Raw genomic sequence first — 60,948 nt, forward strand, 5'->3', positions numbered from 1 at the left:
GTTCCACCACACGTATTCCTCCTGGGCGCTCTTACAGATGTCTCACAGATGTTGTGACTATCACCTAGCTCAGCCTGAGCACACTCGTCCTGCTGAATACCCAGGGATGCCCTGAGAGATCTAGGATGGGGGCAGTTAAACATTTTCTTTCTTTTTTAAGTGTTTGTTTATTTTTGAGAGAGAGACAGAGCATGAGTGGAGGAGGGGCAGAGAGAGAGGGAGACAGAATCCGAAGCAGTCTCCAGGTTCTGAGCTGTCGGCACAGAGCCTGATGCGGGGCTCGAACTCACGAACCGCGAGACCATGACCTGAGTCAAAGTCGGACGCTCAACCGACTGAGCCACCCAAGTGCCCCTAGGATGGGGGCAGTTAAAAAGAAGGGACCCACCTGGGCTTCAAGATAGTGAACACCTTCTTAGGTTGTGTCTTCTCTCCTTCTCTCGTTGTCAGTGAGGCAACGAGAATTAACGGTAATCAAAGATTCAATCTGATAGCATCAAAAGTTGTGCAGGGAGTCCGGGAAGTATTTGGGACAATAGGTCACGAATTTTGGTGCACGCACACAAAATTATACAGGGATCTTATAAAAAATTCAGGCTGTCAGGCCGTACCCCTGGCTGATTCTGTGGCAGGCCTGGGGGAGGCCCAGAACTCGCATATTTTACAAGCCCCAGAGTTGTAGTTTGAGGGCATCCTTTGAGAGACATTGTCTTGTGAAATGTGCTCATGGCTTATCACCTGACCCTGCCTGGCTTCTGGGTACCTGGAGACAGGTCTGTGGTTCCATACAGGTTTGTCAGGACAGGATGAGTAACTACTGTCATCTGATGGGTGATAGGGATGAGAAGGGCCTTAACCCTGGCCAGGAGTGGTTAAGGGCACCATAAGCAGCAGAGAAATAACGGAGGTGTTCTCATTTTATAAAAGTTGCTTTGAAATCTAATTAGAATATGAAAGTTGAGCTCTTGGTCTATTTTTAAACAAAGCATGGGTTCAGCAGAAATAATCAATAGTGGGGCTGCGGCAAGCCATGAGCTTTCCTTCAGGATGAGTCCTCGATGAGGGACAAGTGGGAGGAGAAGGAGCAGACTTGTCAGGGGCAGATGGGGGTTTGCGGACGTGGGGAACAGTTAGGAGAAGAGATGGGGAAGGTCATGAAACCTCCAGACCCTCTCCCCGTCCCGTCTGGTTCCTGAAGGCCAAGAGTGGGGGGTGGCATCGTGGGTGTTGTGTGGCCTCCCCTGCTCGAGCAGAGGCAGCAAATGCGCCCTGTTCCGAGCGTCGAGCTGTGGCGGCGGTTTAGTGAAAAAGAGCATGACTTTTTGGAGCCATATCCTCAACTGAAGCTCGGTCCTGCTCACGTACTCACTGCGCCATTCGACAAGTCTTGCAACCTTTCTAAGCCTTTGTTTCCCCATCTGAAAATGGTGATAATAACACCTGGAGCATGATTGACGGTAATTAGAATAGCAATGACAGCTAACATGTGTTGAGCATTGACTATGTGCCTGTATGATTTCAGTTGGTCTTTGCAACCACCCTGTGAAATTCAGAAAAGTAGAAGGGCTTGCCTTACTTATTCAATGCAAATAAAGCATTCAGCCTGGTGTCTGATACAGAGTAGGTGCTCAGTGAATATTTGTTTCCTTTCCCATCCCAGAAGGGGGGGTGGTTAGGAGGCTCCTTCTCAGAGAATTGACTCCTACCTGCTGGTCCTCACCCAGCAGGCGGTGACAGCCCATCGCTGAAGTCTCCTGAGCCAGAGCAAGGCTTCCAGAACCACCGGTGGGGTGTTTCTGACCCTGGGGCTGTCAGTGGCAGAACTGGCTGCTTTGGTAGCGCCTGCATGAGCCCGCGTGCACAGAACCCAGAGACGCTCGTGTGACAGCTACGGTGTCACTTCCCAGGAACATCCCACGCAGATTTGCCTTCCTTGAAGAAAAGTAACGGCACAAGGCCATTTTTCACTTTTAAATAGCCTTCATTCTATGTCTTAATAAATGCACGTTTGTTGATTTGTGTAAGCATGATGTGGGAAGTCTGCAAATGGATGTAATCTGCACCGAGGGCACATGTAAGCACCAGTGAGCACTTTTGAATAATGAATCCCTCCCGTAAAAGACGGACGCTATTCATAATAATTCCTTGCTTTTCTCATTTTGCCCCGTACGGTAGCGATTAATCAATTTGCAATGTTATGTCACCCGCAACAAATTGCTAGCACCAAGACAAATTTATTGCTTTATGATAAAAGGACTTGTTTAGGTAGAAATAAATTAAATTTGGGGGGCTGTTGTTTGGGCTCGATGTTCACCTAGGTGACCCATAGAGAGTGGGCTGGGGAGGTGAGGGTCCGGATGACCCTTGCATTGACCTGGCGCCCAGAGAGGAACACAAAAGCTGGTTGCCGTGAGCCAGAGCAGCTCTGGCGGGAGACAGCTCCATCCGGAGCTCGAGGCGGTTCTCGGGAACGTCTGCTGGGCTCTCCACGTGAGCAAGTGTAATTTAGAGCTTTGCACAGAGAGGTTTGGACAGTCAGCAAGGCTGCGGGGAAAGCACACCCTCTCTTCCTTCTATACTTCATCTGAATGATAAGATCCCAATTTACCTCACATCACGAGGGAAGGTAGCTTACGTTACAGGAGCTGGAGATGGGGTTCAGAGATCAGAGGGTGACACGGGCACCAGTGCTTCCATTTATCGAGATTCACTGGAACAGTAAAATACTGGGGGCAAAAGGCCACGATGGTGTTACCAAAATTTTGGTGTAGTAAGTGTAGCATTCAGGAAATGATGTTTTTAACACGGGCAAAATTTAATTCTGTATAACGGCTCTGTTCACACAGACGCTGTCAAATCTTAATTTAATGCCCTTCGTAGAATAAAGGCCGGGCCGAATGGGTTCCCACCACGGCCTGGGTGACTTGGGGGTATACAACCCCCCTTCCCTGTTATCATGTTCTCAGAAAAGCAGCTCGGGGAAGGGAAGCATTTTGCCTGAGGACAGCAAGGGGGTGTAGAGAAGCATCTGACTTCCAGGATATCACACACGTTTGTCATTAATTTATACTCCATTAATTTGGAATCTGGAGTGGAATCAGGGGCTGATGCGTTAATTCTGCTCTGCCCCGTCTTTCTCCCTCTCTCCCTCTCCCCCCCTCTACCCCCCGTGTGTGTGTGTGTGTATGTGTGTTGTGTTTCTCTCGTGTGTTGTGTTTCTCTCGGGACAGAGTTTTTGTCCTTAAGCAATCCGATAGTCTGACATGACTTGTGAAAAGCAGGTTTCAGTTAGGAAGGATGTCAGTTCCCTTGCCCACGTAAGTGGATTTCTCAGCCCCAGCTCATCAAAATCTATTCCTCTTCGCTCTTAAAGTAGGCACTGGGAACCACCTTCTGGAATACCTTGATACACCCGTTCCACCTGTCAGAAAAAGCACCCCAGTGGCTTTCTTGGGCCATGGTCTCTGTCATCTTGTCTCATTGCAGCCTTGAGGGAGGGGGCACGGAGGCCTCCTGTCTGCAGAGGCTTTGCAGACATTCTGCAGTGTCTGAGCAGACTCTTGGCCGGCCCCAACCCCAGCGCTGACATCCAGAGCCCCGTGAACAATGGGGAACAGAGAACTCAAGCCCTCTGCTGGGACCCTTTCCATACCTTGTGGCTGGAGGGGTCCCAGGGGTTACATGGCAGCCCCAGGGGTTGCTGGACTCACCTGGCGATGGCTTCTTTGTCTTTCACTGCGCCTGCTTGTTGGGCTCCAGCGGCCCAGGTCCTGGCTGCAGGAGTAGCACCCCTCGTGTGCCTGGCCAGGCCTGCCCACTTCCTGGCCGCCTCCCCAGCCGGGGGTCCTGCGGGGGCTCCCGGCCCTCTGTGAGGCTCAGTTGCCCCTGCTCACGCTGCCTGCCCGCTGGCTAATTCTGATTATTTCTCTTTCTCCTTGCTCTCTTGGGCGCCTTTCTTCCTGACCGTGCATTTTCTCTGGGCTCAGGATTAAAAAAAAAAAAAAAAACCCACACTGCTAATATCCTTGTCAGCCTTTTCCTGAATCATTGCTGTGCAGCTCCAGGGAGCCACGGGCCAGTGCCTTCTGGCCAGCAGACTCTGTCCCTGGGCCTTCCTGTCCTCGGGGTCCTGGACCCCCTTCTGCGGGTTTCCTTACCCCCTGAAGGCAACACCAAGAGGGCCAAATTCTCTAAGAAATGCCCAGCCAGCAATGCAGACCAGGCCAAGAGCTGAGAATCCAGCTGAGATTTTCCGTCTCACAGGTGACTTCTCTCAGATGCTATTTAAAAAAAATTTTTAAAGTGCCTTCCTCCACATTATCTCATTTGCTGCTATTATCCCTGTTTCACAGATGAGCAGCTGAAGCCTCAGAGGGCTTTGTGATTTGTTCGAGGTTGTATAGCTGCTAAGGGTCAGGACTCCAGCCCCCATGTGCATAACTCCATGGGAGGAATAATCATCCCCATTGGGCAGATGAAGAAACTGAGGCTCGTGTCACTGAAAGGGCACATAGCCATGAGAGGTGGTGCCAGAAGGGGTATTCAGGTACCACTGCATCCAGGCCAGTGTCCAGCTCTGGGTAGGGTTCTGTCTTTCTGTGTTGTGGTGTCTTTCTGAGTCTTTCAGCTCAGACTTTGAAACACCCACCCACGAGAAAGTACTCAGAAGCTCCAGGTCCAGGAGTCCAGGCGGCCGGGCGGCCAGTGGTCTGTCCTGGTTCCTCTTGTCTCCTCCCATGTGCATGGGGCCTGTTCAGAAGCACATGTTACACTTCCGGGGAGACAGCTGGTTAACTGCCTTAGCTCATCATGCTGTGTGGCCTGGACGGTGTCCCCATTTCAGTGTGCTCTGGTAACAATAGAGCAAATATGACGTTGGTTGGCAATAGAAATTTCCACAAATTCTGGCTCAAGTCTGTCCCATCAGGGACTTGGGAAGAAGTTGCAATCAACAAACGCCCCTCCCCCAGACATCCCTCCCTGACTCTTCAAGATAGAGTGGACCCTCCCTCCTTGACCCTGCGGCACAGAATTCTCTGAGTGGTCACATTCCTATTATTGAGAGGGCCAAGTTCCCCCCCACTGTCTTTCACCTCTGCTGGGCTGTGGCCATTAAACCTCTCATGGAGGCATAATAGCTTCACGTGTCCACAGATATGCAGACAGGCAGTCTGAGTAGCCACAGTCACTAAGACACATGCCCACCACCCTCCTCCTCCTCTCCTGGAGACACAACTGCACGCAGAGACACTGTCGCACATATCACGATCAGTGTCATGTGCTGCACGTGCGCACACACACACACACACACACACACACACACACACACACATGCACACACATCCCTGCAGATGAACACAGGCCCACCTGGAGACAAAAAGTCTGCCCATGTCTATACAGGCCACTTTTTTCCAGGTTATCCAGCTCCCCTACCCCGATATTCTGAGCGTCCTCCCTAGAACAGAAGCGGTAGCTGACTGATTGGCCTATGGGAATTGGGAGTTTGGCCTGCTCAGGCCAAAGCGTATTGGGTACCAAGCTCTAACCTTGAGAAATTTTTGGATAAATAGCCTCTTCTAGCTGGGCTTCTCTTTGTCCTCTTTCCCAGAGAGACCAGCCTCGACTATCTCCAGATGGCATCTACCCGCATCACGCTCCCTATCAGATACCCTGCTTCCCGTGGGCCCCCAGGGACCTGTCACCACCTCACCTGCCACCTCAGCACTTTCTCAATAACTCACCAAGGCCAACTGTTGCTCACTCAGTGATTTTTTTTTTCCCCTTCACATCTGAAGCTCTGGACAAATGCCTTCCTGTCCCTTGCCTGCCACTAGGGCTGTTGATTAATGGAAGAGCAGGCGAGAAAGGGAAGGAGAAGCAGGGTCTCTGAATGTTGGTTTGTCCCCTGCTGCAAAGTTACCTCCAGTCCTGGGAGGGGAGTGGGAGTGGGGTAGGCACAGTGACAGAACACAGATCCTGGGGGCTGATGTGCTTGGGTATAAATCCCAGCCCTGGATCTTCCTAGGTTTGTCACTTTGGACAGTCACTTGGCCTTCACAGCCTCAATTTCTGCTTCTGTAAAGTGGGCATAACCATCTGAACCTTACAGTGTTGTTGGGAGCATTAGACAAGGTTAAATGCATGTAATAAGCCCTTGATAAATGACAGAGTGCTCTAAAAACGTAAGTGAATAAGATTATTGTTTTAACAATGGCCTTACCCTCTTCCTTGTGGCTTCTTAGGTCCTCTGACACTCAGGCCAGGACAGGGTCTGGGCCTCTCCTATACAGCAGGAGAGAGCTGGGTAGGTAAGCAGCTCCCTTCACTAGTGTGAGCTGTCCCCAGCTCCCAGTCATCCACCAGTTACTGCCTGTAGGGACCAGGGGATCACCATTGTCCTAGAAACCAGGAGGGAGGGAACCGACAGATAAGAAGCCCTACATGGACGAGGGCTGCATCCAAGCCAGTCATTTTTACCCATATAAACCCACTGCATCTCAAAACAATCTGGCAAGGGAAGGATTATTACAAATCAGGAGGCTGAGGCTCAGAAAGATGATCTGACCCCCAAGTGACTGAGCCGAGACTTGAACTCTCTATGTCTGACTTCACAGGACAGGCTCCTCCCCAGGCTCCTGGCTCCCTTTGGAAGGTGGAGAGGGGAAAAAGGGAACTGAATTGTACTGAGGAAACTGCCTTCCTTGTCCTCAGATGCAGGATGCTGAACAAATCCATCCTGTAAGCACTACTCACAGCGAATCTTACTCCGCAGGACGATTCAGACAAAGACCTAGTTCATGCAGCTGAATATGAAATATGGCTCGTGTCTTAAGACATCTGTATAAAAAGACTATTTCTTCAGTGTCACAGCTTCAAAGCCACCTCTTATAGGAGTCTTGCCTTCTTACCAGAGGCTGATCTGGAAGGCGGAAGACTGGGGACTTTTTCCATGAACTCACTGGGGGGGTCTCAGGTAAGATTCATTCTCTCACTGGGCCTCAGTTTCCCCATCTATAAAGGAACATGGTTTTCTGGAGTGATTTCTCTGGGTAGCTTCTAGTTGCAAAAAACTATCTTCATTGTAGAACTCATGTTAGATTAACAAAGTATGTTCTTCCAACTTAGAAATTTACTTACTAGAAAAGCCTTAACAGTGGTGGACCATTTTAATGGTATTTGGTTAATGCGTTTAGAAAATCCAAGAAAAAGTTCATGTCGAGTATAGTAACCGAGGTAGAAATGGCTGCCCTGGTCTGACTCTATGAGTTTCAGAAAAGAAGAATTTTTGGCTTCTGAAGCTGTGTCCTTGTCACTGATTTAAGTCCTGGCTCTCCCTCATTTAGAGAAATCAGCTGCGTTCCTGGTCCGAGGTGAGGGGCCCACATTTATCCCTGTCTGAGGTGACAGAAAGCCTTTGCAGGACCCTTCCTTCTTCTAGAAACACAAGTATCGGGGGTCGGCACTAGAGTTGGTCTCCTGGCTGTCAGAAGGGCTTCTGGAAGGAAGACACAGCCCTGGAACTGTGTTCTCCTGGCACTTTCTTTGGCGGGTGGGGTGGGGGAAGGGCATCAGCATCTGGTTACTGCTACCAACAAATCAATATGTTGATAGAGCCACTCTCCTGTGTGTCCGTTTAAACACCGATCCCCGCGTGGGACTCAGGCCGACCCACTCCGTTTGCCAAATGCAAATGCATTAACCTTACAATTGGGTAATCTAATAAAAAGGATCAATGGTCTGATACGGTGCTTATGGAGTCATTTACTGCAGGCGAGAGCAATTTAGCCAGGACCCAGACGAGCAGCTTGGGGGGGAAGCCTAGGGAATGGCTCAGGCTGGCTGTCCAAGCTGATGTCCCTAGGCGAGGCCCACTCTGCCTGGAGACGCTGGGCCCAGCGGGCGAGGGAACGGGGAGGGTGTTATTCATTCATTACTGCCACTTTAATCACTTAGAGGTTCAATTAAGTATAAATCATTAGTGGTATTTCAAGTTACTTTATCCAGACCCACACATAACACACTTGACTGGCGGTGGGGAGCTTTCGTGTCGAGATTTAGCGTACGAGTGAACAAGGCAGTCATATGGGTTTTTCTGCTATGAAATTGATAAATGAAGCGGGCATTCGAGGTACAGCAGTAATTTCTGTGGTGCAGCCAAGTGCTCGCTCCCTTGTCTCCTCCAGCGATGAGGGCATGGGCCCCTTTAATACGGCAGCTTTCCCCTGGGGGCCCAGAGGCCAGGCTGGGCGGCGGGCAGGCCTCCGGGTTTATTTCCTTGCAGAACTTCCCATGGCAAGCCCCGGTTCATTAGCGGGAATATACCTGGGGAGTAAAAAAAAAAAAAAAAAAAAAAAAAAAAGGAGGAGAGAGATGGGGGAGAAAAGCCTCCTTTCCCCTCATTCTGGCGTTGATTCTGTCCTCATTTCTCCCCAGCAGCGAGGGCACAGGATGAGAAACCCAGAATCGGGCTGTCTCGGCAGCTGGACCCCCTCTTCCCAAGGATGCGCGTGTCCCCGGTGGCCGGCATCCCTGTCTGGAAAGCATATTTTCTCCTAATCGGTTTTACAGCTCTTTTAAAGTAATATGTCAGATCATTTTCCCCCATATACATAGTTAATGAAAGTAACCCTACAAATTCATTTTAAATAGATGGAAGTTGTTATAACCCTGATCCAGAATTTATTACGTTCATTACAATCTTGCTGAAGTAGGTAATGTAATGGACTATTACTTTTATTATCTTTTTAATCCCTCAAAATTATTAGGAACTGACTAATATTTGGCATCACCCTGTTAATGTTTAAACAGAAATTGATACTTTAATTCGTCTAATAAATGATGGGGGCACTCTGGGTGGAAACAGAAGCCTGATTGAGTTTATCTCGATCAGTCCTAAAGACTTTTAAGTGGGACTCAGGGGTCTGAATGCAATTATTTCCAGGCAGGGTATCTTCAGCAAGTGCTCAGGAAGGACAGAAGAGCAGAGATGGAGACAGTGACAGAGAGACCCAGACGGCGACGAAAACGAGGCAGAAAAGCGAGAAGGAAGGACATTTCACTCACACATCCAAGTTGTAATTCTGATTCTCCAAAAGCTCCGCTTGGGGCTGTAACCACACCAGCGGGCTCTATGTCTTTCCCATTTTGTCTCCGTCCTCCCCTCCTTCCCAGATTAAAAGATTCACCCCCGCCCCACTCCCCACCACTCCTGTGTCAGTAATCAGCTTTATGGCTAAGAATTCTCAAGTGCTCTAGAATCCGTGTGTTGCTGTGACAAATGATTGGGTCACATTCTCCTCGCAAGGAGTGGAGACCCTGCTTGTGCCTTGGAAAATAATGAAGGCTGCTCAATTTGCAAATTACCAAATCTCACCGTGAAATGGGAGGCGGCGGGGCCGGGAGCATACAATCGTGTCTCTTCCAGAAGCGCCTGGGCTGGGTACTGTGTTTACCCTCCAGAGATCACTGACTGGTTCCTGCCGGGAGGGTGGCAGGTGGAATTTAAGAGAAATTGAGCTCTTGCCCTTTCTAGGTTTTACAAGGCAAAATGCAATGGTAGTTGCTTAAATTAAAACAACAACAACAACAACAACAAGTATTAATTCTAACAGGGTGAGAGGAACCGAGGGCTTCCTTTTGTGGCTTGATGAAAGCTAAAGGGAGGTACGTTTGGGAGTAGAAAAGCTGGCATTTCGTGTCACTCCAAGGCAAGGGTGTGTTTTCTAACAAAGAAAGCTTCCAGTTAGCAAAGTCACTAATTAGCACAGAGAAGCTCATTAGACTTTAAAGCTGCTTTACTGTATCATGGCTTTGCTCTCTCTAAATGCCCTGAGTTTCCAAAGCAAGAAGTGTATTGATTAAATTGACTCAGCATGAAATGGATCTCGTTTGTGCTGACCCATAAAGAGGTGGCTTCCCAGCTTTCCTGGCCCAGGAGCTTGCCAAGAGTCCCGTGAGCTGTGCCCAGGCCGGTGGGCTGGGGACAGCGTCCTGCCTGCCCGACTGCCAGAGCTGCGTCAAGGGACCGGTTGCCCACCATTGGGCTAAAACCCGTTTTGATCAATGGAGGGGAAACCCGCCCTTAACTAAGTTTGTTCCTGACGTCTTATAAATCGTGCTGGTTGCTTTCGTCAACGCCGAGTTGACAAGGGCTACACGTCGTTTGGGGCTTGATAAAGAGACTAAAAGGCAGCTTCTCAGCATGTTTATTTTTAATAGACATAAAAAATGAAATCAGGGGCTTTCTCACTCCTCCGAACCCTCGTTGACAGAAAAATACTGAGTGCACGGAAGTGGTGATGTACGTACAGTGGAGATCCTGTGTGTGTGTGCGTGTGTGTGCGTGTGCGTGTGTCAAAATTTCCTTGTGAACACAAGGACAGCTTCAGAACTGAGGATGAGAAGGACTGGGCCCCAGAAGGCTCCATTATTTCCTTCCCCGGCATGAAGTGCCAGGTGCAGGGTTCAGGAATCACCGTGTCCGAGCTGTGGCAGCGTTCTCTCTGCGTCCCGGTGCTCAGGCTGCGTTTGTGGGTATGAGAAATCCCATCAAGTCCTACCCCGTCTGTGAGAAATGCAGCCTTGTGAACTGAAGTCACATCTTCTGAGGCACACCAACCCCCCTTCCTTTCTCTACATCTTTTCTTAATAGAAATAACTCCTAGATGCAGCCACACTAGATATGTATGGCACTAAAATGATTTGAGTTAGACCATCAAGGCAGAAGGAATACACCTTTAAAAGCCCACTCAAATATATTCACCACAAATGTCACAAAGGGCTAACAAGTATCTTTCATATAAAAAGAGCTCTTTCAAATTGATAAGAAAGATATCAAGAGTCCAAGAGAAAGATGAGAAAAGTGTGTGAAAAAGAATTTACAAAAGAAATTGAAGTAGCTAATATTTATTAAACATCTATGTACCGGGTATAATTTGCATGGGATCTCTTCATTCATTCTTTACAAAGACTGGAGGAGGCAGGGGTTACTATTCTCACCCCTATAGAAAGATGAAGAGAAATAAAGCTTTAAAAGTTACATACAGATTGGAAGCAGGGAGCCAGGATTCGAGGTCAGGCATCTTGATCTAGCAGGTGCACTTAACGAGTCTGCTGTAATCCCACGAATTCACAGATATAATCAGATGATGAAGTTGAAAAATAAGTTCATGTTCACCAGTAAACACAAATATGCTAAAACAGAGAAAAATTTCATTTATCAAATTAATAGAGAATTAAAAAAATGTTCATATTCAATGCTGGCGAGGATGGGTTGCAACAGACATTCTTGCATAGGAATTGCAATTTGACAATCTCTAGCAAGAGTCTTAACAAATGTACAAGTCACTTGACCCAGTAATGCCACGATAAGTAATTTATCCCAAGGAAATAAAAATATAAACAAACCTTTAGGCACACAGCTGTGCTATAGCACAGGAAAACGGTTAAATCCTCCACATTAGGGGAATGGTTAAGTGGATTATGGTCAACCCATTTAGTGAAACAGTAAAAAAAAACAAACTAAAATGATGTTGTCAAAGGGTTTCCAATACCATGGAGAAATACCTATCCTGGGGGAAAAAGCAGGATTATAAAATTGCATGAATAATGTCAATCACATAAAATATGGAGAGAAATCAGAATGGAAAGAAATGTAAAACGTGAACCAGGGGGCATTCTCTTTGTAATGGGATTCTGAGTAGTCATAGCTTTCTGTCATAAAGTATTTTTGAAATTTTCTACAGTCAACATGGTTGGCTTCTAATTGGAGGCAGGAAACATCCTTATGACTCTCTTGTTGTTTTTTTAAATTTTTAAAAATGTTTTTATTTATATTTTAGAGAGAGAGACAGAGCGAGTGGGAGAGGGGCAGAGAGAGAGAGGGAGACACGGAATCTGAAGCAGGTTCCAGGATCTAAGCTGTCAGCCCAGAGCCCGACACGGGGCTTGAACCCACAAGCTGTGAGATCATGACCTGAGCCGAAGTCGGATGTTCAACCGACTGAGCCACCCAGGCGCCCCTTGTTGTTGTTGTTTTTATGTTTATTTATTTTGAGAGAGAGAAAGAGAGAAAATGAGAATGCACGAGAGAGCATGAGCAGGGGAGAGGCAGAGAGGGAGGGAGAGAGAGAATCCCAAGCAGGTTCCATGCTGTCAGTGCAGAGCCCGACACAGGGCTTAATCCCACTAACCATGAGATCGTGACTTGAGCAGAAATCAAGAGTTGGATGCTTAAGCAACTGAGCCACCCAGGCGCTCCTCCTTTATGACTTTTAAAAGTCAACTTCACAACTTAAATTTCCTGCCTAATGGGGGTGAATCACTGGCCCCACATTAGAGTACCGCATGAACCCAAGACACTGGGTGCATTGCTCCCTGCACAGCCCGGGACACCTGAAAGCAAGCTGTGTGTCCTTCAGCTCTCTGAGTCTCCTCATCATCTGTAACATGCCCACTCCTAGGGTTACTGTGAGCACAAAATATGTGTAAAGACCCTCGAACAGTGTTGGCACAGTATCGGCACTCAATAAACGTGAACGGTGATAATAATAGTAAGATGGTAAGGATGTGGCTGTCGTTGTGTTAGTAGGAAGGAAGACCGAGTATCCCGTAGGCAGCGAGAAGTGTGCATAGACTGGCTGGTCCTGAGATGGGACTTAAAACAGTAAGCAATGAAAGTATCCCAGTGCTAGACCCAGCCTCCTGGTGCTATCTGCCTCTCCAGGCAGGTGCCACAGAGGCAAAGGGGAAGGGGACACTCTTCAAGTGCACCATGGACCTCTATGGAGACGCTCACTCAACCCCCACATTGTGGGTATCTCCTCAGGGCCAGGCACAGTGCTGTACCTTTTCCCACGAGGATTCCCCACCCCCCACCCCCCCTCCCCCCCGACACACACACACACACACACACAACTTTGAGAAGCGGATTTCATTAGCATCTCGGCTTAAGGCTCAGAGACTAGAAGTCCCTTTCTCGGTCATAAAGCCAGTAGGTGGCCAAGCTGGAATTTGAGCCTGTGTTGATTTGGCTCCAGAGATGTTGAAGAGGAATGGCAATTATGGCTGAGAACATGGCTCTGGAATCAGAAAGATCTGGGGTTTTGACTCTCTGTGTGGCTTCGGGCAAGTAATAAAGGCATCCAAACCTCAGTCTGCTCATCTTTAAGATGGGACAGTACTGTATCTCTCAAAGTCCGAGAAGCCAATGAAGGTACGTTGCACCATTGTTTTTTGTCACACTAAGAAAAATGGAATCATTGCCAACTAAACTATGATACAATACTTTCTTACCCCTTAGAATTTTAATTTTACAGCTATGGAAAGTACCTTATTTAGACATAGATTTTTATCATGAGTCCTTTGTACATATACAAAAAGGAAAATACAAGTGAAGTAATTTAAGGTATTACTAAAACCTCCTCATGTTCAGAGATGGACTTAGAATTGGCTCCTACACGTTTGATTCTCTTCTGTAGTGTCGCAAGTGTTAGCAGTGGAGTTTCTTTAAAAACCGCTCCTGTTTTCCTCGGGACTTTAAGCTGCAGATACCCGTTCTGCAAGTTTTGATGTGTGTTCCCAGATGTGACAATGACATTGAGGCTGCTGCCCGGCTGACAGTGATTGCAAAAAGCATCTCGGCTTCAGGGATGTGAAAATGGGAAAAAGGAAGTGTCCATCTTAGAATCGATGAGATGTGGTGGCCACCTTACAGGGTTCTGGGAGGATTGAACGAAGTACCTGGAAAGGACTTCGACACAACTCGGGACACACAGTAAGTTCTCCATATCACCATCGCCATAGTTGTCATTGCGAGCCTCCTCTCTGGCGTGTGTTGCGTGTATATGTGGCTCCAGACCGAGCCAGCGTGCCGTGCTGGTGAGACGCCAGGTGCTGGGGAAAGTCGGTTCCATTTCCCTTCCCGTCTCTGTCTCTCCCTACCTGCTCTCGGAGCCTCCGCCTTCTCTCCCTGCCTCTCTCTCCTGTCCCTACTTTTCTCCTCCTCCTCTGCCTCTCCTTTCCACCCCCTCCCCAATTCTTCTGCAAATAAATGGCCCTGTCACTCCAGCTCTCCTGTAGGTTTAGAGTGAATGGAAGTGTCTTTTTGAAGAGCTTGTTCTGTCTGACATTCCTGACCAGCTCAGGAGCAGGGTCCTTTGCACTCTCCTCTCTTCCGCTCAAAGATTTGCTCATGTGGTTAAAGATTTACAGGGCTGCCCCCTGGGCCTTGAGTGCCCCACCCCAGAGCAGAGGCAGCTGGGCTGTGCCCTTCGGAGGAGGCAGAGGGCTGTCTTGGCGGGGTGTGTCAGCCCTGCCTCTGGTGGCGGTGGGCAGACCGGCTTAGGGCCTGCCTAAAAAGAAACCATCTATTCTCATTTATGATTCTTTAAAAAAGAAGTTCACGGCTTTTATGACGAGCCTTGCACATGCATTTAATGACATCAAAGTATTTGATTATTGCATTAAGAAGAGGTCTGAGAGCTGTCTGGTGTCCTTAGTTTTAAGTGTATTTTAACTGCCTACAATGAAAGGGACAAGACAAAAAATGAGCTGTGGTGGCATCTTCATAAATTCTGAGCTGTGACTGACACACCTTGGCTGGCACCGGGAATGGTCCAGGCAGGTGGACACAGTGAAAGGAACAGCGAGGTTTCTATTTTCTCATGGGGCCTGGGTACCGAAGGGAAAGCGGGACCAGCCACCCTGCAGTATTTTCTCTTTAGCCACCATCCAAGCCAGGGGTGAGCATGGGATTAAGATCAGCTGGGGGTCCCCTTTGTGCCCAGCATTTTGCTAGGCTCCTGATATGCATTACTCTGTTCAGTCTCAGCAGGTCCTTGTTATTAGCCCCATTTTCCAGAGGAGGAAACGGAACCTCAGTAAAGTAAGGCCGCGTGTTCCCGGTCTGCAAGTGTCAGAGCCGTTGTCCCCAAACCAGTCTTTCTGACTCAAAGTCTGCACCGCGGCTGTGGCCTCAGAGCTCAAATGGCTCCCATCTGGGAAATGGTTAATGGAGAAGGAGGAGGGAATTAGGAGCTGAGCCCAAGGAAGCACAGACCTTCAGAGAGAAGCTTCTTCCTCCCGCCCTCAGGGCCCCTAGCCCCTTGGATCGCGGTGGAAACGGAATCAGGACAGAAAAAGCCACTTGAAATGAACTGCGCCCAGACAGGCCGCCATGGTGGCATGATTGATACTGGAGCATGTAGGTGTAATGAAACTGATGCCGGCTCCTCTGCACCTGTGATTTATTGAGGACAAATTTAAGATGAGAAAGGGCCCCATACCAGGAGCTGCATCTTCCCCTCCAAGGGAGGGTGGTCATCCATCACCAGCCATTGCAAGGGCCCATCGCAAGCGGCTCATCAGATGAGCCAATAGTCTCTTTGTTGGGGTTCCTAACAAGTGTTGGATCAGCAAAAGTCTATTTATGCTGGTGGACCTTTCAGGACCAATTTGTAGTGGGTCACTGATTCTGCTGGGGTATTATCTTCTTTACTACTCGGGCCGGTTGGGGAACGCGGCAAAGATTAATGGTTTTGGCTGCTGACTTACCGCCACAATCTACTGCTTCTGGACCAAAGATTAAGTTTTTTTGTGTTTTACCAGAAAGGGCCCACCTTGCGTACGAGACACGGTTTGATTTACTGACTTGCTGGAGGGGAAAGGAGTTGTGGAAACGTGCCTGGTTGTGGTGAGGATTTGGCAGATGGCTGTCAGGCCCGGCATCCACACTCTTGGCCCGAGGGCCCTGGACAGGTGACAGGCAGCTCCTGGTGCCACGGTGTGTGTCCTGCAGGCCCTGGGCGACTGTCCTCAAGCCCGCAGGACATCGAAGCCTTGTCTGGCACCCAGCAGCTGGCTCTGGGTTCAGAGAGGCAGACGGTGCCCTAAACTTTATCTAAAACTATGTTACTAAAAAATAATTAGGTACGGCCTTTCTTTATTCTTTGTGAAGTTGCACATGCTCTGTTAGTACATTCTGGAGAAAAATGAGGGAAGCCGGTAAAACCCCGCAGAAGCCAACTGCACAGTGATACGACTGTTAGTCTTTTGATCTGCCTTCTCCTCTAGGAGTTCTTTGCACACATGCATGCTGTTTGACACAATTCAAATCAGATCGGAGTTACATGGGCTATTTGGGGTCTGCGGTTTTGCATTCTGCTTCTTACAGTGGACACCATACTGTAAGCGTGTCCCCCCACCTCTTCTTTAATGTAATAGCCATCCCTCATTTTCCTTTCTCAGTTGGGTCTGTTGTAATACCTCCGATGCCAAAGGCGCATTTCTTTATTCAGCAAATGCCTGCTATGTGCCTCCTCTGGGCCAGGGCCTGTGCTGGGTTCTCCGAGCTGAATCAGACACAGCACTTGCGATGGGGAGGGGCTGGCATCCACTCACAGGGATGTGCGTGTGGCCTGCAGGGAACCACTTCACCTCTCACGATGGCTCAGAGCTCTGCAGATGGCTTGGAGGCAGAGGCTTGTCCCTCATGACCCCTCCAAAGTCCCTGCAGAATCATAGTTTCAAAGGAGGAAGTGAGGTCCCTGCTTCCACAGGAGAGAAGGCTGCTGATGGCTTTGGACGGCTCAGCTTGGTTTTTAGGGTGGACTGGAAGCCGGGAGCCAAGTTTTCCCGCATGGGCAACAGCAGCCCAGTCTCAGAAACCCGGAGGAAAGGCCCTGTGGCCCGCACGGGACCAGCCATCCCAGGCAGCTGCAGAAACAGCTGGGGAGGCAGCCAGATACGACAAGAAGAGTGTGGCATCAGAACTCAGGAACGCAAAGGGACGCGAGTTTGAATCTCCTGCCCAGTGACCTTGAGCAAGTCACTGTTCCAAGTGTCAGTTACCTCATCTGAAAAGCGGGACGTGTCCCCCTGAGCTCCCAGGCTTCTGTGCCCGTCGACCACATGGAAAGTCCACAGGAAGACTGGGCCCGTTTTCCGGATACGGTGCTGACGTCGGCAGATGGATGGGCTCTGATTGTTTCAACAACACGTGTACGCTTCCCAGGGCCTTTCCTGGGAGGCTTTGTCTCGGGACCATAAATCACTGGACAACTGTCTCCACAGTTGGCCGGGACTTCCTTCCCCCGGCGGGGCTGGCTGACGGAAGGAGGGGCTGAGTGGGGCACAGGGCTGCTTTTCACCCTGGGTTTTTAAAACTCTAATTGGGAGTCTTCCTTACTCAGCGATTCCAGTGGTTCCCTTTGTATTGGCCTCCTCTCCGCCCCAGGGCGGGCTCCCTCCCTTCCTTTCCACCAGGCTCCTGGATTAACACTCTCTAAGTAAGTAGAGCATTTTCACTAGATGGCACTTACACCAGCTTTCCCAGCGCTTGTGTCAATAACTTGCATTTGTCAGCTGGCCCAAGGCTACGTCTCTACATGGCATGTTCTGTTTATGGGGGAGAAATTTCTCTCGGTTCAGGCGAAGCTGTTGACACTCCCAGACTTTCCCCATCATCTCACACCTGTCTCCTTGCTCCTGCTGTCTGTGCTGCCAACCCTCCCAGACTTAACAGTCCTGAGACTCCCTCCTGCCCCAGGACATGTGCTCGTGCTGTCCTGTTGGCCTGAACGCCCCTCCCTGGGCTCTTCACATGGTCGTCTCCTCATTGTTCAAGTCTCAGCTAGAATGTTACCGACGGCGTTCCCTGACCATCCCCCACCCGGGAACAAACCGCATCCCTCCACATTATGCTTCCGGCTAGTATGCAATGGTCTCTGCAGATATATTGGTGTGATTTTACAAGTTGAACCCCTTCCCCATTCCTGACTGTCAGTGTCTCCAGGACAGAGGTGGTCACCTTTGTTCCAGTGCCTCTCTTAACGTCTGGCACATCGTAGGCTCTCAACAGGTGGATGAATGAATGGACAGATGGATGGATGAATTGGAGAGTAGATGAGTGAGCACATGAATGAATGGCTTGTAGAATGAATGAGTGAGCCAATGAATGAATGATTTTTAGGGTCGTGTGCAAAGACCTGTTTTTCCCAACTTGACCCAGGGGGAAAGGGAGTCTCCCCCGTCCCTCTCATCTCCAGGGGGACCAAATCTCACTCAAAACCAAGGTTGCTGAGACCTGTGCATGGAGCTCTTCCTATATAGTGGCCTGTTCCATTTTCTGCCCTTCTTTTCCCTTTAAACTGTTTATTGTGAACATTTCCAAATAAGCACAAAAGTAGAGAGAATTATAATCAAGACTTGCACACTCCTTACCCCCACCCTTCCTTCCTGGAGTATTCAAAATAAATCCCAAACACCATCTCACTTCATACGTAAATATTTTAGGGGGACATTGCTAATGAATAATGACTTAAATTTTTTTTCATGACCACAATACTATTACCACACCGCAAAAAAAAATTTTTTAAAACCCCGTTCCTTTAATATCTACTATTTGGTCGTTATTCAAATATTCTCCACCGTCTCAAAAATGTCTTTTTAACATTTAGGTTATTCAAATCAGGCCATAAACCCTGCATTTGGTTAATACATCTCTTAACTTTCTTTTAATCTATAACAGTCCCCACATTTTAAAATGTTACCCTCTCTTTCTTTTCTTATTTTAATTTTTTTTTATGTTTTATTTATTTTTGAGAGAGGCAGAGAGAGAGCGTGAGCATGGCAGGGGCAGAGAGAGAGAGGGAGACACAGAATCCGAAGCAGGCTTCAGGCTCTGAGCTGTCAGCACAGAGGGCGATGCGGGGCTTGAACTCACCAAGCTCGAGATCACGACCTGAGCTGAAGTCAGAGGCTAAACTCTCTGAGCCACCCTGGTGCCCTTCTTTCTTTTTTAAAAAATGTTTATTTTATTTATTTATTTTGAGAGACAGAGAGAGAGAGAGAGAGAGAGAGTGGGGAAGGGGCAGAGAGAGGGAGACAGAGAATCCCAAGTTGGTTTGTGCTGACAGCACAGAACCCGACACTGGGCTCGAACTCACAAACTGTGAGATCGTGACCTGAGTCGAAAGCAAGAGTTGGATGCTTAAGCCACTGAACCATCCAGGAGCCCTTCTTTCTTCTTTAAAATAACATTTATTTCTTGGTAAGTCTGAGTCATGTATCCTGCATACTGTCCCCCGTGCCAGCTGAGGGCCTCCTCATGGTGTCATCTAGCATGCTCCTCTGTCCCCTGTGTTTCCTGGAAGCCAGCAGTCACATCTGACTTCGGCTAGAAGCTGTCGGGGAGAGCACTCTGCACTCCCATTGTCCTAACCATATGTTCTTTAAAGATGTTAGGATTGATCAGCGGCTCACCTGCCTTCCCAATGAACTCTTGCTCCCATCTCTGTTTCCGCTGCTATATGACCTTGTTTTGCAGAAAAGTCAGTCGAGAACATTGATGGTATCGAGCAGCTATGGGAGAGGCAAGGTCTGGTGGCAAATACCCTGATTTAAAGTCTCAGTTCCAGATAAGACGTTTAATTTATTTGCCCCTCAGTTTCCTTGACTGTGAAATAGGACTAATAGTACAGTTTTGAGAGCCAACACATGGGGGAAATGTTTGGTACCTAGTTATTGACACCCAGAACTGAGTGCTTCCTGTGTATTAGCTCATTTAATGTTTCTAACAGTCCCATGGGGTGTATGTGCCATTAGCCCCATTATACATGTGTGGGTGGGGGAGACACAATGGCTGGGTAACTTGCCCAAAGGCAGCATAGCTTGTAAGTGGCAGAGCTGGGATGTGAACCCGGGCAGTGGGCTCCAGAGCCCGTGTTCTTCAATGCAGTGCTGTATAATGCCCACCGAGTCGGCGGGAGGTTCCCTGCTTTCTCCCATGCTAGATGCTTGTCCGGTCATTGCAGGGAATGGTTTCTATGCTAAGGTGTGTATGCGGGTGAACTAAGGTACCCCCAGTGGCCAAAGGAGGTTTGCTCTTTGAGCTTTACAAAGTCATAATTTCTGTCCTTTCACCACTTTGAGATGGGCCAGAACCAGCTTGACAAACTCATATGCTGGAGAGCCGTCTGGAGACGTAAGGTCCCCCCTTCAGTTTGGTAGGATTTTATCTTCCCAGAAAAACTCTTCCTTTTTGAAAAAAAAAAAAACAAATTTATTTATTTATTTGTTTATTGATGAGAGAGACCGCCTGAGTTGGGGAGAGGGGCAAAGGAAGAGAGAGAGAGAGAGAGAGACTCAAGCAGTGAGCATGGAGCCTGACGTGGGGCTCGATCCCACGACCCTAGGATCATGATCTGAACTGAAATCAAGAGCCGGACGCTCAACCAACTGAGCCACCCAGAGGAAAACTCCTCTGCCGCCCTGAAAGGTTAAGCGACTTGCCTGAGGCCACGTAGTAAATTTGCCACTGAGCTAGGATCTCTCAAGCCCTGGGCTATTGTGTCTGGATCTCCAGGTCCTCCCATGCCTGTGTAGCCAGGGCTCTCCCACGCTCCCTGAGTCATGTGGGCAGAACTCTCTGGGGGTGAAAATGGACAAACATGCCTGCCGAAGTCACTGTAGCTGTTTCGGTCTTTTCTGGTACATCATAGACATCCCTCTCTTGGTCGCCACTGTACGTGTCTCTGCCTGTTGACCTCACCCTCCCAAAGGCGTTCCGGAACTGACCTGTCCTCTCCCTTGGCCTTAGTCTTAAAGCAAAATCCAACCCTGCTGAGCCAGGATTTGAACCCAGTTCTTCTGACTCCCAGTTCTGCAGGGCCAGAAGTGAGGCCAGCATGCCTGCCATCTTCTAGATGGGGGAAGTGAGGCCCAGAGAGGGGTGGTCTCGCGGTGAACTCACACAGCCTTGTCTGCAGTTGGGCTGCAGCCTGGGCTGGCTGTTCTTCCTACAGCCCTGGAGGTGCACAGAGTGGTCCCTGTTGGCAGACATCCAGACCCGGAGGGTGTCCGGTGAACTCAGGGTACTGGGGCTGGTAGCTGGGGGGCTTTCTGAGCCCAGTGAGCCAGCCTACAGTCTGTAGGTGCAGTTTGTCTGCTTACGAAGGACAAGATGATAATTAAAGATGGCTTTGGGTTCCCTGGGCAGGATCTGGCACCAATGCCTGGTGGCTCCGTTGGCGCCCTGAGCCCTGGGCACTCGCTAATGGACTGTGGCTGATCCCGGGTCTGATTGGCCGCCAGCCTCAAGGTCCTCAGGGGAAACCTGGAAAGGATTGCCTCCAGCCTGGAGACACTTTCCCTTCTGGGAGCCACAGGGGGGCTTCTGGTTGCATCCAAGCAGGAGTGCCTCTGAGCTCACCGGGTGAGGGGAAATAAACAGTGTGCCCCCCAGCAACAGGGCAGAAAACTAAATGACCCTCCCAGACCGTAAAATACAGAAAATTGTCAAAATCCTGGCTCCTCATTTCTCCTCCCTGCTGCTCCTCTGCCCTACAATCGTGGGCTGGCTAGCTGTTATTCTCCACCACTGTCCCCGTGATAGTGGACCCAGGAACAGTGCTCAAAGATGTCCTCAGATACCTTATCGGGGCGCAGTGTGGTCCCAGGACAAGCCAGGTTTCCTTTACTCCTAAGACAGAGGGGAGAGAACTTAACCCTTTGGGCCACCCCTGAGACCGCCCTGGCTTTCCAGGCCCAGGGCACAGCACAGACAGAGGCACCGAGGCACAAACACACAGAGAGCAACCCAGGGGAAAGGGAAGATGGGGCATTAGGGAGGTGAAGCTAGAGGAGGAATGCAAAAATCTCAGACTTTACCCGGTTGGCAATAGGGATCCATTGAAGGTTTCAAAGGGAGGGCAGAAGACAGGAAACTGGAGTCAGCCCAGAGTCATGGCTCTTCCGTAAGCACGGCAATACAAAACGGAAGCATCTGACCTTTTTCTAGGACACCCAATACTTAGGCGCTTCGCTCATCGCCCAAATTTTATTCATTTACCCAAAGAGTGCGGAAAAGGCACTTTAGGAAACTGCTGTAAACCCAGCGCAAGTCACCATGGTAACCTGATTAGCGGCTAAATTAAGTTCACGATTAAGAAGAAATAAATAAAAATAACTCTCCTCCTCGGCTGGGGCTACCCACTGGGCCACTGGCGGCTGAGCAGATGCCCAGGTCTTGGACGGCCTGGGCCTGGGCCCCCCGCAGAGATGCTGGGGTTGGGTGGGAGGCATGGATTTATTGCCAAGAAGCAAGGACCAGTGTTAACACTGCCTGGGGGTTGATGAGGCCCCTGGCGGCCAGGCTGGGGAATGCAGACTCCTCTTCTGAAGGCCAGGGTCTGGTTGTCACAAGGGGCCCATGCCCTCTAAGGCTGTCTTCTTGGTGGCCTGGACTAGTCTTCACTTGCCAGAGTTTCCTTTCCATGCATTGACACCTGTCCAGTCCCGGGGCCCTACGTGCTGAGTACCAGGTACGCCAACATGACTCACACCTGATTTGGGTCCTGGAGGGCCCCGATTTGGTAGTGGAAACAGATTGAATAGACATTCTGGGCACAGTGTGATAGATGCACTGATGGAGTTCAGCATAAGGTGCCGTGGAAACACGAGCCAGTCAGGGAAGGCTTTCTGGAGGAGGCAATGCGTGAGAAAAAGGCAGATAGCTATATGGCTGCTGGAGAGTGCCTACCTCAGGTGAGCATTCTGGGCCTTTTGTTTGGAGCTGGCTGGCAGACGGTTGGTATCCGAAGGCCAGCTTGGAATGGGTTGGCATTGACCCCAGATGAGACCTGAGGGGTCTTCTTGGAGGCTGTCTTGTTAACATATCACAGGAATCAGCAGCAGGTGAGACAGATACAGAGAGGAATGAGCCTCCCATTTACCCTTTCTAAGCCTCCTCCTGGCCAAAACAGTCTAGAGCCTGCTTCCTCTCTGCCATTTGTGAGGTGTGGCCTCTAGGAAGTGATTTCGTTTAGTTGAGCCTCAGCCTTCTTGTCTGTAAAATGGGGGATGATAATGACAATAGCTCCTATCTTATAAGGTCATATTGGAGGTTGAAGTGAGATGATGCTAGCCCTAGATAGCACAGGCCCTCAGGTTGAGAAAATGCTCCCTAAGATGCTTGCTGCTATGATTTCACTACCTGGAAAGCCTGCAAAGACTGGGTGGACAAGAGAGCATATGATGGTCAGGGAAATACCCTGTGTAGGTCTCTTTCAAGGGAAACTGCTGTGGGGAGCACCGCTGATGGACACTCCTCCACTGTGCACTTCCTCTCAGGTGCTCCCAGCCAGTGACTGAGCACGTGGTGGGAGGGCGGTGTTCGTGCTGGCCCGTTCCCACAAGATGTGGGGTTCTCAGGAGGTGACTTTGGCCCAGGACTGTCCCATGAGCCTGGCTGACACTTTCTGAGACAAGCCTGAAGCCTGACAGGCTTCCCTCCCAAGCCGCCTTCTTCCCCCACCCCTCCCACAGATGTCAGGCCTGGTGTTGGTCCGAAGGCTCTCCCTGCCTCCCCCTGCGCCCAGCACTTTATCCTTCACAGGTGTTTCCCCAGTAAACCTCTTGCATGTCACATCTCATTTTGGCATTTGCTTCTCAGTAGACCCCAAATGACACAGAGGGTCAGAGGCAGAGTCTGAGAGGTGAGTGGCAGCGGAGGTAGAAAGGAGAGGGGTGCTAGGGTAGCTCGGCTGGTTGAGTGCCTGACTCTTGATTTCAGCTCAGGTTATATGATCTCATGGTACATGAGTTCGAGCCCTGCATTGGGCTCTGCACCATAAGTGCAGAGCCTGCTTGGGATTCTCTCTCTCCTGCTCTCTCTGCCCCTCCCCTGCTGTTACACCCACACACACTCTCTCAAAACAAAAAATAGACATAAAAAAAAGAAGTGAGACCCAATACCAGGCCACACAGGTGCCTCTCTGTAGGTGGGGGCGGGTGGGTCAAGGCCTTCAAAGACTCCAGTCTCTCCCCAGGTCTTGTCCTGAAGTGCGTGTGTGCTCACACACGTGTGTGTGTATGCGTGTGTGTGTGTGTGTGTGTGGACAGCCCCCCCTTCGCCCCGTGCACGCTTCCATCCCTGCATTGACTACGGTGCAGTGAAAAAAATCTGTTTCCACCAGAAGAAGATGAGCTCCTCAGTCTGTTCCCAGACCATGGTCCTGCAGAAGGCCTCATGCATGGAAGATGTTCAGTCACAATACCTGAGTGCCTGGGACCTGTATCTATCTTAAATTTTCCTTTGAACAAATTTCGTCTTCATTTTCTGGTATTTTGAATTGCATCGTTGGCTTATTTAAGCTTTTTAGTCCTTTGTGTGTGTGACAGAGACATACATATAAACGTATGTATACGTCTTTACGCCCACCCAGAGAAGAAACAGCAGCCTGGCTTCACGGAGGCTGCCCCGGCCAGCAGACCTTACAGTCTGCCTCTCTCTCTGCTGAGCCCTCTGCCATCCCCTCTCTAGAAAGGAGCTTAGCATCTCTCTCAGCTCTGCTCTACTGGATGAATCTTTTCTGGGCCCTCTCCCCTCCCCTCTCCCCTCCGGCTCCCAGCTTCTCCCCCATCTCTCCCTCCCTGCTCAGCAAGATCAGGGAAGCTGCAAACCCAACCCTTACATCAAAAAGGAACTTGAAAAATACTTGGAGCAAAAAGTGCTAACTGTGCATCCTTGCTCTGTGCTGGCTCTGATATTAAATCAGGAAATGGCACTGAACAGCCGCTCCAAACACAGAAACAGGGCTTGTCAACACAGAAACCAAAAGCAATCTCTAACAGGCAGAGGTGAAAGGGACCTGGCACCAGGCCGGAATGGGGGGCTCAGGCCCAGGAATGGATTCCTGAGCCCAGCTTGTCTATGCCATACCTCTGGCATGCAGAACTCGGCCAGACTCACAGTCCCTGGCACTAAGCACAGCATGTCTCCGAGGGAAATGAAAGCCAGTTAACATGTTGCTTAAATGCCTTTGGGTTGCTCCTTCTCATTTCTACAAATATTTATTGAGCACCTAGTATGTGACAGATAGTAAACCAGAAAGGATGCCTGCCCATGTGGAAAGGATCTTCCAGCCCTTCAGACGGGGGTCTGACTTGGGGCACCCAGGTGGCTCAGTCCGTTAAGTGTCCGACTTCGGCTCAGGTCATGATCTCGCGGTTTGAGAGTTCAAGCCCCACGTCAGGCTTGGAGCCTGGAGCCTGCTTCAGATTCTGTCTCTGTCTGTCTCTCTCTCTCTCTCTCTGTTCCTCCCCTACTTGCTCTCTGTCTCTGTCTCTCTCTCTCAAAAATAAATAAACATTAAAAATAAAAAAAAAATGATAGGGGTCTTACTCTTTGACATGACATTCCAGGTCCTTTAAACACTGGTTCCTGCGGAAGCATGAAGGTCTATCTGTAGCCTCTCAGAAATAGCTCCCCAAGTGCCCGAGACGTTGCCTCTGCTCTGTGCCTTTGGGTTGAGCCTACCACTGGGCCTTCTTGCATTTCTCTGACAAATTTCTGCTTGGCCTTCAAAGCCTTAGTTAAGTGTTACCTCTGCTTTGCAACCCAGATCAGCCAACTCCTTTCCCCGCCCCCCACTGAACCAAGGGCTCATTTGCTGGGGATCCACCAGCATTATGGATGCCTCTCCATTACACCACCACTCCAGCTACAGCGGGAAGGTTTGCAATTCCCTGGAGGGGAAGAACGAAGCCATGCCCATTCCTGTGCTCTCATCTCCCAGTCTGGTCATTGAAGGGACGTAGATAGAATTGGCACAAAAGTGAAAAATCTTGACAAAATCCATTGTTGGTGTGGCTGTGGGGAAACAGTTTACTTTCACATATTTTGGATGGGAAATTAAGTAGATACAGCCTTCTTAGAGGATAATTTGACAGCATGAACATTACAGATTGTGTTCATCTTTTAATCTGGAAATTTTATTTCTTGCTATCTCTTCTAGAGAAATACTTGCCCACATGCAAAAAGGAGCATGTACAAAGCTATTCGTTGCAGGATTGTTTGCAGTAGTGAAATATCAGAAATAGCTTAAATGTCCATAAATACAAGACTGGCTAAAAAAAAAAAAACAACCCAACAACTACAGAGCATCCACTGGACGAATTGCCATGCATTAGTTAAAAAGAAAGAAGATCTCTGTGTATTGACGCAGAAGTTGCTGAGTAAAAATAAAAAGCAAGCTGTAGCTCTAGACAGAGATGTTAAAACTACATTGTTGCATTTTTTACAATGAGAAAGGAGGCTTGTACATCTTGTAGAATTCATTTTCAAAAGACGAAAGGTAAGAAAGAGATTGAATGACCACAGCAGCCCTGGGCTGAAATGAGCCTGGGCTCAGGCACAGCCAAACAGCGTTATTCTTTCCATCAGCCCCAGCCGGCAGGTCCCAGTGGTGGGACAGTGCCACCCACGCCCCTGTACCCAAAGGCTTCCTCCCCAAGCTGTGATGAGCATTCGGTGGGAAGCTAGACCCCTGAGGCCCCGAAGAACTTTCAGATAGAGGGGGAGAAAAGAGGGAAGGCCAGCAGGGCAGGGTCACTCCTCATACAGATGTCCTCTGAGTTGTTCCTCAGTCTGAGGAGGAAGGAGGCAGGACTGGTTCAGGAATGACTGTTAACTAGGGGAGAGGAGAGGACTGGAGGGCATGCAGAAAAGACCTGAGGGTTCTAAGACGGTCATAATGCAAGGAAGCATTGGTGTTTGCCTTCACTCATTCATTCATTCATTCATTCTTCCACAACTGTAACTGAGTTCCTCCTGGGATGGGCATTGCAATGGCCACTGGCTCCCTCCAGGAGCTCATTGCAATGGCTCCCTCCAGGAGCTCATGGTCAAGTTCCATCTAGTTTCTCAAAGTGTATTTCTTGGACCCCAACCATCAGAGTTACCTCGGGAACTTATTAAAATGCAAGTTCCTGGGCTCTCCTTTGACCTATAGAGTCAGACTGTGGCTCGGGAATCTGTGTCTTAAACGCATTTTCTCGAGTGGAAAGCATTAGGACTAACTGGCCAAAGCCTCTCCTTGACCCGTGTTATCTTCTAAGTCCTCTCCCAAAGCTAAGGTCTGCTTGATGTAGCTTGGAGAGGGAAGGGATAGAGGTAAGAGCTCTGCCTAAGACCTCAATATGTGAGATTTCCCTAGAGTGACTGGAACCTTGCTCTGGCTCCTGGACTCTTCTCCCCACCTCTGTTCCCAGCGAGGTCCCTCTGAGGCCTGGCAAGAGCCACAGACCACCTCTTCTAAGTCTTTTCGAACAAAGAGACTGCCTCATTCTGGGCAGGGAGGATGGCATGTGCAAAGGCCCTGTGGAAGAATATTGCTTGGGCTGTGGAAGAACGTACAGAAAGCAGTGTGCTTGGCACACTGTGAGGGGAATTTCAGTGAGAGATGAGGTGGGATACGTGAGCAGGAGCAGGTCATTCAAGGCCTGAAGGCCATGCTAAAACATTTGGGTTTTTGTCTAAGTACTGAAGGAATTTGTAGGTAAGCCAGGGGGCAGGGGGTGAAGGTGATCAGATTCATATAACATGAAATCTGGCTCCATGACACTGTGGAGAAGAAGGAAGTCTGAGCCAAGGCCTCTGTAGTCATTGAAGCAAAAGCTGAGGGTAAAGGCAAGAGATGGAGAAACTGAGATCTTGAGGTAGAGGGATGGGCAGATAGGTGATGGTTGGGCTTTGGGAGGTGAAAGCCTTGGCCCTGAAGAACAATGATGAGGTTTCAGGATCTCCAATGCTGGTCCTGGGGTCCTGGGCAGGTAGTGGTGGGAAGGCCATCCTCACCAGCTCTGAGTGGTAATGAACTTCATCAGCATTGGGCCATCTCTCTCTCTCTTCTGACACTTAAGAGATGAATGAATGGAAGCTGAAGGTCAAACTCAGACCAGAGAGAGATAGGACCAAGGATCAAGGCCAAGATTGAAGGTCATGCTGAGGCCAAGGGTAAAGGACAGGGTAAGAGGACTCTGCAAGATTTCTCTCCTTTGGCTTGCATGCAGCCTTGGTTTCTCTCCCATCCTGACCCTCCAGCCCTGCACAGCCAGGGAAGAGGCTATAGAAGGCGAAGAAGCCCAAGGATGCTTGACCGGCCTTTGACAAGAGGGCAAGTTCATCTCTGCCCTTCTAGCTCAGCCCTCAGCAAAGACTTGGCACTGAGCAGAGGCTCTGCTGTGACCTGAATGGAACCACCGTGGAGTCTGGAGAGCTGGGAATCCTGACCCAGAGAGCAGCTGGGGAAATGTGCTGACACCTGGGTCCCCAGGATGCCACCGGGTCCAGACAGGGACCACGTACTACATAGTATTCAGAATACCGGCCTTGGGGCCAGAAGCTCTGGCTAATATTGCTGCTGTGCAACTAAAGAAATCACTTAACCTCTCTGAGCTTCCTTTGTGTAGGTGGGGATAATCCTCCCCACCTGAAAGTGCAGTAGCGAGGACAGAATGAGTTGATACTCTTAGGACACTGCTATGTATCTGTACTTACCTACCTACCTGTCTACACATTTCTGTAAAATAAGGATAACAATAGTTGCTACCTTATAGAGTTGTGAGAATTAAAGGAAAAAGTGAATGATACAGGCTTTGCAAGTCCCCATAGAGATAGGAGTGAATATTATGATCAAACACTTCATCTCTATTGGAGGCAATACTGCCCGGGGGTGTCTAACACATTGCTGTCCAATAGGAATAGAATGTAAGGCACAAATGTAATTTAAAAAAAAAAAAACTTCTAGTATTTATGTTAAAACAAAGTAAAAAGAAGCAGGTGAAATAATTTTAATAAAAAATTTCCACTCCCAAGTGTGTGTGTGTGTGTGGGGGGGTGTCTCTGGTTTCCAAGGGAGGGAGTGGGAAAAGGGCTCTGCAGAGGAGGGGGGATCTCTGGCCCCCTACTGAGACTCACTGAGTCCTTTGGGTGCTCAAGGCTACCAGGATCCAGAAGCCCAAGAATACCTTTTTGGAAGCACTGGGTTGGAATCTGATGGGCATTGTGTGGGGCAGGGTGCAGTGGAAATGACAGGTGCCTTTGGGAAAAAGGAAGAGGAGGGAGAAAACGTTCCTTCCTTTTCTCGGAAGCCCTGGGCCTTGGGAATCCTGGAGTGATGGCAACAGAATTCCCTTCCACCAGGCCTGGAAGAAGGGGGCAGAGGCCTCAGGGCTCCTTGGAGGAGACTAGTGTTCGGCCTCGTGGGTGATGCCCGAAGCAGGGAGCTAGCATCCTGAGGCGTTTGGGAACATGGGCCTCTTTGGAGACCCCGGATAGTACAATTGGTGCTTAGGTCAGGGGCTTCCGGGCTCTTCGGTTCGAAGCATGCCTTATTTCCCCACTCAACACACAAGCGCGCGCGCGCGCGCACACACACACACACACACCTCCTGCACACCTCCCACCTCACCCTTGCACGCACAGAGACGCCCACTCACGCACCAAAACCCTGCCGCTCTCAGGGAACGACGGGTGTACAGTGCATCTTGGGGCTGAACCGGGCTGCCGGCGGCCGGCCGGGAACGCCGCGCTGGGCTGGATGCGCACAGCGGAACGCGCCGCGGGGCCACTCTCCCGTTAGCGGGATGGTTGAACAGGAAGGGTGGGAACAGCGCAGCGAACCTCGAACCCGGCGGCTGGCGGTGGACCCCGTGCTCCCTTGAGGAATAACTTCTTCGCACACCCCCACCCCGAGCACCCCAAGGTCGCGCAGTGGCACGGGCCCGCGCAGAGCCTCCTCGCTCATTAACTGTAGCTGAAGAATTCCCAGGTGGTGCGCCCAGGACGCATCCCCTGTGGCCCAACTTGGGGTGGGTAGCGGGAGGAGGTCGCGTCAGGGTGAAAACTTCAGGATGGAGTTTTGGGGGCAAAAGACAGCAAACTGTTCGGTAGAGGGCTCTGGGCGCCGCCGATAGTCCTCGGCTCCAATTCAAAAGAGGCTTGGGGCTCCGAGCGCTACTCCTGTGTCTTTGGCCTCCTTCCCTTTGCCGCTCCTCCTCCACTCTCCACTTCTCCCACCATCCCTTTTCTTTTCTTTCCATCCCCCCCCCCCCTCCCAGCTAGTCTTTTAGGCAAGGAGTGCAGCCTCCAGGAACTGCCCGTAGACCGATTGACCGGAAGCCCCGCACGCCCCAGGCGCAGGGAGGCGGCGGCGGGCAGCGGCTGTCGGGAGAGGGAGGCCGTAGGGTTTGGGGCGCCGAGATTCCGCGGCGGAGCGTAGCAGGTGCCTGCCTGGGGTATCACTGAGAAGTGGGGTCGGCTGTCCTGCAGCGGCCTTCACTCCGGAGCAATCTTCGTGCCTCATTTACTCCCTCAGTTCCAACATTTTTTGGAGATGGTTGGGGGTGGGGTGAGAGAGGAAGGACTGGTTTGGCTGGGACAGCAGCACAAAACCGCGTTTGGCGGGACGGTGGTCCTAGGGCTGGACGGAGATATCGCAGTCCGAGCCCAGGGAAGGGGACTGACCGCAACGGAGACGGAGACACAGGACAAAGAAGGCAGCATCTGCCCAGACAAAGCCCGAGTTCTAGAGACCCTGAGACGGCTGCGGGACGCCCCAGGAGACGGGGAAGCTTGGAACCGCGGAGCCCGGGCCGAAGGAACCCTTAGGGCCTAGTTGGCCACACTGCTGAGATTCCGGTTTCTGTCCTCGACAGCCAAGGTCAGGGAGACCGGGGGTGACCCTGGCCCGGCCACCGCGGTGCGAACGCAGAAGTCCACAGCGTCAGGCGTTTCCTCTGCGCCACCGGGTTTCGTCGGAGGTCGCCGACGGCTGGGGGTCAGTCGGCACCGAGAGAGCCTAGTGCGTTTGTCACGCCCTGTCCGCCTCAAGCCGGAGCCCTAGTCTGTGCAGACCCCAGACGGCTTGGAAACGTTCCCCCGCTGAGCCGCGGTGCGAGTGTCCTCTCACCGCGTCCAAACACTACCGGGCCAGGGAGGGTGCGCGTCCCTGGAGCCCAGCTTCGGGCAGGGGCGCAGCAGCCGCAGGGCCCAAGCTCTCCCCGGAGATCGCCGAATCGTTTCTGCGGAGAGCACGCTTCTCGCAAAGGGTTGAAGACGGGCTCTTCCAGAATAACAGTTGCTGATCCAAACCTTTCAGTCCAAGTTTTGGTTCAAATATATTCATTTTACTAAAAATTGGGCGGCTCAAGACCACACCCCACCCCAGCCTGACCGAGGGCGCAAAAGAAGAGAGTTTTCAGATTAGCTGGAGGCAAACTATTTTACCTTCTAACACTGAAAAAAAAAACCTGGCTGTCTCCACACTGGTGTGGCTCACCTGGCCCCTACACGCGCCGTCAGTCGTGCTGGCTCTGCACAGGCAGCGGCTGGGACACACTCACCCATTGCACGCTTCTCCTGCCTTTCGCTGCGCGCACCCAAAGCTGAAGAGCAGAAGACGACGCGGGAGGCGGGTCGGGTCTCCGGGTACAGCGAATCTGCGATTTATCCGGTTTCTGCGCCCGGGCCGGAGTCTCGGGGAAGAGGCTCTTATTTCGGGCCAGACTGAGTCCGAGTTGGGAGGGTGCACGGCGCCCGAGCCCTGCCTGGATCCCCAGTGCGGTGCGCTGTGGGCTCCCCGTCTGCGCTCTGAGGTTTCTCATGGACAGCCCTGGGCCCCCTCGCTGTGGCGTTTCGGCTTTCAGCCACAGACTTAACTCGGCCCAGGACCGTCCCGCGCAGGGGACTGCCGAGGGGGATCCCAGCACCCCCAGCCCCTCTCCCCCGCGCCCTGAGCTGGGGCTTGGAGTTTCAAGCGCCGTGATCCGCGCCGAACTCGCGGCTGAGTCCCAGGACGAGACCCGGGGACCGTGAGTGGCTCTAGGGGAACCTGTCCTGGGCCCCGGTGCACACACAGCCTCCGTTCTGGGCTGGCCCGGGTTGGACAGGTTAGGAAGACCCAGCTGGGTCCGAAGCGTCGTCCAAGCCTTCCAGTCGCCGGCCGGGCTGTTCCGCGCGCCTTTGCGCTCAGTGGCCACTTGGGGTCGCACTTTATGCCTGTTTGAGCCTCTCGCGGCCCGCTGACGCCGAGATCTGCTAAATCGTTACAAAACGTTCAAACAAAAACAGGGTCGGTTCCCCAGCAGCCGAGAGCCACCCGGAGCACCGTCCTGAGCTGGCCTCAGCCCCCAGCCTCCGGAGCTCAGGGCTCCGTGCGTCGGGCTGGGGAAAGGAAACCAGAGCCTTACGGCCGATTCTTTCCCGCTTCCTTCATCCTGTGCTTTTGTGCGTGGGGCGAGCGCGGGGAGCGGCTGGGCAAGGGAGTCCCATCTCGGGTCTCGGCCCCTGCAGCCGCCAGGAGGGGAACTGCCCCTGCTTAGCCCGAGGGTCCCCTGAGGCTAAGAGTTGGATTTGAACACAACTCTTGGAGCCGCAAACCCACCCCCAGCACACAAATTACGCGCAGACCTGCGGAAACACAGGCAGGCACCACCGCACACACTCGTACGGCCCCGCAGCCGCGCGGCGCACGGAACGTCCCCCACTGGGCGGGGGACGCTGGGGAACAAAGGGCCCGAGAGGTGTCGTCCCGGCGTTCCTTTTGAGCCTCCTTGGGGGTGACAGGGGCTGGGGGTGGGGAGCGAGGGGTAAAGAGCGAGGGGAGCACGCGAAGAGGGTGGAAGCGGCGGCCAGGCCCACGGAGGGGGGGGGCGCGCCCCAAAGGCAAGCGGGCGGGGACCGGGACCTGGAGGGTGTTGGGGGCTGGGCCGGGGCCCGCCGTCCCACTGGGCTCCAGCCCTCGGCCAGGCCTCCGCGGCTCTCCGGCTGCTCAGGCCGCCAGTCAGCTGACGCGGGGGGCGGAGGAGCTGTCAGGCGCGCCCCGCCCTGCGCCGCCGGGCCGCGGGGGCCGTGCAGCCATTGGCCAGAGCTCCGGGCCGCCCTGGCCCCCGCGCCCCGGTGACATCAGGAAGGCGATAAAAGGCGGCGGCGGCGCCGGATCCAGCACAGCTGCGCCGCCGGGCTGCGAGCGGCTGCGACCGAGAGAGCCCAAGAGCAGGAGAGCTAGAGAGCGAGCGGCGGGCGCTTGCCCGGCGCCTCCCCTCCGCCCAGCCGCGCGCCCCGCTTGCTTCTCCGCCCCTCCCGACTCGGCCCGGCCCCGGCGCGGCCACAGCCCCGAGCTCTGGGGCGGCGCAGGCAGCCTCGGGACTCTCCGGCGCGCCGCCGCGTCCCCAGACAAAGGCTTGGCCGGCGGCCCCGGCCCGCTGCGCCCTCGGCTCCCCGCCTCCCGGGCTCGCGGCTCTTCGCCCCCGCTCTCGGCTCGGCGCGCCCCGGCCGGCCACAAAGTTTCCCGGGCGGCAGCGGCGGCTGCGCCTCGCGTCAGCGATGGCCTCGGAGCTGAGCATGGGGCCCGAGCTGCCCACCAGCCCGCTGGCCATGGAGTACGTCAACGACTTCGACCTGCTCAAGTTCGACGTAAAGAAGGAGCCGCTGGGGCGCGCGGAGCGCCCGGGCCGGCCCTGCACGCGCCTGCAGCCAGCCGGCTCGGTGTCATCCACACCACTCAGCACGCCGTGTAGCTCGGTGCCCTCGTCGCCCAGCTTCAGCCCGACCGAACAGAAGACTCACCTCGAGGACCTGTACTGGATGGCGAGCAACTACCAGCAGATGAACCCCGAGGCGCTCAACCTGACGCCTGAGGATGCGGTGGAGGCGCTCATCGGCTCGCACCCGGTGCCACAGCCGTTGCAGAGCTTCGACGGCTTCCGCGGCGCGCACCACCATCACCACCACCACCACCCACACCCGCACCACGCATACCCGGGCGCCGGCGTGCCCCACGACGAGCTGGGCCCGCACGCGCATCCGCACCACCACCACCATCACCAAGCGTCGCCGCCGCCGTCCAGCGCAGCCAGCCCAGCGCAGCAGCTGCCCACCAGCCACCCCGGGCCCGGGCCGCACGCGGCCGCCGCGGCGACGGCGGCTGGTGGTAGCGGCAGCGTGGAGGACCGCTTCTCCGACGACCAGCTTGTGTCCATGTCCGTGCGCGAGCTGAACCGCCACCTGCGGGGCTTCACCAAGGACGAGGTGATCCGCCTGAAGCAGAAGCGGCGGACCCTGAAGAACCGGGGCTACGCCCAGTCGTGCAGGTATAAACGCGTCCAGCAGAAACACCACCTGGAGAACGAGAAGACGCAGCTCATTCAGCAGGTGGAGCAGCTTAAGCAGGAGGTGTCCCGGCTGGCCCGCGAAAGAGACGCCTACAAGGTCAAGTGCGAGAAACTCGCCAACTCCGGCTTCAGGGAGGCGGGCTCCACCAGCGACAGCCCCTCCTCTCCCGAGTTCTTTCTGTGAGTCGTGGCCGGTCCTGGCCCCCGCCCTATGCCCCGGGCCCGGACTCCCCGTCCCGTGTCCCCCGCCCCGGACTCCCCCCGGACCCTGTCCCTGCCACGGCCCCAGCCTTGACCTGTTTGACTTGAGGGAGAGGGAGGAAGGGCGCGCGGGACGCGGGCGACGGGAGGGCGCGCGGGCAGGCAGGGGACCTTGGCCAAGAGGAGAGCAGCGCGCGCCAGCGCCGCCTCCTAGACTCGAGCAGAGCCAGAGCCAGACGAGGGGGTGGGAAGTCCCGGAGCAACTTTCCTCCAGGCTGGAGGGCGGCGAGGCATAGTCCCGAGGAGTCGCCAAGGCCGTCTGGAGACTCCTGGCTTTCTGAACTTTGCGCGTTAAGCCGGGGCCGCTGCGTCGCGGCCCGGAGCGCAGTCCAACCCAGGAAGAGAGCAGCGAGGAGAGGAGAGGAGAGGAGAGGAGAGGGACCCTGGCGTCCGGCAGGCGCGAGTCGAGGCTGAGCGAAGGAAGGAAGGAAGGAAGGACAGACGGACCTGTCTGTCCAGGGTCCGGAGAACACTGGCTCTCAGCCCCGAGACGCGGGCCTCAGTTAGGACGTTCTGCGCGCAATTCTCATCAGTTTTATTGCCTGCTCCATTATATAGAAAAAATACGAAAATCTGCATTAAAAATATTAATCCTGCATGCTGGACATGTATGGTAATAATTTCTATTTTGTACCATTTTCTTGTTTAACTTTTAGCATGTTGTTGATCATGGATCATAACCCCCTTGTTTCTTTGAGTGAGAAGGGATGGCAGTTCAGAAACTCCAGCGGCTGCTTGCCGGGGTTCAGTCCCGGCTGTCGGCTTGTAAATACCGCCCCGCCAAACAGCTTAGAGAACGTGGCAGCAAGCTGAGTGTCTTCGTTTGGGTTTATTATTATGGCATTATTTTTTTGTAAGTAAAAAAAAAAAATAGTTCTGGGCATTTTGCATCAGAAAACAACTTTGTCTTGGGGCACCCTTGGAAGTTGCATGTTTTCTCCCCTCTCCCCGTCTCCATTCGGTCCTCTTGTCCCTTCCGCTTCAGTTTTCAGTTTTGTGGGTGTCGACAGAAAGAGGACCCGGGTCCCAGTTCCTGAATATCAGGAGAGGGTAGCTGCCCAGTTCTGCACCCGGGAGGAGCACGGCCCAGGAATGTCTTCACTCCTACCTTGCTAATTTGGGTGTCCCAAACTGACACCCTTAACAAGAATGGAAAGGAAAACAGATCGTATGTGCTTTTTAATGCAGTCGGGATCACCCCAGGGTCCCTTCACAGCCCTCCAGGTCCATCCACACTAATTGCTGTGGCTGCGGTGCTCTTAGGGTGAGTAGCTTCACCAGCCTGGACACTGCCCAATGGTGACCCAAACGTGTGCTGAACCTACCGCCACACTCAGAAAGTACCAGAACCCCAACCATTGGCACGTAATTTTGCAACTTTCAAGCGCGTCCTTTAGACCAACATGTTCTGTGTGTTTCTTTCCCTGCTTTTGAGCTAGCAGGTGAGTTCCCCCCCCACCCCCTTCAGTTGTATAGTAGTTATAGGGAAAATCTGGGTGTTTTTCTTTATTACCTTTTTTTTTCCTGCAGGTCAGTAAAAGGATTTAAGTTGCACTGACAAAAATACCAAAACGAAAGCGTATTTTTTAGTTCCCATTTGAGATTGCTGGCGCTGCTGGCCGGATGCATTTTTGAGTTTGTATTAGTTGATAAATTAACAGTAATAACAAGATTGTATGAACCGCATGGTGCTTGCAGTTTTAAATATTGTGGATATTCGTCCTGCATCAGAAACGAGCTTCGGTTTTTACGGATTCAACTGTGTTGAAATCAAATTTGCTGCAACAGAAATTTGTTTTTATTTCATGTAAAATAAGGGATCAATTTCAAACCCTGCTTATGATATGAAAATATTAAAACCTAGTCTATTGTAGTTTTATTCAGACTGGTTTCTGTTTTTTGGTTATTAAAATGGTTTCCTATTTTGCTTATTAAACCCATGGAAATGGTGTTTATTTAGAGGATTCTGCGTGCGCCTGACTTTGACTTTCTTCTCTTGCCTTTTTAAGAGTCGAACCACTTTGGGGACACTCACCCTCCCTGGCCAATGGAGAAACAGACCAGGTCTGGGCAACTCTCTCCCTTGCTTGTGAGTGTGTATGTACATGAGTCCCAAATATGTTCCTGCTTCTCACTCTAGGTAGAGACCTCATTTGGGAGCGGGTTTGTGAGCTGAGAGGGGACACATTTTGGGGAGGCTTTCAGGCTTGAGGATCAGGACTGGCCTGCTAGCCTGCGGGCTCTGAGGTACAGATCGGCCAATCCCAAGAAGCCCAGAAGCCGGAGCTTCCTGATGGGGAAACGGGTCTTTTTGGCAATCAGGCTCAGTTGGCCCTGCCACTCTGGCCTTCCTCCCTGGGCTGCAAGGCTCTCAACTTTCTCCTGCCCAGCGTATCTTGCTGCCCAGAGTGAGAACGCCTGCCTGCCCTGAGTGGAGGCCTGTGCCTCCTTCCCCAGGACTTGGAGAAGCAGGTGGAACCCAGCACCAGGGCTTTCAGGGTAAGGCTCTTCAGACAGGAAGCCCTTCCTGCGGACCTATTTTCTGGGGGGTGGTGTGCCCTGGGCACACATGCCACTCAGGCCTGGAGCCCTCAGACCCACAGAAGGGCACTGCATGTCCTGACCAGGATTTCAGTGACTTGCCAAACTGGGAGGTAGAGGGGTCTTGGGGCATCATTCTGGTGTAGCCACCCTACAAACTGGACATCCTTGACTGGGAGGTGGGCCCAGACCTTCCCTTTTCCAGACGCTCAGAAGAGTCAAGATCTCCCATCTAGGTTACCCAAAACCCCTCTCAGCCTTCTTGCAGTCCTGTCTATAATTCAGAGTTGGCCTCAGATATTTCTGAGAGTGGGAGTGGGATTACCCACCCCCTGCCCCCAAATCCAGAAAGCTTCTCTGCTCCTTTGGCAGTGGCTGGGTCCAACGGGCTTCTGGTATCTTCAGACCCAATATCTATTGTCCAAGAGACTCAGCCTTCCAGCCCTGGGGTTCTGTGGCCCAGAGTTCCTAACATGGAACTTCAGGACCTGAATGGGGAGAGGCCAGAAACCCCAGCAGCAGATCTTGGAACTAGAGCTGGGAAGAGCCAGGGAGAAGGAAGGGAAGGCTGAAACTAGCAGGGAATAGATTTTGGCCTGGGATTCCCGGAATCCTGGGCATAGTGGTCCCCGTCTGGTAAGGACAGACCAGGGGAAAAAAATCCGGAAAGTAAGGATGCAAATACTACCGGCAGTGATATCCATTTAATAGCGTTTTGGTGTTGTTTAGTAGAATTCTAGCTTGAATTAAGTTCCAAGGCCCAGGTCATTTCACCAAGCCAAAGATACGCCTGGCACAGAAGGCTTTGGCTGAGGCCAGGGAGAGGGATGGTGGCCGCGTCTGCCTGTGAAGTCGCTCTACCTGAGTGCACATGGATGAAGGAGCAAGGGGGTGTGATTAGTTGGGTAATTGTGTGTTCAAGGGCACGTCCACAAATCTGATAAGAGCACGGCCAAATGTACAAGTGTATCCCCTGTGGGGCGAAAGCGGTTTTGGTCAGGCTGAGAGCTTGAAGAAATCCCGCTGTACGAACCTGGAGACCAAGGGGGATCACCTGGGTTCCATTTGGCGGAGGTTTGACTCCCCTTGGAATAATCCCAAACAGACTGGCTTCTTCCACTTCTAGAGCCACCTGGACTCTGCTTGAAAAAGCCTCTGGGCTGGGGAGGGTCACAAACTCCAAGGCGTTGGTTTCCCTTCCCCAGAGCACGGAAACACAGACACCAACCCAGTGAGCGACCAGCATCTAGAATGACATGGTGGGTCAGGCAGTTTCAGAGTGACCAATTGCATCTCTGAGAAGCCTACAACCACACCTCGCAGTCCTACACACACACACACACACACAGCACCCACACCGACGCCCTCGCGGGCGGGCGCTGTCAGTCCCAGCACCCACCCGCTGTTTGGGCACCAATCGGCCCCAGGACGCACGCGGGCGAGAGCCGGGCAGAGCGGGCGGCGCACCGGAGGGGGCCGGGACCTCGAGAGACTCCGGGGCGGGCAGGCCCTGGCCCTGTCTCAGCCCGCAGCCCGCCGTCCCGACCCGCCACCACGCCGCGGAGCCGGCGCCGGCGAGCGCAGGAAGAGCGAACTGGGTCCCGAGGCCCTCCGGCCCGGCCCGGCCCCGCGGCTCCTCTTCGGTTCCCGCCGCTGCGCCCTGCTCGCGGGGTCCTCGCGCTCCTCCACGACCCCGGGGGCCACATCTCCCTGCGCCGGGACTCGTCCCTGCCCGCACTGGTCCCACGTAGACAGGCTGGCGCCTGCAGCCGAGGACGCACGCCGAGTGAGACGCACACGGCCCCGGGACGGTGGCTCGCTCCGGGCCGAATCCCTGGCTGGGGCGGCCCCCGTCGGGTCGCGGGAGCGAAGCCCCCACGCCCCCCCCCCGGGTGGCACAAAAGTGCGGGAGGCCGTGCGGGCGGGATCGGCCGCCGCCACCTTCCGCGAGGGGTCGGGTTGACGCTCGGCGCGGCGGACCTGCAGCCTGGGGTCCCGGCCCGCGCGCAGGGGTGGCGGCTGCAGCCCCGCTCGGTGGGGTCTCCCGCGGCCCTATTCTTTGCCATTTCCCTTTCCTTCAGCCCTTCCTTGGCGAACTCTTCACTGCAGAAAACTTTCTCCCTGCGTTTTGGCCCCACGTCCCTTCTGCCTTCAGACTCCGCCAGGCGAGGAAGGGCTAAGGCAGCCGGGGCCGCGGTGTCCGGTAAGTGCGGGCAGCGGCGGCGAGTGGGTGGAGTCGGGCTCCGGGGTCCCCGAGCTTCCGTGGGGCACCGGGCCAAGCCAGTGGCTCTGGGCTCTCCCGCCTGGACGGCTTCAACTCCCCAGCCTTCCCTCGCGTCGTCCGCCCGCAGCCCGGCTGGTGGGGATCGACCTCTTGCAGGATCCCCGCCGGCCAAGCCGGGCCCTCCGTGGCAGAAGCCGGCGCAGCTGGGGCTGGGCCCTAGACCCACATCCCTCTATTGGTCCCAGCCCGCCTTCCTTAGATCCAGGGTCTCTGGGCACTGTTGTGGCAGGGCCAATCCCAGTCCCGGGCAGAGGTGCCCACCTCCATGCCACCCACTCTCCTGGCGGCCTGTCCTCTTAGGCCTAGCGTGGGCGTGCCAGGAACCACACCAGTGTGGTCATTTATTGGGCTTTTCTGTGACTAGAGTCACAGCTTTTGCCATGCCAGGCAAACCCTCCACTCCCTCTGCCACCCACCCCTACTCAAGTTCGGTCTCGGTAGGGCCCTGGAAACAGCTGGCTTGGGAGATTCCAGCGGGGCCCTTGCAGACTTGCAGATGCAAACCCCTCTTCGTTGCCCCTCTGTTTTCAGAAAGGAAAACCCAGAAGTGGCTTCTTGCGTAACCCTTCCCTGTACAGCCTGCTGTCTGCTGGCCTGGCCTTCCATCCCAGAGATAGCAGTGTTTGGATTTGTTATGTAAGGAAGGGAGGATTAGAGGTTTACTCTGCTCCTCCTCCCCCCACCAAAATAAAAGTCCTCAAAAGGTGCCTTTTGCAGACACCGTCTTTTCCAACAGCAGCCCTCCTAGAAGAAGTCAGTCTGGTTCCTAGAGCTGCTCCCAAGCTTGGGCCCAGCGCAATCCTCTGAGGAGACTTGCCAGCTTGCAGCGAAGGAAGAGTCCCTGATCCAGGGTGGACCGGCTTGTCGGAGGAAGTCACCATAAGGCTTCTGAGGCTGGCCCTTACCTGGCTCAGAGGACTAGCTTTCTGTTGGAGAAGGCTGCTGCTAGAATTTTGCCCCTTCTTCTGTGTCTGCTCCTAGGAGCAGGCATCCAGACCACGGAGAGCATTCCTCTCAGCTGGGGAGCACACATTCTCTGTGCTTTGAACGCCTTCGCGGTGTTCCCCATGCATTTTCCACACCTTATGTCTCTCCAGCATCTAAAGTCCCCTTTTCCATCGTGAGACACAAATTACCTTAAAAGATGAATTTAGATAAGAAGATCAGAGCTGACTGTTCTCACCTGCAAGAAATTAAATGTATGAGATAAATTGCTGCTCCAATTTGGAAAACCACCTAAATTATTAATAAGGGTTTGTTCCGAGGCAAAATTCAGAATGCCTTTCTGCATTCTTTGCCTGTGAAGTTATTTTCCTGTAAAGTAGCAGCCGCTTGTTACACATTCCTTTTTATTTGTATCAAAAAAGGGGATCCTGTCCTCAGGCTGGAGGGGCAGCCGCAGAAGCAATGGGAGGAGGCCTGATACTTTCTGGAAGAAGCCAGTTTTGGCGTGAGAAAGGGGCAGAAGTCCACAAATTCAAAACTTCTATCGCCGTGCCTTCCCTGTGAGGCTCTGTGCGTTTTACAGGGGCTTACACTTCTTTCAGTAAACAGGCAGGGGCGTGGGAAGCTTAGGGGTGCTCATTTCAGAGCTGGAGAGAGCAAGGCAGGCATTAAGCCTGGCCTGTGACTCCATCGGGAATCAGGAGCTCACTCTCAAGTCCCCTTGTTTCTTCTCGTGTCACTTTCACTGCCTTGACCCTGCCAGGGTTATGTGCACCTGTTTCCTACTCAGGCGAGGCCCTGGGCTTGGATTGGTCTTGGGGACTCAGCTCTGCTTTCCCTGAGTGGGCCGCAAAGGGCTGCATCTCCCAATGCAAGGCTTGGCATTGGCCCTCCTTGGTGTCCTGGGAACTGGAGCCCGGTACACATGTCCCTTTGCATGGACAAGGGGCAGCGAGTTCACGAGGTCATGGGGCACAAGAGGTGTGGCCAGATCATGAGGTTAGTCCTGTTAAAATGGTTCACTTAATTCTCTGAAGTGTGGGCTACTATTGTCCATGAAGACGGAGAAGTAGGCCCAGACCAGGCACCTCTTGCCCAGCAGAAGATGGAAAACTTGAGTCCCCCCCCCCATACCAAAATTTGTATTTTTGGCATCAGATTCCACAAGTTCACATCCCTTATCTGAAACACCTGAGGGGGGTGGTGGTGGTGAAGAGCGTGGGGGAAAATATGGAGGGGTGGCAAATAGCCCTTGTGGAGGAGAGTTTCCTTCTAATTCCCTTTGCACAGGGTAGTCTCTTTCCTGGGGGTATAATTACCATTTTCCACACACAAGTCTCCCTGCCCGGACACACAGATGGACGATGGGCTCCTGGAGATACAGCAGGACAAACATAAGGGGATCAGAGGGAAACTACAGCATCAGTCTCTCACGGAGAAGCCAGCAGCTTATGGTGGTCCTGGGGTGTGCGTGTGTGTGTGCGTGTGTGTGTGTGTGTGTGTGTGGTGGGGCCCACTTGGGCATTGCTAGCTTGGGACATTGATGCTTTTCATAATCAACAGACCCCTCACCTTTCATCTGTTCTCAGTTGAACTTTCCAGCAAATGGATCATAATTAGCAGAGCAAGTGTCTATAAAAGCAGCAGCCTCTAGGTGAGGCAGTTTTGATGGAATCATCCTTAGTTTAACCAAAGCTGTTTCTGGTGCAGTATGGAAACTTCGAACCTGCACACAGATGTGCTTACACTCTTAAGGCAGGCACGCGCATAAACACGTATGCAGCTCGCTCTTAAATTCACAGAGGCAGGCAAGCATGTATGTGCACACGCTTAAATCCCCATGCGCTTATCTGCTGTATCTGCACTCTCACACCGTGTGCACGAAAGGCACACGATTGTGCATATACCTGTATGGATTTATGCTTGCATTGAAAGCCAAGGATTACATACGTGTAAACACCCTGACAAAATGCATTTGGGTCCATGATCGTCTTTACATGTTCTCATCCACAGACATACGTGCTTTGTGTATTGGGCACTGGCCTTCACACCGCCCCCCGCCCCCCAAGCACCGTGTAACAAGTGAAATGTGGCAGTGGCGGGGTTAATGGAGGCCCAGACTCCCATAAATATTTATATGAAGCACTCGAGATCTGGAAGCAAGAGAGGAAAGCTCTGGAAGCAAGAGAGGAAAGCTCGCCCCACAAGCCCCTGTCAATCATGTACTGCTGCATGTTACCTGTCACAGCCAAGCCATACAATATGATTGTACAGTATGACCACCGTGAGGGTCACTTTTATGCTGGTGCACAGGGCCCATTCCGTGCCTGGCCAGGCAGCCCAGCAGATGTGCCAGGTTGGTAGCCACTCCTAGGATTCTCCTGCATGCTTCAAAAGGAAGCCTTTCAACATTGCTGCTGCAGGTGCAGAGTTGAAGGCGGAGCAAAAGCTTCTTGAATATCTGAGACTTGGCTTCTCCAGTGAAGACAGAAGCTATCCTGGCAAGACGGCCTGTGGGGGGCGGCTTGTGAACAGGTGGGTGCCAGAGAGAGGTGGGGCTCCTGGGCTGATCGGATCCAGCTTTGCTATGGCAGGGGCTCCAGCTTCTGGAGCTGCTCTGGCCCACCAAAACTTTGGGTCCCAAAGGAACCTACTGTCCCAGTTCTCCACAACTGCTACAATCCTGCGTTCAGCGAATAATCTGCTTCCGGGCCTGCCACCTAAGACTATCCATTCAATCGCTGAACAAACATTTGTTGTGTGTCTTCCATATGCCAGGCATTGTGCTAGGTGTTGGCAATACAACAATGAACAAAACCAGAAATAATCCCAGCAAACAATCCTCGTGGAGTTTACAGTCTAGCAGGAAAGAGAGAGCGTGCGAGCAGTTAGATGTAACAGGAATCGGTGTAGAGTTTCAAAAGGAGAAAGCAACCCGGATCTCTGAGAGCATCTGTACTAAAGTGAAGCTGACCTAGCCTGGGGAGAGTGATCAGGGAGGGCTTCCTGGAGGGGGTGATATTCGAGCTAGGATATGAAGCCTGGATAAGCATTATCCAAGTCGGATGGGTAAGGGAAGAACATTTTAGGTCTAAATTTTTTTCTGGAATGGGAAATTTCTTTCTCCTTGCTCAGGACATGTGCTTGGTACTCCCTCTGCCTGCACCGTCTTATTTCAGAGAGAGCTGTGGCCAGCTCCCTCACCCCCTTCACTTCCTTGCTCAGATCTGTCTCCCTTTCCTGATGAGGTTTATCCTGACCACCCTACCTGATCTGGCAACCTGCTCCCTCCCGCCTCCCTGGGCGCTCCCGACCTGCCTTATTCTGCTCTACTGACCCTTTTCTTCTCACCCCTCCCCACCTAATGCTAATCACCTTGGAACACTGGATTATTTACTCATCTAGGGCTTATTTTCTGCTTTTTCCTGCCAGCACATAAGCCCTGTGAGGTCAAAGTCTGATGACTTTTGTTCACCCGTGTCCCTAAGCACTATGAGCGGTGCCTGGCACTCAGTAAGACCCCAATAACCCAGTAGTTGGTTGAATGAATATGTGTTGAATAAAATGTACTTAAAAAGGAAAGGGGTCATGTCTGTGAAAGCATGGCTTTGAGGTCCTAGCTATCTCTCATCTATCTATCTATCTATCATCTATCAGTATCTAGTTTTTTGATACTCCTTAAAATACATACTGCTAATTAAAAAAAAAAACAACAACATTGTTTGTGTATCATCCACTAAAATCTTGCATCCCTCAGTGGTACCCTTTGGGACACATTCTGGTATCTGTGTGTGAGGAGAGAGGCTGACATCTGATATGAGAGGCAGGTCAGGGAGCACTGGGCGTTGGGGGGGGGCACAGGAGGGAGGGAAGGCTGGGAGAGGGGGCAGAATGGAACTCAGTCTGGTTGTTCCCTCTAGATTCTTGGTGGGTCTTGGAAGAGAAAAAGGCAGGGGTGGGTGGATCAGAGATGAATCTTGTTGGGATTCAGAGGGCAGGGAACTAACCAGCCTCACTCCTGTTTCTGATCCCTCTCCCTTCTCCAATTTATCTACCCCTCCCCCCCCCCTTTTAATCTCATGCAGAAAAAAAGGCTCCTTTCCCTGTTGCTTTCTGAGCTAAGAAGAAAACCTCCTAAATACTTTGTACCCTTGACAAGTTATTTTTAAAAAGAAATAATGTCTCTAAATCTAACATTTGTGATGATTTTTTTTTTTTTTTAAAGAAAACACTGCGCAAATCAACAGCTTTCTTGTTTTAAGCAATTGCTAGGGTTTGGAGAGCCGGCTGCTTGGTAAACACTTTGTAAACATCCAGAAAAGATTGTATTCAGTGTCCTCAAGTCAAAATCAACCTCCCCCGAGCTCTTGCTTTGTGTTTCATTGATGCAGGAAGAGGCTTTCTAAAAGTGGAAGGCAGGGGGGCCTGGGTGCTCCAGTTTGGTTAGGTGTCAGACTCTTGATTTCGGCTCAGGTCATGATCTCGTGGTCATGAGATCGAGCCCTGGATTGGGCTCTGTGCTGAGCATGGAGGCTGCTTAAGATTCTCTCTCTCCCTCTCCCTCTGCTCCTTCCCTGCTCATGCTCACTCTCTCTCAAAGTAAATGAACCCCCAAAAAAACAACAACAACAGATAAAAGCGGAATATAGAGGAAGAGAGGTTGACATGATTCCAGAGGACATTTCTTTTGGATAATTGGGGCTGGGAAATTGATATACATCTGTGAGCAGCCCCGGGCCCCACCCCACCCTCTTGCATTCTTTAAGACTTTTGGCTCTTTACCTCATCCTGGAAAGGATCAGGCATCGGGGCCATTTCATAGCTAGGTAAATAGAGTCAGGGGAACTCCTGTTTCCGGGCAGAGCTGGGAGAGAGTGTGTCTCCAGGTGATGGCTAAGACCACTGGCAAGTGAGCCTTTCCAAGTTCGTGCTGTTCTAGTTCTTGAGAAATAAGCCAGTTTCTTGGGGGCAGACCTGCTTTCATATCCCCTCTGTGATGCACGCTTCTGGCTTTTTCCACCACCGCACCTCAGTTTGGAATGTCCCCACTTTGTTCTGGGTCAGTTCCCAGAGTCTCATAAACTTGCTTTCCAGGCCCCACCCTGCACTGGCCCCTCGCAGACTGCCAGGGTCCTCTTCCAAAAACTTACCTCTGGTCTCGTCACTGTCTTGTTTGCAAAAGCAACAGCCCCACTAGTTTGTCCTTGTCCCGGAAGAGAGCAATGCTTCAAATTTCAGTTCCACCTACACCGTGGCTCTGGCAGTCCAAGATGCTGAGCCAGATTCTGGGGCGAATTGGGGAAGGTCAAAGGGCAGGAGCAAAGCACAGAGGCCCCTGGGAAGAGTCTGTCCTGACCCTCAGATGAAAACCTCAAAGGGAACCCGTATTTGCCTGCCCATCCAGCTTCTGTCTCTTTCAGAGTCAGCAGGGAGTGACCACTCCCTGGGTTGTATACTTTTATATAGTAGGGAAGTCACGTATCAGTTGGAAATCAGGCTTCATATATCTAAAACACCTTTCTTTTGCTCGAGATGGCCAAAAAGGTTGATTCCGTTGGGTTTTCCTGGATGGCCTGCCTTCCTTGCTCCATTTGTCTGTGGGAGGAGAGTGCACCAGACTAAGAAGGCTCCAGAAATCCTGCTCTCAAAAAGTGGAAGCATTAGGTTGAATCCGATGAAATTGTTGCCATGAACTGGATTCATTCTGCAGATTGCAGACCTGTGAGCCTGGCTTTGGTTCCTGGGATTCTGCCAGGACTTGTTAAAGCGATGGTATGTGGGTAGCAAGGCACTCGGTGGTCACCAGGACCCGGGTCAGGCTCCATGTCAGGCTCATCCTGTGTCCACCTCTGAGGGGCAGACCAGGGGCTGTGGCCCCAAAGGTCCCTATCTTCCAAACGCTTTCCGTACGCCTGGCAGTGAAGTGCTTTTGCAGCTATTAGCTCACGTAACCCTTATACTAACTCTAGGAGGCAGGGAGATAGTCGCGTTCTGCTGGATGAGGTTAAACAACTTGCCCAAGGATGCACAGCTAGTAAGTGGCAGTGCTGGGATTCAAATGCAGGCTCTTATCCAGAGTCTGTGCTTTTAACTATTATGCTCTTAAGCCTGGGGGTTGGATGATAGGTGAGGTAGAATTTGTAACTGGGCGAAAAATGCTTCTGGGGTTTTATTCAGTGAAAACTTGACTCTGAGAAGAGAGCACCTCCCATCCCTCCAGACCACCCTCCACCATCCTTTTGAGCCACCTGTGCTCCACTAGGGACATTGCTTTTTCACAAAATTCTTTTTATTGAGGTATAATTAACACGTAACTTTATATTAGTTTCAGGTGTGCAACATAATGATTCAATATTTGTATATATTGCAAAACGATCACCATAGTAAGTCTAGTTAACATCTGTCGTGGTACGTAGGTATAGTTTTCTTTTCTTGGGATGAGGAGAGACTTTGCTTTCACATTATTTTTTCTGAGATACTGGCAACTAGTCCTGCTCAGAAACCATCTATGGCTCTCCCTCACATCCAGGACCTATTCCAGATCCTATGGCCTGGCCTTCAGTGCCCTGCGTTGTGAGCCTTTGCCCCTCTCTTCTTCACTCAACATCCTGAGCTCTGGCCACACTGACCCCAGCACCTGCCTTGGCTTCTCCAGCCTCTCTGCCCCTTGACCTGAGCTGTTTCTCCATGAAGTTCTCTGCCACCCCTAATCCACCCCTCTCTAGGTCATCTCCTTCTCAATCACTTCTGGGTCACAGATGCCAAAAGGAAGACTTTGTCTGTTTTCTGAAACCCTCACTGGAGCTGAAGCGGGTTGGGGGGGGGGGCGGCTAGAAGAAATTCGGGTTGTGGAGCCAGACAGACCTGGGTGTAAACCCAGCACCTCCTCTCCCTGGCTCTGGGGACCTGGGGAATTCAGTTCACCTCTCTGAGCCTCCGTTGCCTCTTGGTAAAGTGGAGAATATGTTGCCCTCTTCTTCCAGCTGCGGGAGGGATGTGCAGAGATGTCTGGTGGCTGGTGGGTACTGTGGTTACCGCAGGCAGGGCTGGTCTGGTCGGGGGTCACCCCAGGAAGATGCGAGCTCGGGAGAGGGCTGGGAAGGAGGTGGGACTTCAGGAAATGCTCCCAGAAGCAATCTGGAAGGATAGACTTAGCCGCAAGCCCAGACTCCTGCGTTGCAACACGGAGACTGTCAGGCAGGTCTAACCGGTTCTGCTGGCCGGGATCTCTGGCTGAATTCACACCGAAATTGATTGGCAGGGAAGGCCCCTGGAAGGCGGTGTGCAAACCCCAGCAGGAGCTCCTGGGAAGTAGGCTTTACAGCTGTGAACGTACTGTGGGAAAGAAGCTGGAGTTTCAGCCCCGAGTGCGAATATTCTCACCCCCACCGGCTTTTTCCAGATGCTCAGAGCCCAGGGAGCCTTGACTGACAGGGCTTGCCAGCATTTTCTGGCATGGTCGCTATGCAAACTTGCCTCCCACTTAGGGAGCCACTTTTTGGAGAGAACATCTTGAGTCTTCAGGCCAAGGGCTGGGGTCCCTCACGTGGTGACAACACCGTTGCGTTTTGGAAGCTGTGTTTCCATCAGTCTGCGTGGGGCAAGCGTGGCCTGGTACACATGTGTGCATGTGCATGTGGACTTAGGCAAGAACGTGTGTGCACACGTATACACAGCTGCAGAACCACAGCGTGTCTGTGTTTAAGATGGGGGACCCAGCATCAGGCTGGCTGGGTATGACGGCCACGTCTGAACTTACTGGCCCCGTGGAAAGTCTGCTTTCACCTGGAGGTTTCAGATTTTCTATCAGCTGAACAGGAACTCTGATCCTGTCAGAGTTGAATCTCTTTTGTGCCTGCAGAGAGTGCTTAGCACGGTTCCTGACCATAGTAGGGGCTTGATAAATAGCGATAGCTATTTTCACTGTAGTGTAAATCTAGTTAGTCATATTACAGGTAGGGGTGCAGACTCTGTAACCAGAGTGCCCGTTCCAACATGCTCTAGCTGTGTGATTCTGGACCAGTTACTTCACTGCTCCCCGTCTTAGTGTCTTCATCTGTAAAATGGGGTGATAATATTTGCCCCCGCCTCACAGGGTTGTGTCAGAAGGCGCTTACAACCGTGGATACGTAGTGCTCTGTGTGTTAGCTCATGGCCGCCATCATCACCACCATCATCTTCTCCATCTTCACTCTCGTGATCCTTACCTTGTCCGCCATTTTCGGTACCCACCGACTTTTCCAGAGGAAAATTGGCTGGTTAGGAGATTTCTAAGGCACTCCAAGCTCAGACCTTCGAGAAATATCCGGTGAAGTCTCCAGGCATCACCCAAGGTAACATGGCTCCGAATTCAAGTCCTGCCCCAACGGCCCCTGCCTTGGCCCCTCTGTTCACAAAGCACTGTCAGCTTTGGCCTGTCCCTCTGAAGGCACTCTGGGTAGTGGGTGAGCAACGGGCCCTGTGCCCCAGAGTCTGCCTCCTGGTGATGACACTTGGCTCCTTCCCAGCCAGCAGGGGTGTGCCCAAGTCCTCCTGCGAAGTGGCTGAGTCAGGATTTGAACTGAGGTCCGTCTGTCCCCAAGGGACGTGGCTTTGCCTCCTTGCTTTGGAGTCCCTGCCGTCTGGCAGTCCAGCATCTTGAGGAGGCTGTCAGAGCCTTGTGGGAACTCGTGGTGCAGGGTGGAAATAGGGGACAGCACAGCACAGCACAGGGGGGACAGATGGCACCGAATGGGAGCAGGGGGAGGACCAGAACTGCTGGACTGGACCAAGCAGGCTCAGGAAAGGGAGGAGGCAGCATTTGGGCTGGTGATCCACCGGGACAGACAGACGGAGCTGGAGGAAGGGGCTGCCCCGGGAGAGGAGTCAGCCTGGGTGAAATCCCACAGGCGGCAGCGGAGGAAGTTTCCAGAACAGCAATTGCATTATCCAGGTGCCCTATTTGGCTGGAGAGGGAGGTGCAGGAAGATGGCTAGGATTGGAAAGAGGAGGCTGCACGCAGGTCCTAAGGGGTTGACTATGATGACGGGTTAGGGTGTTAGCTGCCATGTTGCTTCTGGGACACGCAGCCCCCCACATGTGCCCCTTTGCACGGTCCAGCACGCGGACGCGGCTGCTTGAACTGCGAGTGGACACCTGACCCGAGCTGGGCCAAGAAGCGTGTGCTTCCCCGGAAATTAGAATTTGGGTGCTGGGTTGCCGGTCAGGGTGTGGTGGGAGCTCGAACGGGGAGAAAGGGTGAGGACAGGGAGCCAGGCGACATCACCTGGGCCTCATGCGGGAGGAGTCAGAGAATGCTCTCTGCAGACAGGTGGGGAGGAAGCAGTCACGTAGAGAATGCTGAAAAGGTTGAAGGCGGCTTAATATGGCTGGGGTAGCGGGGCGGGGAGCCAAACCATATCACAAATTAGTAAAAAATAGGAAATTAAAAGCAGCATAGAAGAGTGAGGTTGAACAGAAGTGACGTTACGGTTCCCATCCGATATAAAGTTGTGTTGTGATGGGCCCCCATGTGGACTCTGGGCTTCCTGGCGGCCAATGGGAAGAGGGAAAAAAGATCAACTTTGAGACCCTACAGTGCTCCTTAAAGAAACACAAAGAAACCCACTGCTCAGGAGAAATGTAGGCATTGCTGGTTCTGGGGCTGGAGGGAAATCTCCCTGGAGGACTGCCACGTACCTGGAGAGATTCTGGTCAGGGAGGAGGTGAGTGGAGGCAGCATCTTGCTCTGGGAGTCAGAGACTGGATTCTGCTGCCAATTTCACTGTGACCTTAGGTGGTTGCTTAGCCTGTCCGAGACTTCGTTTCTTCTACTGTAACATGGGTCACCTGCTTAGAGGGCTCTGAAGGTGGCTTGACATTTGTGGCAGAAGTCCCAGATATACTGTCGTTGGTCAGAAGGCCTAGCCTCTCTCTCGCCCTCCTTCTGAAAGCTATCTCCCTTTAATTACACTTTTTATTGCTCTCCTGCCCTCTCCCAGCCATGGGCTAGCTCCTCCCCAGGTCCACCCACTGCCTCTGGGACCAGGGCACCGCCAGGTGGTTGCTGGCATGGTGCCTCCTGGAGTCAGCAGGGCCCAGCCGATGTCCGCAGTGGAACAGAATTCAGAGACAGGACCCCCCAAGCCCACGTTCTCCCAGGGTCTCCCCTGTGCCTGGCCCCGGGTGGGGCAGGAAGTTTCCCCAACACAGCTCAGTCCCCATCATGTGCTCCTTAGTATCCTGTACACCTTCCTCACGCAAATCCCAGGAATAGATACATAATTCTGCGCAATAAGTTGTGTTAACGGCGATTTCCCTGCTAGGACACGTGTGTCATAAGGTCTGGTCTGTTTTGTCCTGTACTGTTCTGCTGGCCTGCTCATTACTTGCTGCGGAGTGAGTGCTTGAAATATATTGGCCGAATGCATGAATGAATGAATGAATGGAATGAATGAATGAATTGAACGAAACCTCGTAATGGTCCGTACTGTAAGGTCCTGTAAGACCAGGACTCTTTTTTGGAGTTAAGAAAACTATAATTCATCTTATCTTTCTACGTCTTTTCCAGGTCAGTTTTGACTCATTTGTCAGGCTCAGCCAAAAAGGTGCTCTCTTAGGAAAGTCACAGCGCAGCTCAAGCATCCCCCACCCATTACCATCCCCCCCCACCTCTCCAAGGTTTGCTCAGGTTCCTTTCCCTGTACATTTTATCTCCTGGGGACTGGTTATTCAGTTTCGTGACCTCTTGACTCCATCACATCCGTGATTTTCAGGGCCCCTTGCAAGATGAGGATGGCGGTGGCGGCGGGGGGGGGGGGGCCCTTGTTTCACGATTATGAAGAAGTTTAAGATGGCGACAGAGTGAGCATTGCCCCTTCTAGCTGCAGGGCCCCCTGTGACGGCACAGGTCCCATGCCCATGAAGCTGGTCCTGATCCTGTGATGACAAGGACATTGTAGGTGCGGTTTACTGCTTCTTCCCCCTGCCCTGGGCCTAACACAGTGCCTGGTCCTTATTAGTATCTCATTTAAACACCGAATGAACGAATGAATGAAGACAGATGTATGAGTAGACGTTACGGAGCCTCTCTGAGCTCCCATCTACAAAATGGGGATATCTTGCTTTCCTCCAGGCAGGCAGGGAAGACCCTCAGCCTTAGGGCCACGGGATCATGTGGTCCATGTCCCAGAACTGTTCAGATGTAGGTAGTCAGAGGGCAGAGGCCAGCTCTCTGTGGGGCCGGGTCAGGCTGGCCTGATAAGGCCAGCGGACTCTGCTCTCTCTGGGCAACCCGCCTACTTCTGATGACGAACTCCTACCTGGCTGGAGGCCAGGGCCCGGGGAGAGGCTAGGACCTTGCTTCTTTAGAAACCCTATCGACTGGGCAGCTACTGCGCTGGGCATTTTTCATGCATCATCTTTTATCCTCATTTGGCAGATGGAGAAATCAAAGGTCAGAGAGGGAAAATGGCACGTCTCAGTAGGCAAAGGGCAGAGTCAGCCACGGACGCCTGATCTGTCGTCTCTTAGACCGGTGCCCGCTGAGGACGGAACGTTCGCATCACACAGGGTGTTTGTTTGCGGAGCCGCGCATGGGTGTGTGAGCGTGAGCTCACTGGAGTGCGCAGGCCTCGGGACACTCGCGTCTCAGCTCCAGACCCTGCTGACCTTCCCCGAGGGCCGGACGGTGACTGCGTGGGCAGGGCCCAGCCGCCCCTGAGGCTGGAGGAGGCAGCCCAGATTCCTGCCCAGCCTTGGTCGGTGTCCCCATCAGGTGCCCTCGCCCCGTCAGCATCATCGGGTTTCCTGGTGTACCATCTTTGCACAAATATTTGAGTGTGTATTTACCTCTGTGTCTTCATTTTTTATGATTAGAGAAATATTGGTTTTTAAGCTTAAAACCATACTGAGACTTTTGTGATACCTGTGTAAGCTTGTTTCAAAAGATTAAGGAAAGGCAAAGTGTAAACAGAAAAGGAAAGGGCTAGAGGCACTGAAACCCGACATTCCCACTGTAAAACCGTCATTTCTATACCCCTCCCAGACACACACACACACACACACACAAACACACACACACCCTTCTACAGACTCCAGAGGCCAAAAGCTGACTGTCCACCTTGAGAGCTGGCATTTGAATGTTTGATGTGGAGGCCCCCTGCGCCACACGACTTGGTCTAACCCCCCCCCCCCCCCCCCGCTGGAGTCTTCTATCCGCCCACTTTCTGCCTTGTACCTTGAAAGCATTTGCGTTTCTGACACTTGGCAAGAGGGGCACTTCTTTTTTAAAACCCAAATGGGTCCAACCTATACCCAGTGTTATGAAACTCCCTTTTTCCTTTTGCTTCATATGGTTTCGACATCTCGCCTGTACAAAGTCTGACTTACTTTTTTAACAGTTGCATAGTGTTCCAAAGAGCTGCCGCTTGAAACGTTGTTCTTTATCACAGAGCAGCAGTGGATGATATGTGGAGCAGAATGTGTGCGACAGGAAACTTCAAAGAAGTGTCCTGCCCGGGGCATCTCACGGTGGTCAGGCTCCCAGAAGGATGGGGTCTGTGGGTATGCCTGCTTGGGCCTTCCGACTTGGCGGGAGGCCTTGGCCCGGAGGAGAGAGCACAGGGCTAAGTTCTCTGTGCAGGGAAGCATTCTCTTACACACCTTCACGCTCACACGTTCACACGCTTTCCTCCACACACACATCCACACACACACACACACACACACACACACAGACACACACAACCCTGTCTCACACTCCAACTGCTGTCGTAAATGTGAGCCTGACCTTCACGTCCCAGGGGTGTGGAACGGGTGTAACAAAACGCCAATTGAGTTTTTGCTCTATGCCCAACACTGTCCCAGGAATGTCATGTGCCATTGTGCGTGGTCCTCAGAATGCTTTCCAGAGGAGGAAATTGGAGGCTCAGACAGGGAGCGTTGTCCCGACAGACACACAGGGCAGTGTGAGGGCAGAGCCCCATCCGTACCTCGCCACACTTTCAGAGTTGCCCCAACCTGGCCAGATGACCCGAGAACTGTAGGGGATGGTGGCCTGTGCATTGCCAGTCTGCCTACCTCCAGCCTCTGGCAGTGCCCAGAGCTCCAGAAGACAGACAGATGCTTACAGTGTGATTCAACACATTTAGACACATTTAGAGCGGCAGGTGGCGGGCGGCGGGGGGGGGGGGGGGGGGCGTGCTTTTCCTGCGGGCGGGGGGCAGAATAATGGCCTCCCTACCATGTCCGCATCCAAATCCCCAAAACTTGTAAACATGTTACCTTACCATGGAAGACAGGACTTTGCAGATGTGATGAGAGGTAATGACCTTGAGATTGGGGAGATTATCTTTCGTGCCCTGGGTGGGGCAAATGTCATCACAACGGTTCTTAAAGGTGGAGGACCTTTGTGGCCGGGAGCAGAGAGAAGAGGCATGAGTAGGGAAGCAGGCTCGGGAAGGGGAGGAAGAGTGCAGGCGGCCTCCACCAGCTGGAAGAGGTAAGGAGATAGATTCTCTCCTAGAGCCTCCCGCCCGCAACTTGATTTTAGAGTCAAACTTGCAATCTATAGAGTGGTAATTAAAGCTGTCATATCCGCTCTCCATTTGTCCATGAAGATCCATTTATTCATCTGCGGGGTCCTTCCTTGGTCATATGACACACACACACACACACACACACACACACACGCAAACATGCCCGGTTGATGATACCAATGGGGGTAGTGACAGGAAGCACTGAAATGAGGCCCACCATGGGTCCTCTGCCAAGTGCATTTATGAATTCCTTCAGTTCCTATGACAACTCCAGGAGACAGGTAACACTTCGTTTGCCCATTTTACAGATGGGGAAGCCGAGACACAGAGAGGTCATTAACTTGCCCAGGGTCACACAGCTAAGAAGAGGTGCAGGTGGGATTTGAACCTAGGCTACGTGGCTTACGTTTATATGCTCACACACACGTCCATCGCATTCCCACTCAAAATACACAGTGACTTGCCACTGCTCTGACCTTTCTCCTTTCCTCCTCTCCTATCACTGGCTAAGGGGCATGAGGTGGAGACAATCGAGTCTGGGAACCCTGGCTATCAAAGGGATTTTCATGGGTTGTTTTCATGTCCAAGCTTCAAACAAGGTATTTGTAAGAAAAAAAGTTGCTAATCCCCGCCCCCCCCAATTTCACACCTCCTTTCTGAGACTTCACTCATTTCAACCAGATGATTGGTTCCATGTGTAATTAAATGTGAGTCAACCTGTCTGGCCGGGCAGAACTCCGCAGACTGTCGGGTCTCAGAAGAGAGCTCTCTGAAGCTGCATCCGTGGTTGGCGGGTTCGGGGACCGCGGGGTCTGGAAGCACAGAGCCTGCGTCCAGGGTGTCCTCCTCTCTACCCCGCCCCCACCCACCCCAGGCCATGGAGCTGGGCCGGCAGAGCAGGCCAGCGGACTGCAGAGATAATTGGTGTTTTCAGGCAGCCGGCAGCTGGGGGGGTGGGGGGATCACCGCTCTACCTCCTTACCTGCCTCTGGGGCTGGGCTGGGTCCCCCAGAACCTGTCTGGCTGGTTTGGAGGCTGTTATTACCAGGGCTCCCTGGGAAGGGATGGAGAGCTGGAGGGGTGAGGGGGAGGGCTGGACAAGGATGGGGGATGGGGAGCAGTGGGGGAGATGGGGGATTGGGGCTGGGGATGCAGAGGAGGAGGGTGGGGAGGAGGAGGAGGGGGAGGAGGGCCAGGGCTCTGCCTGGGCTCATTTGTGACCTGGCCTGCAGGTTTCCCCACTTCCCACCCCTCCCCCACCTCTAGTCCCAGGAGAAGGATTAAATCTTGTTCCCTGGTTCAGCACGGGGTCTGGTCTGTCACGAGGGGGAAGGCCACTTCGAGAATCCCCCACATCCCAGGGAGCCCACCAGGCAGGGGTTGGAGCCCAGCTCTGCTTCCTGAGGCCACCCCTTGGTCCAGTGAGGGGTGTTGGGAGCTCCAAGTCTGAGGCGCCTTGGGTGAAGGGGGCACGGGGTCCACTCAGTGGGGACCCTGAGCAGCAGTGGGACCGGTGGCTATTGGGTAATCAGGTTAAGTGCACTTGCCTTCTTCCTGCCCCCAGACACTTTGGGCCTAATTAGCAAAATAATTAAGGCTCAAGTCATGTTTCTACTATTAATCTCCATGTCCGGACCTATTACCAACCCCAAACTGCCCTCTTCTGATGCATTTCATTCTTTGTCCTCCCTTCCCCCTCCTTTTCCCTCCCTCCTTCCCTCCTTCCCTCCTCTCTTATCTTCCTTCCTTCTTCTCTTTCTTTCCTCCTTCCTCCCTCCCTCGTTCCTCCCTTCCTTCCCTCCTCCCTCCCTCCCTCCCTCTCTCTTTCCATGCTTCCTTCCTTCCCTCTTCCCTTACTCTTCCTTCCTTCCTTCCTTCCTTCCTTCTTCCTTCCTTCATCCCTCCTCCCTCCCTCCCTCCCTCCTCCTTCTTCCTTCCTTCTCTCCTCCCTTACTCCTTCTTTCCTTCCTTCCTTCCCCCTCCCTCCCCTCCTTCTTTCTCTCCTTTCTCCCTCCCTCCTCCCTGTCTCTTCTTCCCTTATTCCATCCCTTTTTCCTCCCTCCCTCCCTCCCTCCTTTCTCTGTCTCCTCATTCCAACAATTCCCTCCTTCCAACAAACATCACAACACACACAGCCAGCCCCACATTTTGGACTGGGGTCCAAAGGAGACTCAGATCCTCCCAGAGCTCACAGCCCAAAGGGCAATCCACTGCCACTGTCTGCGGGACTCCCCAAAGGCATCTCAGAGGAGGTGATGTGCCTAAAGGGTAGGAGGTAGTCATGGTGATGGGGGCAGGTGGTGGAGGGGTGGTTGCCTAGAGAATGTCCCTGGAATCCCCACTCTGTGCCTATACCTCTACCTATCCTTTCTCAGTGAATTCTCACGGAAACAGTACGAGGTGGCCTTGTGGCTCCGATTTTACAGTTAAAGGAAATCAGTATTTAGAGAGGGAAGGTGACTCCCCCAAAGTCACACATGTTGGACCCAGGGGCAGAGGTGGGATTCAGACTCAGGCCAGACTGTCAAAACGCCGCGTTCAATCCACTGGAGAACTTCCTCTGTCTGGAAGGGTGTCCCAGGCTGGGGGAACAGTGGGCCCAAAGGCACAGGAGGATGAATTGACACGGGAATTTGAAGAATCATCGGTGGCTCTGAATGTTGGGAGGGTGCCTGATGGGTGGGGGCGGGGGCTTTGGTGGGGCGCCTTTATAGGGCTTGACAAGGGCCAGGTAAGGACAGGCATGAGAGTCAGGCTAGGGAATTGGGACTAAGGAGACACTGAAGAAGCACCCAGGACTCTGGAGCCAGCCATGGGGGTCTGAACCCTGACCAGGCCACTTACTGCTGTGTGACCCTGAGCAAGTCCCCTAACCCATAGGACTCCCTTGTGCGGCAATGATAACTGCCTATTTTGTGGAGTTGTTCGGGGCATTGAGGAAGTATAGTGTTCAGCACAGAGCCCGGCATAGATTAAATTGAAAATCATTCACATTTTCTTTCAGAAAGCTAAGGACTGGGGCTGGTAGGGAGGTGGGGAGTTGTCAGGAAGCCCCAGGAAGGGTGGCTTTGATTTCTAGAAGAGAAGTACAGATGCTGAGGGAGACTGAGGGGGACGTTGAGAGGGGGTTGGGCAGGCTCTGGGATCCCCCTCCCCACCGTGTCCCCTGTTCTTGCCCAGGAGCTCTAAGGAATAGGGGTGGGGCTAGGTACAGAAGACAGAGGTCAGAGATGCCGAAGGTCACCCATGGGCCTGTAGCTCCTCCCAGGGAAGAAGTTCCAGGAAGCCAGGCAAGGGTGGAGGGCAGAGGGCAGCCCAAGCATCTCCCCACCTGCAATGCTGGGAGAAGGGCAGGGCCGGGACTTGGGGCAGCCTGGATTTTCCCTCTGTTTCTCCGTGTGCATAAAATTGGCGTGGTCTGAGCCCCCCCACCCCCACCCCCGCCCCCACCATTGACTGAGCTTTTTCCTTTCAACGGTCCAGCTGAAGATGTGAACATGTCTCAAGGTCTGGGAAGACCCCTGCAGGGCCCTGGCATGTGCCAGGGGAGGATTCCTCTGACCTTCTGGGTAGCTTCCAAGGTCTACACCCCAAAGAGTGGCTTTGGTTAGTTTGAAAGGGGACGGACCAGTTTCTTAGGCGCAGAGATCACATCCCTGAGACATCCTTGTACAGACCTTGCTCCCTGCCCTGCAGAGACGGCAGATAATGTTTTTTTTTAAGTTTATTTATTTATTGAGAGAGAGAAAGAGAGAGAGGGAGAGGGGGAGAGAGAGAGAGAGAGAGAGAGAGAGAGAGAAAGACAGAGACAGAATGAACTGGCAAGATTCAGAGAGGGGGACAGAGGATCTGAAGTGGGCTCTGTGCTGATGCAGGGCTTGAACTCATGAACCGTGAGATCATGACCTGAGCCAAAATCGGAGGCTTAACCCACTGAGCCACCCAGGTGCCCCTGGGAGCCCCATGGATGTGTTTTAATTTCTTTAAACTCAGATGAAAAATATGAATATAATTCAGCCTGGATTACATTTTCCTTTATGCCAACACAGTCATAAATTATAATTTTTAGTATATTTTTATGAAAGTAGGATCCTATTAAAGCAAAGGTTCCTAGGTCACACGAAAGTCATGATGTAGCCTTGTCTTTTCACTTTCTTCTCCTGCAGGACAAAGTCCCAGGAGACAAAGAACTTGGGTTCTCTGTACTCACACAGAACTGGTTTAAGTCCTGATTCTCACACCTGCCAGCTTTGGGACCCTGGCTAAGCCACTTAGTGTCACTGAGCCTCAGTTTCCTCACCTGTAAAATGAGATAATGAATGAATGAATGAATGAACGAATGAAGGCCTTTAGCTAGGTTACCTCTGAGCACATAAAAAGCCACCTTACCAAAGCTTAAAAAATAAATAAAGCCATCAGCCTGGTATTCAAGATCACTCATTTAATAGATTTTTGCTGAACACTTGCTATGGATTAGGCTCTGTGCTGGTCCCTGATTATTTGGCTCCTGCCTGCTCCTTGGCCTCTGAATACCCTGGTCCCTACCCCACCCATGTCTGTAACGCCCTCACCACACTCCTCATTCCTGGATTACAGAGACCCTGATGGTTCCTGCCTACTTTTCCTTCCATTTCTTCTGCCTCCCTGTTTGCCACTGGATCCTTGGAATTGTTTTCGTGATCTGACTGCGCAGATCGACCAACCTGAATTCAGTGGAGGTGGATTATGTGCTCCGGATTTCTGCTTACCTGCCAAGGAGTTGTCCCAAGTTTTGTCCCCCCACCCCAGTGAGCCCGTGGGTCCCACCTGCACCTGAGACCCCCTGCCCATCCTCCTCCATAGAGCCGCATTCAAATTCAGCTCCCGAGTTGTCTATGTTCACTTTTCCCCAACAATCTGCAGAAACAGAAGTCAGGCAACCTCCCGTTTGAAATGTTGACAAGCTCAGCTTCCTAATAAAATAAAAGCCTGTTTTTTATCTTATTGCTGCCAAAGACATCACGAATGATTGATTGATTGATTTAAAGAAATTAAAACATGTCACATATTTTATAAGCAACGTAACTGCCCGTGCTGGAGTCTGGGTACCTGACATACAGATTCCAGCTTTAAGTGTGGAAGTAAATATTTTTCAATACACAAATCAATATAAACTATGAAAAGATGAATAATTTCTTTTTTCTTAAATGGCACTAAAAACTTCTGGAACCCTAGAGTTTCCATGGTGGTATCTGTGGCTTGAATTAGGGGAAAAACACATGAACTAAGAATACAAAGGTAACCAATGACACAGTCAAAGACACCAGGCCATTGAGTTGAAAAAACCCTTCCTTCATTGCCGTCTGCTGTCAGGCACCCAGAGTGCTCTGGCCCCTGGGCCCACGGCTCCAGTCATGTCTTCTCAAGTCTCGGTTCTACCTACCTCGCCCAGTGAACCCCATGTTCTACATCCCCAAGATACGCCTTCCCACTTCTACCTATGTGGTTCCTTCTGCCTCCGGTTTCCTCTCTCTCTGATCCTCTTGACCTTCATTGATGGAAATGCCAGGCACACAATAGGTGCTCATTAAATATTTGAGGAATGAATGAATGGTCAGCCTGGGCAATGCCTATCTACACTTCAAAACCTCAGTCAAATGTTCTTATTCTCTGCGCCACCCCTGTCCCCCTGGGAGCCACGCTTCCATACTCCTTTGCACAGACTTCTCTTAGAGCATTTGACACGTTGGCAAGTCAGAGAGCTCCTGGGTCTTTGCAGGAGGCAAACCTGGGCACCTGGGTTCTCATCTTGAGTTGACTCTTCCCTCATTCACTCAACAAAGATTCACTGGGCATCTGCATTTGATGTGCCGACCGCCGGGAATTAAATGGTGAGCAAAGGCAGACCGGCGGCTGCTTCTTGGAGGATTTCCTATAGACACATCGGTTAGCCTTCCTGAGCCTCAGTTTCCCTAGCTGGGACATGGGAAACACCCCCTCCCTCAGGGTGTTGTTGGGCAGATTCTTCTAGAAGTCTCATCTTGGCGCTCGGTGCACGGCAGATGCTTATAGCTGTTGCCCAGGCCCCAGCTCCCTCACTGGACTGTCAGTTTCTTCTCGGCGTAGAGGAGGTTCCCATTTACTCTCTCTTCCCTTGGGCACAGGAAAGGCGACAATAAACTGAGGGTGACGGAGCGGCTCTTTGTGATCGTCCCCGTGGCTCTCTCTGACACACACACCTGGTCAGAGCTGGCCTGACCTGACCACACAGGCTCTTCCAAGGCCCAGTGCCATTCTCCATCTCTGAGCAGGCTGGTGCTAGGGACGAGCACAAATGCCAGAAATCCAGGACTCCCCGACCTGGGAGGGCGCAGGGCTGTCCTGGGGCGGGGTGTGCCCAGTCTCTGCCCCGTGGTGGCTGCGGCCTCAGATGTGGTACACTTTCACCCAATTTCTCAGAATCTCTGGGGGCAGCTCCTCCCACCCCCACCCCTGCGCCTCTGCCTGGCCATTCACACTTGGATGCCCGACATGTGGCCAGAGGGCCACCGGCCTGCCCCCTTGAGCAAACAGCCGCGCATGTGAGCAGCGTTTGGCCTCAGGTATGGACACGGCCAGCTGGCCACTCAGGACTCCTACCCCCATTCTGCGTGGGTGGAGGGACAGACGGAGCGCCTGGATGCATGGGTTCTCACCCCAGCCCTAACCTTAAGGCCAGATCTGGTGCACATCCCTTCTTGCCTCTAGGCCTCAGTTTCTCTGGCTGTACCAGGGTCTGGCTGGCTGCCAGGAGGAGCAAACCTTAGAGTCTTTTTAGCCCCTTAATTCTTTAATCAAATTCTTGTGTTTGGGGTGGAGACGAACACACGGGCGTTTCTTTCAGATTTCATCTCTGCCCACCTTTCTTGGGGTCACCCCCAAACTCATTTGAGTTCCAACCTTCTCAGCCTGCTGTCTTCCTCAGGCCCCTCCAGAACTTCTCGTGCACCTGGGGGATCTCCCGGGATGCGTGCCCCTCACCTTGAAGAAGTGGGGTCGGAAGCTTGGGCCGGGAGTGAGAACTTCCGCTCCAAAGCAGAGCAGTGAGTCTCATCCCTGAGAGACGGGGTGTCACCCTCTTGGGAGCTGTCACTGGAGGGGCAAGGTGGAATTCAGAAGGTGCATATTATAGAATTTTATTTGAAAGTGTGAAACAACTTCGTATTTGGAAGATTACTTGAGACTGCAAACCCCAGTGAGTAACGAGTGTGGAGTCTCGATTTGCCGATTGCACCTTGTGCAAAGTATCTTGAGAGAGACATCGGCTCATATTAGGCTGAATTATTGAAGTTGCTGGGGTTTCTTTCAGGTGAAACATGCTCGTGTATTGTGACTTCAGAAGTATTGTGACTTCATATAGCGTCTCTTAAAATTTGGGGGTTACCCTTGAATGCCCCCTCACTCCCTTGCTCCCAACCCCGATCTCCCCAC

The 60,948-nt window shown here is 52.4% G+C and overlaps 2 protein-coding genes and 1 long non-coding RNA gene across 3 annotated transcripts; 2 read left to right on the forward strand and 1 right to left on the reverse strand.

Moving 5' to 3' along the window:
* Window positions 1–7,743: 7,743 nt before the first annotated feature.
* LOC113602598 (uncharacterized) lies at window positions 7,744–9,185 on the reverse strand. Its single transcript, XR_003424084.2, has 2 exons — window positions 9,064–9,185; window positions 7,744–8,322 (listed from the first exon to the last, which is right to left on the reverse strand). It is a non-coding gene; the product is annotated as an uncharacterized LOC113602598 (long non-coding RNA).
* A 23,577-nt stretch (window positions 9,186–32,762) lies between these two features.
* MAFB (MAF bZIP transcription factor B) lies at window positions 32,763–36,171 on the forward strand. The gene has a single exon (XM_027070091.2). The coding sequence runs from the start codon at window positions 33,164–33,166 to the stop codon at window positions 34,133–34,135; it is 972 nt and encodes a 323-aa protein (XP_026925892.1). The 5' UTR covers window positions 32,763–33,163; the 3' UTR covers window positions 34,136–36,171.
* On the forward strand, window positions 34,920–43,833 carry LOC128311345 (translation initiation factor IF-2-like). Its single transcript, XM_053201350.1, has 3 exons — window positions 34,920–34,977; window positions 38,057–38,956; window positions 39,569–43,833. Exons 1-3 carry the CDS (start codon window positions 34,920–34,922, stop codon window positions 39,598–39,600), a joined length of 990 nt encoding a protein of 329 aa, XP_053057325.1. The 3' UTR covers window positions 39,601–43,833.
* The last annotated feature ends 17,115 nt before the right edge of the window (window positions 43,834–60,948 follow it).

Source organism: Acinonyx jubatus, chromosome A3 (genome assembly GCF_027475565.1).
Source record: "Acinonyx jubatus isolate Ajub_Pintada_27869175 chromosome A3, VMU_Ajub_asm_v1.0, whole genome shotgun sequence".
NCBI lineage: Eukaryota > Metazoa > Chordata > Mammalia > Carnivora > Felidae > Acinonyx > Acinonyx jubatus.

Coding starts and splice junctions, on each gene's coding strand:
- MAFB (XM_027070091.2), top strand. CDS start 33,164: ATGGCCTCGGAGCTGAGCATGGGGCCCGAGCTGCCCACCAGCCCGCTG.
- LOC128311345 (XM_053201350.1), top strand. CDS start 34,920: ATGGCAGTTCAGAAACTCCAGCGGCTGCTTGCCGGGGTTCAGTCCCGG. Junction 34,978..38,056: donor TCAGTCCCGGCTGTCGGCTT/GTAAATACCGCC, acceptor ATCTCTGAGAAG/CCTACAACCACACCTCGCAG. Junction 38,957..39,568: donor AGCCGGGGCCGCGGTGTCCG/GTAAGTGCGGGC, acceptor CTCTGTTTTCAG/AAAGGAAAACCCAGAAGTGG.